At 34.0% G+C, this 70,816-nt stretch overlaps 7 protein-coding genes across 11 annotated transcripts in view; 2 read left to right on the top strand and 5 right to left on the bottom strand.

Annotated features, from left to right (window-relative positions):
• The first annotated feature begins 7,151 nt into the window (after positions 1–7,151).
• Positions 7,152–8,837, top strand: LOC105790634 (uncharacterized). The gene is made up of 3 exons (XM_012618340.2): positions 7,152–8,175; positions 8,280–8,351; positions 8,441–8,837. Exons 1-3 carry the CDS (start codon positions 7,378–7,380, stop codon positions 8,444–8,446), a joined length of 876 nt encoding a protein of 291 aa, XP_012473794.1. The 5' UTR covers positions 7,152–7,377; the 3' UTR covers positions 8,447–8,837.
• Positions 8,838–13,921: 5,084 nt separating this feature from the next.
• On the bottom strand, positions 13,922–17,305 carry LOC105790633 (probable mitochondrial import inner membrane translocase subunit TIM21). The gene is made up of 8 exons (XM_012618339.2): positions 16,993–17,305; positions 16,523–16,588; positions 16,355–16,373; positions 15,763–15,923; positions 15,119–15,297; positions 14,983–15,031; positions 14,571–14,690; positions 13,922–14,401 (listed from the first exon to the last, which is right to left on the bottom strand). The coding sequence occupies exons 1-8, from the start codon at positions 17,104–17,106 to the stop codon at positions 14,219–14,221; spliced, it is 891 nt and encodes a 296-aa protein (XP_012473793.1). The 5' UTR covers positions 17,107–17,305; the 3' UTR covers positions 13,922–14,218.
• A 168-nt stretch (positions 17,306–17,473) lies between these two features.
• LOC105790632 (uncharacterized) lies at positions 17,474–22,573 on the top strand. 3 transcript variants are annotated; one of them, XM_012618337.2, is made up of 6 exons: positions 17,474–17,617; positions 18,254–18,525; positions 18,642–19,293; positions 19,443–19,642; positions 20,184–20,428; positions 20,780–22,573. In XM_012618337.2, exons 2-6 carry the CDS (start codon positions 18,254–18,256, stop codon positions 22,456–22,458), a joined length of 3,048 nt encoding a protein of 1,015 aa, XP_012473791.1. In that variant the 5' UTR covers positions 17,474–17,617; the 3' UTR covers positions 22,459–22,573. The 3 variants fall into 3 exon arrangements, with proteins under 3 accessions (XP_012473791.1, XP_052490598.1, XP_012473792.1); XM_052634638.1 differs by lacking the exon at positions 18,254–18,525 and having other exon boundaries at positions 17,477–17,617; XM_012618338.2 differs by lacking the exon at positions 17,474–17,617 and having other exon boundaries at positions 18,262–18,499.
• Positions 22,574–33,316: 10,743 nt separating this feature from the next.
• On the bottom strand, positions 33,317–39,195 carry LOC105790636 (uncharacterized). The gene is made up of 4 exons (XM_012618342.2): positions 38,729–39,195; positions 38,491–38,649; positions 33,720–33,828; positions 33,317–33,628 (listed from the first exon to the last, which is right to left on the bottom strand). The coding sequence occupies exons 1-4, from the start codon at positions 39,062–39,064 to the stop codon at positions 33,450–33,452; spliced, it is 783 nt and encodes a 260-aa protein (XP_012473796.1). The 5' UTR covers positions 39,065–39,195; the 3' UTR covers positions 33,317–33,449.
• A 2,475-nt stretch (positions 39,196–41,670) lies between these two features.
• Positions 41,671–43,318, bottom strand: LOC105790635 (MATH domain and coiled-coil domain-containing protein At3g58360). The gene is made up of 6 exons (XM_012618341.2): positions 43,180–43,318; positions 42,952–43,081; positions 42,700–42,869; positions 42,337–42,622; positions 42,093–42,259; positions 41,671–42,017 (listed from the first exon to the last, which is right to left on the bottom strand). The coding sequence occupies exons 1-6, from the start codon at positions 43,202–43,204 to the stop codon at positions 41,860–41,862; spliced, it is 936 nt and encodes a 311-aa protein (XP_012473795.1). The 5' UTR covers positions 43,205–43,318; the 3' UTR covers positions 41,671–41,859.
• A 22,354-nt stretch (positions 43,319–65,672) lies between these two features.
• Positions 65,673–67,141, bottom strand: LOC105790641 (protein DOWNY MILDEW RESISTANCE 6). Its single transcript, XM_012618348.2, has 4 exons — positions 66,919–67,141; positions 66,583–66,833; positions 66,199–66,517; positions 65,673–66,095 (listed from the first exon to the last, which is right to left on the bottom strand). The coding sequence occupies exons 1-4, from the start codon at positions 67,117–67,119 to the stop codon at positions 65,829–65,831; spliced, it is 1,038 nt and encodes a 345-aa protein (XP_012473802.1). The 5' UTR covers positions 67,120–67,141; the 3' UTR covers positions 65,673–65,828.
• Positions 67,142–67,637: 496 nt separating this feature from the next.
• Positions 67,638–70,816, bottom strand: part of LOC105790640 (autophagy-related protein 9) — a 5,806-nt gene continuing 2,627 nt past the window's right edge. Inside the window, exons 4-10 of one of the 3 annotated variants that reach the window (XM_052634942.1) lie at positions 70,402–70,492; positions 69,884–70,063; positions 69,565–69,771; positions 69,361–69,438; positions 69,198–69,268; positions 69,020–69,130; positions 67,638–68,708 (exon numbers count right to left, since the gene is read on the bottom strand). In XM_052634942.1, the coding sequence (XP_052490902.1) occupies positions 67,880–68,708; positions 69,020–69,130; positions 69,198–69,268; positions 69,361–69,438; positions 69,565–69,771; positions 69,884–70,063; positions 70,402–70,492 (1,567 nt within the window). In that variant the 3' untranslated portion in view covers positions 67,638–67,879. Of the gene's footprint in view, positions 68,709–69,019; positions 69,131–69,197; positions 69,269–69,360; positions 69,439–69,564; positions 69,772–69,883; positions 70,064–70,401; positions 70,625–70,816 lie in introns of all 3 variants that reach the window. The other 2 variants (XM_012618344.2, XM_052634943.1) reach the window with 2 other exon arrangements.

Below are 70,816 nucleotides of genomic sequence, written 5' to 3' on the forward strand. Positions count from 1 at the left end.
TATAAACCCAAATCTTTTCCTCATTTTCTAATTCAAATCTAATTCTCTCAAAAATTTTAAATCTCTCAATATTTTAATTATAAAATTTTAATTTTAATTCTCTCAAGTTCGTGTTGATTTGATTCTGTTTTTCAATTTTTATTCGTGTTAATTTAATTTTGGAATGGTAAATACTCTTATTCATTTCGATGACAACCACATTTTCGCGTTCTAGTTGCAAATGGTAAGAAAATATTTATATTTTTTATAATTTTATTTAAGTTCATTATTAAGTTGTTAAAACGATTATTTTTTTATAATCAGACCGAAACTCGAATTTTGGAGACATATGCACAATCTATCTTCGAGGCCATCGCGTATGATTGAACCCTATATGAAAGATGCGGATTCTTGCACGTGTCCCGTATGCTCAGGGAGTGTAAATTGGATCCCATACTCATTAGCGTGTTGGTGGAAAGATGGAGACTCAAGACACACACATTTCATATTCCATGCGATGAGTGTACAATTACAGCTCGATTTACCGGTGGATGGGTCAGTCGTTATGGGATCAGTGTTTGTTGAAGATTGGAGTGGCATTTGCGAGCAATTGTTAGGTAAGGTGACAGACAAGTTTTTCGATAGCCAAATAGAGATGAAATGGTTAGAAGAAAATTTCCAAAATCTCCATGAGAGCTCGAGTCCCCTTGAAAGAGAACAACACACCCAAGCGTACATCCTGAGGTTAATAGGAGGTGTTCTAATACCTGATAAATCTCGAATTCTTGTACATTTAAGGTGGATGCTACAACTCATCGACTTAAAAGAAGAGGGCTGACTTAGTTCGGGGTCAGCCATGTTAGCAACATTGTACTGAGAGATGTGTCAGGCGACGCAACTATAAAAAATTAAAATTGGTGATTGCGTACTCCTTTTGCAATCATGGACATGGTTCTGACTACCATTTTTATGTCCTCAAGCCAACTATCATTATACTTTCTCACTCATAACAATATAAAATTAATTCTATAATATAATTATCATAACATTATTTAATTAGGCTGATTTTTGGGGAAAAATATTATTTGAATAGGTGGAACCATAGCCCGAGTTATGTAGGACGACCAGAGGAGCTTAAAGATATCCAGCTACTGTTATGTCAACGATCAGAAGCTGAGATTAGTTTTTTAAAATTTTTAATTATATAATATTTATGTAAGGATTTCAAAATTAATATTAACCGGATAATAAACTTTATTATTCCAAACTATAGTTTGAATAAATATCATACTCCAATCCGAGAATTTAACAATGCATCACGTCCGAATTCTTGGTCAATCTCAATATCTGGCACGTGAATGTGCCATTGATAGTTTACTCCACGATGGTGTTGGAAAAAATCTGGTTTGAAAACGGTTTTCTTGCACAATGGAAAAAAAACTTTTGAAAACCGACTTGATTTGTGATATTTATAGCAATAAACTTTAAACTGAAATCTTACCTATGTTTCGGATAGACGGATCATTGTCGTTATATTTTAATAGACACTTTTGACTTTGACCGACTATTTACTGACCGTTGACTGACATTGACCAACCATTGACCAGTATTGACAAGCTGTTGATCGACATTGATTGATAAATGATCAGCGTTGATTGATTGTTGGTCGAGCATTGGTCGATGTTGACTAATCATTGAGTGTCTTGATCGACCGTTGACTGACATTGATTGGCCACATGGCATTATTAGAACATGCCACATGTTTTTTTTTTAAATATTATATATACTATATTGGTTAAATATAAAAAAAAATCATATATTATATGTATAACTTTTAAAAAAGTTTAAAAATATTTTTTTATAAAATTCTAAATTATATAATTCTAAATTTTAAAATTTCAAAATAATGCTAATTGAGTCAATTGGCATTGACATTGTTGCCACTGTAGGAGGACACGGGTTTGAATGCGTTGAAACGTATTATCCTCTTATCTTTGGATAGGGAGGGACCATGGGTAGTTTTAGGTATTGTATCAAAAAAACAAAGATTAGGAATCAATATAATATGTATTATTAATTTTTTTTAAAAAGACACGTGGAGTGTTCTAATAGCGCCACATGGCCGGTCAATGATCAGTTAAGACTCGGTCAATGCCAGTCAACAATTAATCAATAGTCAGCCAAAGTTAAAAGTATTTTTTAATATTTAAATATTTATTATTATAATTTTCTATTTTTTAAATTTAAATTTAATGTTTTTATTTTAAATTAACCTAATTGCCACGTGGCATTTTTCATTGGCCAAACGTGCCACATGGTTCTTTTCCATTGACCAAAGTTGCCTAATTTTTTAATAGCCGTTACAAAATGGACGAAAATAGAAGAAATTGATACTTTAGGTACCAAATTGAGACAAAAAAAATTAAGTACCAAAGTGAAAAAATGGGTATACTTTAGGGGCCAAATTGTGGATTAAGCCTATACTTAAAAAAAATAAAGGGATAAATCTCAAAATTATACATGAACTTTGATTTAGTGTGCAATTGTATACATGAACTTTAATTTGATGCAATTATACACCTGAAACTCTAATTGTGGTTCAAATTATATTTGAAACTTTAATTTTGATTTAATCATACACATTTAAAGAAATAAATACATCAATTTATTTTTATATTAGATAATATAATTATTTATGTATGCAATATATAATCATAAAATAATGTTATATCACTATTATGTTAATAATTTACAAGAATTGGATCAAATCAAAATTTTATGTATAAAATTACACAAAATCAAAATTTATGTATACAATTACATATTAAACCATAATTCATATATAGTTTTAATATTTATCCCAAAAATAAAAACATATTATAAAATGTGAAATCAACAAAGCTCTGACCATGACTGAAGCCCAAGCTCAGGATATATTTAAGTGGACCTAATATTTTGTCTTGTCCAAACACAATTTTTAATTTTTTTTAATTTTGTCCAAATCCTTCTATATTTAGAATAAACATATTAACTTTAACAAATAACTTGCCAATTACCATATATATATTTTTATATATTAAATTAATATATTTCCATATATATTTTTTGAGAAATGATTCCATATATATTTTATGAAGCCAAAATATATTACTATATACATGGAAAAGTATATGTAGAATATATTAAATTTGCAATAAATATTACCATATATATTTTACCCCATGTATTTAGTGCAAATTAAAGTTAATATGTTTCTATATATATTTTATGAAATCAAAATTTATATTACCATATATATTGATATGTTACCGTATATATATATTTTACCATACAAAATAATATTTTACCTTATATATCAATTGATTTGTTACCATATATAGATACGTATATATTAGGGTGCTTAATTGATTTTGGGTAAATTATACTCAATGTTACTAAATTATTATTAAGTTTATATTTTGGTCATTTAATTTTAGAAAATTACAAAAGGGTTATTGAGATATTCAAAAGTTTTCATTTAAGTCACTAAGTTATTAAAATAATTGTTGTATAGCCTTTCTTTATTCGCATTGCCTGCACCAATCAAAAACTCTTGTTATGTGACTTTGGGTGTAGTTTACCATTGATTTTTTTCAAAATATATTACGAACTTATGATACCAATAAACCTTTACTATATTAATTTAATTTAGTATAATTTAATTTTTTATTTTAATAATATCATTAATTAATCTAAATAATTAACACATTTGAATATTCTATTTGAAATGTTGACACAAAATGTTTTTAAAAACATGCTTTTTAACATTAAAAATATCATTTCAACGTAATGAGCATAGAGGGTTTTAAAAAATCACTTTAACATTTTAAATTTAAATGGTTAACTTTATTACCTATTCAAAATAATTTATAATAATATAAAATAAAATGATTAATTTATGTCAAAATAAAATATAAATATTAAAATTTTTAAAATTTTAAATTTAAGTATAACAAAAAATAATTAATATATTATTTGGTACCTAAATTTGGCTTCAATATTCAATTTGATATCTATTAAGGGGGATTGACTCCTTCGATAAAAGGTCTTTAAAGTGTTATCCGTCAGGTAGCCAATGTAGCCCTCAACAATCAAATGTTTTGTCCTTGTGCCGAAGTTTTGTCCGCAACCTTTGTGGAGAACCGTTGTACGATTCATAGAAGGGGGCGCCTGAATTGGTGGAGATACGGCCTGTAAGAGCTCCAGAGAAAAGTGTTAGTATTATACACAATAATAATAATGGAGAATGTGCGTGCGAAGATTCAAACCACCAATCAAGGCATATGTAGCATTTACCTTGCAACCATGGTACCACTTGGGATTTTGTCCTCAATCTCTGTGGAGAGTCGTGAACAGTTCACGGAGGAGACGCCTCATTTAGCGGAGATATGATCTGCAATAGCTCAAGAGAGAAACTTTAGTATTGTGCACAATTACAATCATGGTGAATGTGCGTGCCAGGATTTAAACCACCGACTAAGGTATATATAGCTTTTATGTTGCGACACAGGGATAATACCATTGGTTGTTGAGGACAATGTCGACTACTTAACTAACGACGCTTCGAAAACTTCTTTTGAAATTCGAAGGAGTCGATCCCCCTCAACAACTTTAACTCGTCGAATTTAAAAAAAAATCAATACATTTTAGGATAGAGCTCCACCATCGATTATAAATTTAAAAGTAAATTATTATTTTTATAATAATAAACATTTTAGCTTATATTTAATTTTAAAATAAAGAAATAAAATTTCAAACTACAAATATTAAAAGATGCTAATTAATCATGTTTCTTTTAAATATACTAATTAATCATTTTTAATTGATGAAGAAAGAGCAACATACTAAGATGTCAGGTGGAGTTTTTAGGTAAATTACATATATAATAATTTAATTATATAAAAAATTCATTTCAAGCACCTAAAATTAAAAACTTATAATTTAAGCACCCACATTACATAGTTCGACTATTTTAGTTCGACTATTTTAGTCACTCTTGTTAAAATTACAAACGGCAAGTTGACGTGTCAATTAAAAATTAGGATCATAATAAATTTAGCCCTCAACTTGTACATATTATATCAATTTAGTCATAATTAAAAAACCCTCAAAATTTCCAAATAATCTCAAATTGATCCTAGTTCTAAAAATTCAAAGACATAAATATTTAAAAAATATAATAATAAAATTAAAATTTATATTAATATTGATATCAAATTGTATTTGTGTTTGTTTTAAAATTTAAAGATTTAATTTCAATAGTAAAATTAAGGTGTCAAGAATTTTGAAATTATCAATGTGTAAATCTGTAACCAACTATGATTGGTTGGATTGTTAAGTTAATTATTTGAAATTATTTTTGAGGAACAAATTTAATTGATTATCAGACAAAATCTAAAAACATTGCTTAAAATAATAATACTGGTGGAATTTACAAAAATAAACTGAAAATTTCCTTTTTACATTTTAAAATAAGAATTAAAATGTTATATTTGCTGATTTTCGGAAAAGATTGTGGGTTGTGTCAAAATCTGTTCAACGAATCTTAAAAGAGGACACGTGTGCTTCATGCAAAACATTATTATGCAAATATTGAGTAGGTACACCCGGGATTTTCTGTGGTTTAGCTTCTATTTTAATGCCCCTTTGTTTTTTTTTCTTCACCACCAACACCTTTTTTTTTTCCTCTGGAAAATCTTTCAGTTTTTGCGATTTTGAAAATAAAATATGAAGTATGGCAAGCAAATTAAAATTTATAAATTTATTTTTATTATATTTATAATTCAATATTTGGAATATTTATTGTTATTCACATGAGTGGTAAAGTTGTGTTATTGACATTGAAAATTATATTTATGAATGCTGAGTTGGATGCTAAAACTAATAGTCCAAATAAAGCTAAAATTTAAAGCCAGATTCTCAATAAATAATCACAATAATTATCATTTGTGTAAACATGCCAAATATATTTATGATACCATCGAAGTTTGTAACCTTTTCTAACCATTTTGTTTTTTTCTAAAATTTTACAAATCCATTTTATTATATTTTACTTTCTTTTTCCTCATTTTAATTATATTAAATAATTTAAATATTATAATAAAATTTTTAAATAAGAATTAAAGTACTTTTAGCATGGTCAACATAAAATATAATTTACTTTCAGTAATCAATGTAAAGTAACATTATTTTTTACATAAAAATTTTAAGGGTAAATTATAATTATAATTGTCATAATTTTTTATTCAAGTAATAACTTTTTTAAAAATTTATTTATAATTATCTCAACTTCTATTTTATTCCAACTAATAATTTTAAATTAAATATTATAATTATTTATATATAGAAATTAGGAGCTAATTATTTACATTCAAATAACTAGAAAATATTGATTGTTTGAGTACTAGTTAATTTGATTATTAGAGAACGTGAATTGAGCGAAATTTTCATTTGAATTTTGAATGTTTTTATTTTCATTTTAGGAATCCATCTTTTATTTTTAAAATTGAGAAACATATGTGATGTGTGGGTGAGTTTAATTTGGTTCAATTTGCCCGTATAAATTCTGTTCGGTCCAATTTAATTTGTGTTTTTTATATTGATTTTGGGTTTTGATTTTTAGATTTATTTTATTAAAATGGCTTTTAGATATTATTTGATAAAATTTTAAAATATTTTAATTAAAAGCCTAAGTAAATAAAAATAATTAATAAAAATTTAAATTGACATACACATTATATAAAAATAAAATAGTAAATAGTATTTTAAGTTTAAGTTTTATTATTTGTTTTTTTATTTATATGTAAACAATGTAAATGCATAATTAAAATAATATAATTTGGTTTGTGAACAATAATATACTCACCCGATGGATCAAGAGAGATAATTTAAGGATTTAAAATGAAATATAATTAAAAATACAAATGTTAAAACACATTGCATTTTTAACGGATATAAATGTTAAAAAACGCTCAAACAAATTAAAAAATATTAGCGTCGAAATTGTGGGCCAACGACAGGACAGACCACACTCGACTCAACCGGTTTCACATAAAAGGTAATAAGCAAAAACACTAAAGGATAAAACCGGAAAACCAAAAGAAAATAAATCTTTGTTTTCTTCCATTGTTTTGTTTGTAGTTGGAGAGTATCGTAACTGCCCTTTTTCTTCTTCCTTCTTCCTTCTCCTTTCTTCACAATAAAAGCCTCAAACAACACTCTTTCACTTTGTCCTCCATTTCTCCATTTCTCTATTTCTCTCTCTTCTCTCAAATTTCCCTTTTTTCTTTTTGTAGCGTTTCATTTCTTCTCAGTCCGATAAAGGACGGAGAATTCCTTTTTTCTCTGTTTTATCAATCAATGGTCTTTCATTCAGTCTCAGAAACGAGAAATAACTCGAACGAAACCGTAACCGAAACCGAAGGTGTGGTGATGGCTTCTTCTTCGGCCTTGAAATCTCAGCCTCTTCATAACTTTCAACTACATGACCTCAAATGGGCCATGAACCACAGTAACAATCAACGCCTTCGAAAGCTCGCTGATTCCTCTCAGAAATCTCCTCAGCGCAGCGATACCGATACCGACTCCGACAATAACCGGAAGGGGAATACAGTGCGGGAGGCTCCTTTCAATAACGGAGCTTCTTCTGGTTCTTCTCTCGATCATAAGACTGGAAAATCGGAGAAGAAAGTTATCAACGCTCCTGATTCTCTGGTTGATAGTGACAGCTTGGGGAAGAAAGTTGCTCCACCGGAAGGTAGATCGAAGATCTACATACGTTTGCGAACGAAGAATCAGAAACCTGTTGAGGAGGTCGTGGACGTAGGAGATCAGAACTTGAATGTGGAAGACGTTGAGGAGTTTGTTCCGAAGACGTGGAATCTGAGGCCTAGGAAGCCGATATCAAAGCCTAGAAATCAAAATGGAGGTGCGCCGAAGATGGTGGCTTCGGCTCACGATAACAAAACTCAGAGGCCAGAGTCGAGTCGGTCTAGGAATGTCACCGAGTCCAAACCAGCTGAGAAGAAGGCGAAGAAACAGAAGTTCTCAATTTCGCTTACTAGGGAAGAAATTGATGAGGATATCTTTGCTATGACCGGTTCAAAGGCTTCTAGAAGGCCAAAAAAGCGAGCCAAGAATGTTCAGAAACAACTTGATGTAAGCTTTTGATTTGCTTCATTATCTTATCTTCTGAAATATGGATTTTCTTTTTCATTTCTAAATTCGTATTCTTTCTTTTCTGTTTTTTGAATCCTGTACAGTGCGTGTTTCCTGGATTGTGGTTATCTTCCATAACGCCTGATAGCTACAGAGTCCCCGAGCCTCCTCTAAAGGTCTGATGGTTTGGCTATTCAAAATGTTTAATCTTTTTAATTACGTGCTTAACTGATTCCGAGTTAAGGTTTGATTTTTGTGATTGCAGGGTTAGATGGGAGTGCTGCTAAAACCAGTGCTTCTGGAGGGTGGGGATAAGAGTGACTGCTAAACACCTTTTTTTGCAGTTGTAGATTGAGCTTGTAGAGATGAAAGGGTAACAAATGTATCTTGTTCTTGTGCCTTTTTGTCTAATCCATGAAGAGGTTACTGGGATGGCTGGAGACAGTATATTATGAATCTTGTTATGAATAGCTACAGATTGTAAATATGACTTATCAGACTCATAATAGGGTTTTAACCTTTTTTCAGTTTATGTAAAAGGAAACCGTTTTTTCCGGTAGATCGTTAGATCCTTAGACTATCAGTACTTGTTAGCTGTTTATGGAACTGGTTAAATGTTAAAGCATTATAAGTGTTTACAGATCCAGAAAGTTCGGGATGAATACTTGTTTTTGATGTGCATGTGTTTCTTTCTCATTTTGTTCTTTCCAATATGCACCGCTCAGAGTACTAGTTATCTGGCAGTTGATTGATCGGAGAAATGTGTTAGTAATTATTGGATAGAAGTTATGAGCTTTGTTAGTCATTGATCGATTAAGTAGATATGACCACGTGTTGGTAATCAACCGATTAAGTAGATATGAACACGTGCTTGTAATCAACTGATTGTGTAGCTCTGAGCGCACGTTATTAAGTAACGGATTGAGTAGTTCCAAGCGCCTTTTAGAAATTAACGGTTAGGTGCTGAGCACGTGTTAGCAATTAACATCACGTGGTAGTAATTGATGGATTAAGTAGTTATGAGCACGTGACCATGCTTGAGCTACTATCCTTGGACTATCAGTACTTGTTATAGTTGCTCATGGAACTGGTTAAATGTTAAAGCATAATAACTGTTTACTGATCCGGAAAGTTTGGGATGCATACTTTTGTTTGTTGTGCATGTGTTTCTTTCTCATTTTGTTCTTTCCATATGCACTGCTCAGATAAACTGTACTAGTTCACTGACGATTGATTGGTGAAACTTGTTAGTAATTATTGGAACTGGTTAAATGTTAAAGCATTATAAGTGTTTACAGATCCAGAAAGCTCGGGATGAATACTTGTTTTTGATGTGCACGTGTTTCTTTCTCATTTTGTTCTTTCCAATATGCACCGCTCAGAGTACTAGTTATCTGACAGTTGATTGATTGGAGAAACGTGTTAGTAATTATTGGATAGTAGTTATGAGCTTTGTTAGTCATTGATCGATTAAGTAGATATGACAACTTGTTGGTAATCAACCGATTAAGTAGATATGAACACGTGCTTGTAATCAACTGATTGTGTAGCTCTGAGCGCATGTTATTAAGTAACGGATTGAGTAGTTCCAAGCGCCTTTTAGAAATTAACGGTTAAGTACTGAGCACGCGTTAGCAATTAACATCACATGGTAGTAATTGATGGATTAAGTAGTTATGAGCATGTGACCATGCTTGAGCTACTATCCTTGGACTATCAGTACTTGTTATAGTTGCTCATGGAACTGGTTAAATGTTAAAGCATAATAACTGTTTACTGATCTGGAAAGTTCGGGATGCATACTTTTGTTTGTCGTGCATGTGTTTCTTTCTCATTTTGTTCTTTCCATATGCACTGCTCAGATAAACTGTACTAGTTCACTGACAGTTGATTGATTGGTGAAACTTATTAGTAATTATTGGAACTGGTTAAATGTTAAAGCATTATAAGTGTTTACAGATCCAGAAAGCTCGGGATGAATACTTGTTTTTGATGTGCACGTGTTTCTTTCTCATTTTGTTCTTTTCAATATGCACCGCTCAGAGTACTAGTTATCTGACAGTTGATTGATTGGAGAAACGTGTTAGTAATTATTGGATAGTAGTTATGAGCTTTGTTAGTCATTGATCGATTAAGTAGATATGACCACGTGTTGGTAATCAACCGATTAAGTAGATATGAACACGTGCTTGTAATCAACTGTTTGAGTAGTTCTGATCACGTGGTAGTAATTGATGGATTAAGTAGTTATGAGCATGTGACCATGCTTGAGCTACTATCCTTGAACTATCAGTACTTGTTAGTTGCTCATGGAACTGGTTAAATGTTAGAGCATAGTAACTCTTTACTGATACAGAAAGTTCGGGATGCATACTTTTGTTTGTCATGCATGTGTTTCTTTCTCATTTTGTTCTTTCCATATGCACTGCTCAGATAAACTGTACTAGTTCACTGACAGTTGATTGATTGGTGAAACGTGTTAGTGATTATTGGATGGTAGTTTTGAGCTTCTTTAGTTATTGACTGATTAAGTAGATATGAACACGTGCTTGTAATCAACTGATTGTGTAGCTCTGAGCACATGTTAGTAATTAATGGATTGAGTAGTTCTGAGCACTTTTTTGAAATTAATGATCGAGTACTGAGCACGTGTTAGCAATTAACAGTTTGAGTAGTTCCGATCACGTGATAGTAATTGATGGACTAAGTACTTATGAGCACGTGACCATGCTCAAGCTACTGTCTGTTATGTTAAGAATACAGACTGCTTGATGAGAGTACATGGAATCATATATGGTAGGAATGTATGGTTATGATTCATTTGCAACATTGGAATCTCCATTTCCTTCTTTCTTCTTAAATGTACTTTTGTTGAAGCAAAAACGGTTAGTTTGCTTCAAACGGTTAGTTTACTGGCTTCAATTTATTGAGGAAACTGTGGTTATTTAGTAAAAGTAATTAGTTCTGTTTGTTCTTTGGTTTTATCTCTAGATAGCGCGAGTGTTAAACACGTGCCAGTGGCCATTGAAGGCAAGATGCGTGCCTGTGAAAAGTAAAAGTAGTTTTACTTGTTCTTTCTGTTTTATCTTTAGTGCAAGTGACAAACATGTGTCAGTGGCCATTCAAGGCAAGACATGTGCCTATGAATAGGCTGAAACATTGACTATAATGCCCTTCTATCGGCTTGCATGCATTGTATCTTTATATTCTTACATGCTATCGAAAGCAAACTTACATGATGAAAAAAGGTTAATTCACTGGCTTATGATTGGCTTGAGATGAAGTTCAATTATTAAATGAACTATAAAGTTATTTTTCTTGTGCACCATTTTTGTTGAAGAGATTGTGAGGTAGATGCCTCACCATTATTTCTTGATACAATTGATTGATCAGCAAGACTTGCTTGTCATTGAAGCTTTGCATTGCGTGACTTAAAATCTTTTATCACTGAGTTTAGCTCTTGCTTTGAAATTGCATTTCTGAAAAGTAAAAGTGATCCGTTTATCACTATTGACCAGATCTTAGAAACATGTCAAGCTCAATTAGTTTACTTGTTTATCTCCCCTACTTGGAAGTTTTACTGTTTAATCTCAGATGTGTTTCTGATCAGCTCAAGCAGGCACACCTTCTTGTCTGTATGGTAGCCCACAAGCCAAATAATCGGACTGATGCTCTTGTGAAAATATTGGCATTCGTTAATTGCCTATTTGAAATGTGGGAAATTTGTTTGTGTATAATTGCAAGATGTGGATGACTGCTTAGGCTTGGAATTTCATGGAAAATATTAGTATCTGAGACTAAAGAGTTTGGTTAGACTTCTGTGATTGATCTCAATGCCTTACATGCGTATCTGGTGTTTATGTTTCCATCTAAAGAAAAAACTGCTTTTGGTCACCTCATGACAAGCTTCGTTTTTTGGAAACTCTATGAATACTATTCCTACTATAGCACACATGTTAATTGGGCATATAATGAGGTTTTATTTTTATTTTTTAAATTTATCTGATTTGCTGTATGGTTGCCAGCTGTACCTGCTGTTAGTTCCTTCTCAAGCCAGCACAACTTGCACGAGCACATGCGTGCATGCACACATATTCGAGCAGAGCATGGGCCTTAAATTTGTTAGGATGTGTTTTTTCTCGGATAAATGATGGTTTGATCTGTTATTTTGATATTTCTACTGGAAATCTCTGGTGAACCATGACTTATACATGCATCTGGATGGGAACATTGAATGCAAAGCTGTTTCAGGTTAGATGCTCAGCTCATATGAAAGGAAGATCATTAAGTGCTGTAGTATTCATGTTTTTTCTACTGTGTTTTGATTTCTTCTTCAGTGTTCCATTGAAAAATGCTGAGTTGTGCTGTTTAAAGCTTGAGCCTAACTGAATGGCATTACCTCCATTGTTCTCACCTTCTTGAAAATTTTTCACGAGCACGTGTTTTGATGACAACATGGCAGGTATCATGCTCGGTTCTAGTTCCTGCTTTCTATTTTGGTGGGTAAGATTTATGTTGTGTTTATTCCACTTAGTGTCAAATTTTCAGTTTCCATCAGATTATGTGTTGGCAGACTAACAGAAAGGGATAATTGTTAGCATTGTAGATGTGGTTCAAACTCCAAACTGCTCCCTGCTGTTGGGTAGCATCCTGGCTGGTTCCCAGCAAAGGACCGACTATCTTGGACTACCTGGCATGCTTACTATATGTAGATGCGATCTGATGCAACTCACAGTGCTACATTCTGGTATATATCTGGTCTCTGTAGTGCAGTGAATACTTGGATGCTGCTGCTGCGGCTGCTTTTCTTTTAGGCAATGATGGGAAGAAGAGTGGGTAGTAAAATATGAAGCTTAGGTCATGTATTTCCCACTTGAAAAAGTGGTCCAGGTTTCAACTTTTTACTGCTGTATGTTGGTTGTAAATGAAAGAAATTTGTGGTGGGGAAAGTTGCCATTCCAAACGATGTTTGTAGTAAATGGTGGTCGGCACGGCAAGTATTGTTATCAATTATCATATATATAATATAATATATATTGTTGGCTTTGTTTCTAAGCATTGTTGGTTTTATCATGTAGACGTGTACCTAGTATCAAATACCACCAATAACTGTGATTTAATTTTCATGTCAAACATAAACTTTGGATAAAAATAAGTGATAGTGGGCGGAGCAGATATGATCATATCATTTATAGAAGTGGCATGTTCCTTCCAAGCTCCAACCCAATTGAGGAAGCAGTAGTCTGGGGGTGGGAAAGGTTGCAGGAGGAAGACAAGTGATAAAATGGTATCTATTTCATTATTCGTATTAATTGCTAAACTTTTTTAACTTTATTTTCAATCATATTCTAGTTGTTACGTTCAGTGCTTCATACTTCCCGCTTCCTCTTTTCACTAATGCATATATAACAATGAAGCTTCAAATGAATCCGTTTTGTATAAATAATTGAATTGAATTATTTACAGTCTCTTATCGTATCTTTGCCCTTTGGTGTATGTGACTCATTTTCAATAACTAAATTATTAGGAGAGTTGGACAGATTTTTGAAGAAAAAATCAATGGGAATTGTTTCTTATGGAAGTTGAGTTCATCTAACATGTTCCACGGAGAATATACCAGAAACATAAGCTTCAAGTTGTAATGACTGGTACTGCCATTTTCTGACAGTGATTAGCATGAATGTTTCGCTCGGAACAGCAAATTACGAGGCTGTGAATCTGGTAAGAATAAGACAAATCCATCAAATAATATCCGAAACATGGGGAGGGGCTGCACTGCTGCTATATTATTCACTGTAACTTGTATAGAATCAATCCATGCCATGCATCCACCATCACTAAGGGGTAAAGTTAAAATGAATAACAAAAACCTAATTCCATTCACAATTAGGAGAATGGACAAACAATTCTCAACCAAATCTATAAAATCCCCACACACTTTTTTTTTTAACCTCATTCCAGTAGAGGGCAACTAGAGGCGACTATGATTAAATGAGGGACACAAAAACAAAGCTCAACATCCAGAAAATTGTTCAATCCCATGTTAGTTTGTGGAAGACCTCATCTCAGCTGCCGGTAAATAAGACTCCAGCATTAGTTCTGCCCGTGAAGGGGAATTGATCTGAACTATCAAGTACGTATACTTCCATTTGTTGTCTGTTTTGTCTTTGAACATTTCTGCAAATACTTTCCCGGCTCCATGGGGTCCACGAATATAGAAATTAACCTGTTTTTTTGTTTTTTATTTTTTTTATAATGGGATGCAATCACCAGATCAAAATTTGCATACGAGTGATCTAGGACGCTAAAAAATTGCGGTAATACAAAGTTGCTTATAAGCAGCTAACAAATATGAAAGACTTTTTCCGATAAACTAGTAAAGATTAGAGAATAACCTCCACATGCTCTACACCATTTTCGTCCGTGTATATCCTGTTTGGAATACGTTGGCGGGCTGCACGATTTCTAGTTTCTTGACCATAGCCGGTAATAGGATGTCCAATCCTCACCCTAACCTGACAGAAACAAATGTAATCCCATGTGACATAGAATTACAATGACCACCCCTAATTGGCACTTCAAAATGCTTAGAGTCAAATATAACATGGCTGTCTGTTGAACTGTCTCAAGTCTCAGGCACGAATTGATGCATCTAAGAAAAACAGAAACATGCACAATTGATGCATCTAAGAAAAACAGAAACATACTTATAGTTTATGAAGCTAATATATGTCAAATTCATCCAAAATAGGGCCTCTAACATCTCATTTTGATGCTTGTGCTTCAGAACAACTACTTTTCACAAACCTGGCTTTCGTTCTGAATTCTTTCTAGAGCTTGGTTGAATATCTTATACCTATAAAACCATAGTTTTGAATTAGGGTGCAAATAACAGAGGGAGAAACTTAGTAACCCAATCACCAGCTAGGCATTTGACACTTACTCTTTTGGTTGAAATATCAACTCCTTGAAGACGGCATATCCTGCAGCAGCTGCAATCCCAAGCCCGACAAGGATGATCAGACTGTAGCTAGCTCCCTCCGTAAACGTCACAGGTTTGTCTGGGATATTATATGTAGGAGCATCAAATGGATCCTCAACATTAGATAATTCTTTTCTAGTCTGCCGAAGGGATAAAGACAACAACTCAGCCCAACTGATGTGAAGCATGAAGTAACCATAAAGGCCAGAGAACAAAAGATGCAGCAATTGTATATTGATCAGCATAACATTTGATGAGTACAACTCAGATAATGGATTTACTTAATATAAAATAAACTTCAATATTTTGTTTAACCTTTATTGCTATGCAATGACCGAAGTATGATGAAATAATGCAAGTCATTTCATGCTCAATTAGGAAAGAAAGATGATGATAAATCCTGAACACTTTTCAAAACATTCCCTTTAGCATTCTTTCAGCATTAAGGCATAGATAGCCTCATCATAGAAGTGGATAAAACATGGGTTTATTCACATATCAGAATAACAAACTAAGCAAGCAACATGAAAACTATTTTTATCAATCATTTAAAGCTAATAGATATGAGAACACAAAAGGCCAAAAATTGAAGTTAAGATCTAAACCTCAGATGTTTCTTTTGATTGCTTTGAGGTTCTTGATGCAAAGGATCTAGCAAAGCAAGTAGAGATGACCTTCGATCCATGATTTTCTATGTGAGGGACTGATGCTTGAAAGCGAACCAGCCAATCTCCACCACAGTGTCCTCTAAATGGAAGAGGAATGCCTGTTGGACATTATTGTCAAATAAAAACATATGAGAAAAAAGAAGGTAATAATTAATCTTATGCTAATCCAACTTGACATAAACCTTTTATGCACTCCACAAAGTAGGTCACTTATGCATGATGCAATATTCTATGCAACGAAATAATGAAAAGAAGGTTAGGCCAACATGGAATTTCAGCATTATGGATACCAAAATGGACAGTGATAATAACTGTAAAGTTCTGCTTTATCAGCATCACTAATACAAGAATTCCATAGCCCATAACTTTCAGAAAAATTAGATGAAACTGAGAGGTGTGTATGGGGTGGGGGGGGGTTCCCTTCCAAAAAGAGTCCAAAAAATCATTATAAATGTATCGCAAATTGGCTAAAACAGTAATAAATTAAACATAAATGTTGAAAGGTAAACATATATGAGAAATAACTAACCAGTAGCTCCAAGTACACCCTGCAAAATGAAAGAAAAAGGCATTTAGTTTGCACTTTGCAGCTAATGTAGAGAGGAACACACACACACACAAACACATAAAGCACTTACTCTGCACCCAACAGAAATTTAGAGAAAAAATGTTAATAGAATAAGAACTACTGCCTCACCTTTGACATATTATTGGCACCTGTCACATACTGTCTTGTAAAATTAGAATTCCCCACTGCTGAAAACTGCAGTAATCAGCAAGTCATCAGCAAATGGTTTAGCAACTGATACAGATTCATCATATCTAAGAAATACTCTTAAAAGATTATCAAAAAATATAATGCAATCATATTAACCAAGTCATAAAAGCAGAAGAAGTTCCAATAAAGTTGATTGGGTCATAGACCTTTTTGGTTTACTAATAAGTACTCGCTACTATAGAACTTATGTTACTATATCCCTACATTTCATATAAAAACTCACCATTGCAAACTACTTTGTCAGCTAATATCACACATAAAAAGAGTCAATATATTCAGTAGGCAAGCAAAAAAGAAAGACCTCAAAAAAGCAAAATGAAAGAACAGTAATGTCCATAAAGAAAAACTACCCATACAAAGCAAGGAATAGTGGGAATACACCATCGTACCCTTTTAGCAGCTAATGCAAAATCATCCAAATAAAGCTTAGATTCCACAAATGATCTGAAGGAACCACTCCATCTGCTCCTACTAGATATTATAGACCGCCTAATGTTCTGCATCTTCAACTATACAAGCTTAAACCTTTTCTTCTACAACTCTATGAAAAAACACTTTCTTTTTGAATTACCAATGAACAATAAATCAAAACAAGAAAAAACCCCGAACCCCAACAAAACAAAATCAATTTAAAACGTATGAGCCAGTAAGGACAATACAGCGGGATGCAATTGGGGGAAAGGAGAAAACCCCAGCGGTTGAGGTTTTATTCTGGGAAAATGCCACCCAAGGCCGCCTGTGTTTTTACGAGCCCAATAGTCGCCACAAATAGAAAAAAAAAAAACCTCCCTCAAGGCCCAGTATCAAGAAGGATATAACAACAAACATTTATAACATAGAGGGGTCGAAGAGTAATTGTGAGAGATAAAAAGGGTTTTCTCTATTGCAAAATATAAAATATTAATCACGGCGCATAATAGGCATTTCATTCTCCTCCCTCTCTCCTAGCGTCTGTAGTCTGATTAAGAAGGACAGAGAGGAAACAAAGGGGCTTGTTTTAGCTGCCTTTGTCAGGTAATCATCCCTTACCTTAATTTCTGTGCATATAATTATGTATCTACCATATTCCTATATAAAGCTTAACAGTGTATAAAAATATGGTTTGTCATGTTATTGTACTTTCAGTTGAGCAAAGTGACCTGCAAAAGGTGAAGCTTTTTAAGGTTTCTTTGGTTTCCTGGGAGTAATGATAGAGGTGGAATGAATTAATGGAAAGCTTTTGAGTGTTGGGGCATTAAAAATTTAAAACCTTTGCTCTTGAAGAAGCTAATTGAATGGCTTTTCTATTTTGATAGTAGAGAACCTCGGAGGATACTTATCGATATCGACACCTTTTGTGTGTGTGTGTATTTTATTCTATTGTGCCTCAAGTTCACTGAAATTTGGTTGAAGCCGCCTGAGTTAAGTCTTATTCTTGCTCCAGGTTTCTGTTTTCTTGTTTGCATTTTGGCTGTGACCTATGAATACGAACAACTTATATAAATAAGATGTGGTATTTATGATGATTTCTATTATTTGAATGGCTTTCTCGTGGGCGTTGGGGAAAAGGGGTTGTGGCAACTTGGGTTTATTATTTGATAGGCGGGGTTTTGCCCTAGTTTGCAAAAACTTTGCTGATAAGTAGTGTAATCAGTGGTTCTTCTAATGTAGATGGCTAGATGGGATGAGATTCTGTCTCTTCCTGTACAAAACCCACCAACCTTGGAGTTCTCTGCTCATGATATTGTATGGTCAAAGGTGGAAGGTTGGCGTGACAATATAGATAGAGTTGCTTTGATCCCTTTTGCTAGAGTGGATGACTTTGTTAGGGGTGAATCCTCTAACAAAGACTGTCCAACTAGATTTCATGTTGAAGCAAGAAGGCGGAGATCGCCAAAGGCACCTTACAAGCCAAAGGTTGATGGTATTCTTGAATATATTCTGTAGGTTCTGCTTCTTTTCTTCCATGTTTTTTTTTTTTTTTTATCTTTTAATAGCTTGTGCTCAATGGTCTTGCACCATGATCTGTTTGTTTAAATTTATACTGTTCAACTTGTAGGTATTGGTGTTCATTTGGTCCTGATGACCATAGGAAAGGGGGTCTTGTACGTCCCAGCCGGAACACATACATTCCTAAGAAGACAAATGCTGGTCGACCTAATACAAAAAGAGGCTGCACCTGTCACTTTATTGTAAAACGCTTAATTGCTGAACCGTCAGTAGCACTGATAATATATAACCAGGATAAGCATGTAGATAAGAAAGGGTTGCCATGCCATGGACCACAGGACAAAAAGGCAGCAGGCACACGTGCTATGTTTGCACCGTACATCTCAGAGGATTTACGCCTCCGTGTTTTATCTTTATTGCATGTTGGTGTGTCTGTGGAGACCATAATGCAGCGGCACAATGAATCTGTAGAGAAACAGGGTGGTCCATACAACCGTGATGACCTTTTGACCCACAGGTATGTTCGAAGACAGGAGAGGAGCATTAGACGTTCTACATACGAGTTGGATGCAGATGATGCAGTCAGTGTAAGCATGTGGGTTGAAAGCCACCAGAATTGTGTATTTTTTTACGAGGATTTCACTGATTCAGACCCTTTTATCTTGGGCATTCAAACTGAGTGGCAGTTGCAACAAATGATTCGATTTGGAAATCACAGTCTCATTGCCTCTGATTCAAGGTTTGCAACAAATAAACTTAAGGTTTGTCTCTTTTCCCTTTTTTTGCCTTTTCCCAACCTCTTACCTCTTAAGTTGTATGACTCAATCCTCTAATTGTCACTGTCACTATCAGTCCATGACGTCTTCTAATGTCTTTGAATCTAACTGTTCTCTCTATGAATTATTTTCAGTATCCTATACATAGTCTCATTGTCTTCAATTCAGACAAGAAAGCAATCCCGGTAGCTTGGATAATAACCCCAAGATTTGCTAGTGTAGATGCTCATAGATGGATGAGGGCTCTATACAACAGGGTTCGCACTAAAGACCCTATTTGGAAGTTGGCTGGGTTTATTGTGGACGATCCTTCTATTGATGTTCATACAGTCAGGTTTGCTGTGAAGTCCTTTGTCTGAGCTGATTTTACATTACTATATTCTTTAAATATGTTGTAGAAGAATATTGTTCCATTGTCTATTGTGTTAGGTGAGGACTGAGGAGCTTGAGCTCATATGATTTCTTCAATAGTCCTCTTTTAGTTATTAGATTTGGGACTTAGGACCCACTGATTTCTAGCACTAGAATAGCTACTTGCTAAATCCAGGCATCTGATGAGATGCCTTTTAATTCAAGATTGTATATTTTGTTCATCAGCTCCTTGCTTGGTTTTGTCTCCTATGTCTTCTCTAGCCTTGGAGTTCCTCTGCTGAATTCTAACAAATGTGGAACAAGCTGAGGGGTTTGATTTTTTTCCATTTTCTTTTGATTTAAACTAGGAGGAACCTAGTTTAGCTTGATTAGGTGAGCTTCTTTAGTGGCATATTATAATGGTTATGTCATTCAAGCATGGAGAAGGGTATGATTTTTGCTCTATTTTATAGATAGATGGAATGTGCTCCATGTCACACGATCTTTCTTTGCATTGTATTCAGGGATGTTTTTGAGTGCACTGTATTGATATCCTTTTGGAGGGTCCGCCATGCATGGCATAAAAACTTAGTGAAGAGATGTTCAGAGACAGAGATGCGTGTTGAGATATCAAGACGACTTGGGCAGGCAGTTGATGATATTTGCAGAGGATGTGGAAATGTTGATTTGTTTGAGAAATTCATGGAAGATTTTGTTGATTGCTTGGATTTTATGGATTACTTCAAAGCAGTCTGGTATCCTAGAATAGGTTCGTTGCTGCATTTACATTTTCTTTCTTATCTGGTTTACACCTGTTCCCGACTTCTTGTTTTAAATTATCAGTAGGGAGCCACCTCGTTGAACTATTTCTTCTGAATATAATGTTGCACTTTCAAATTTGTTTCCATTTTTTTCAGTCCATTTCATCTCTCTATATTTTCCAGTCCATAAAACACAGATGCAGAGTATATAATTGTAATTGGAAACAGATGGTCAGACGGTTATGATTGTGTTGAGTGAACAAAGATTTATATTTCACTAACAGATGAAGGCACTTTTTCCTGTTGTGAAAGCCTTTTAACTTGTGGGGAAAGAAATTATAACTTTCTCTTTGTTTCAGGGACTTGGGTATCTGCCCTTAAAACGCTTCCACTTGCAAGCCTGGAAACTTGTGCAGCAATGGAATTTTACCACAATCAACTGAAGCTCCGATTGTTGAATGAGAAGGATCCTGCTGTCTACCAACGCACTGATTGGCTGGTTGATAAGTTGGGTACGAAAGTGCATTCGTACTTTTGGCTGGATGAATATTCGGGGAAAGATGATTTTGCACGATATTGGAAGGATGAGTGGGTAAGTGGTTTAACATCTTGGAGGAAGGCATTGAAGATTCCTGATTCTGATGTGGCCAGTGAGAGGAGATTTGCAAAAGTGACCGATCAGATTGATCGAGATACAGTTTATGTTGTTTGGAACCCTGGGTCTCAGTTTGGGATCTGTGATTGTTCCTGGGCAGAGATGGGCTACCTTTGTGAGCATGTCCTCAAGGTTATAAAGGTCTATCGTGAAAAAGGGTCTATTTCACCTTCTGTCAGCATATTTCAGTACAACAAGGCATTGATTGATATGCTACATTGTCCACCTCACGATTCTTTGATCCGTGATCATGCTGTTTCTTTAGCAATTTTTGTGCAGAAACAGTTAAATTCACTAGTTGGTCATGTTCAGAAACAAACTAAGGATGCTATTGAGCAAGAAAGTGCACCAGTAGCTTCTGCTAAACAAAATAGAGGATTAGCAGATGAGGATCACTGTGTGAACAGGAACATATTGCCTAATCATAAATATGGTTACGTAGATTGCTCTGAGTCTCTGGCTGGTATTGCAAGTGATTTGGGCAGTGAATCGGTTGATCAGGGAGTTGGTATAAACAGCGAGACTGCTGGAGAAGGAATATTTGGTTCTGAGATGGATGTTGACCCACCCTCCAGTATTTGTCAACCTGAATTACCATCTCTTAGTGAGGAAATTGTACCTGGTAATGCCTTTCCAGGGCATGGAGACAGTGCTTTTATTAACAAGGTCCCTAATATGGATGCTTATTCACTTCCCAAAGATGATGCTTTAAGAGATAACGAATGTGAAGAAATATTTAACATAAATTGTCACGAAAGTGCAATGGCTGTTGAGCCACAACCAGATGAGGTTCCCCAAACAGAACAGCTTTCAAAGCCATGCACAGTGACAAATCAAGATCATTTGGGCAGCAAGTGTATTGAACCTTCAGTGCCATCCCCATCCTTGTGCTGTACTTTGAAGCCGCAAGTGCTTGATACTGCTGAACCCTCAGGTGTTCTGAATCTGGATATATCAGTGGTGTTAGAAAGTGAGAATGAGAACACAAGCAAGAATTGTTCTACTGATACTGGTTTCGCATCAGAGGATCATGTTAATTTGGAAATTGTTGCTGATCTTGGTCATGAAGCAAAGGTAGTCGATAGCAGTATGGCTGAACTCTTGAAAACATCCCAAAATCATTTAACAACACCACCTGATGGTGATGGTCAACCATCTACTGAAGTTGCAGCTCGTGAAACAGATGATTCTGATGACAAGGAGCTTCTTAGCAACAAGGAACCTTCTACAACTAATTCTGAAAGTGTTGAAGATGGAAGATGTGATAGTAAGGAAATTCATGAATCGGTGAATAATGATCAGAATGGTGCTGTTGATATGGAAATTGTTTCAGAAGAGGCTACCGTTGACTTTACAATCAGTGCTGGTTCTCACAAACGATAGAAAGATGGCTCATCAATTCCTTATTTCTTTCTTTGTACATGCTCAATAAATTTAATTGTAATTTTATGATTCAGCTAGTTGCTTTAGCATCAATCAGAATTTTTTTTTCATGGTACACAGTTTTCTTATGGCATGATAAAGTTAATATTTTCTGTCAAATTGTTAGGCTCCAAAGTCCAGTTCATCAATAGAGGAATGAGTGTCAGTCTGGCTCACCATCCTACATTGAGAACCTGGAGACCATTAAAATGGAGTAAGTTCCAGATCTTCTGAATCTGAAGTAGTGTGATATTATGCGGAGGCTCTACCACAAATTAGTTTTTCCCTCAGATCCCACAACCCCAATTGTACCTCACCTTATCTTTAGAAGGCCAAGATCCTTCGGCTAATTCTGAGGATCCTTGCGTTTTCATTAGTGTTTCCACCAATGGATGGTCCTGACAAGGGAGAATGTGTGGGGCAACTACTTCTTGAACCAGCGAGAAGTAAGATGATTTGGTCTAAGAGTTCAATCAAGCCATGGAGACAAAGGAAAGAAGAAAAAAGAAATACTAGAAGGACAACTCAGGTTTTGATTCTCCTAAAATCAATAGGGAAACGGAATTTATTTTTCCTCCTTGCAAGCATTGTGGAAAGAAAGGTCATCCACCATTCAAATGTTGGCAAAAGCCAGATCAATAGTGTGAGAAATGTCAAAAGATAAGACATCATCAAAAGATTTGCAAAAACAACTTTCAGCAAAAAGAAGTTGCAGCTGATCAAGAAGAGGATGAGCAACTTTTTTGTAGCAACTTGTTTTGCAACTAGCAAATCTAGTGACAAATGACTTATTGATAGTGGTTGCACAAACCATATGACATTTGATCGTGATTTTTTCGGGGAGTTAGATACTTCGATAATTTCCAAAGAACAAATTTATAATGGAGACTATATTGTTGTTAAAGGCGAAACACTGTGGCAATTAGATGCCCTTTAGGTACAAAGCTAATCAATAATGTGTTATTTGTACCTAATATAAATCAAAATTTGTAAAGTGTTGGTTAGTTGCTTGAAAAGGGCTTCAAAGTTGTTTTTGACATCGATCATTGTCAAATCAGGTATGCAGAAGGTAAGGATGTATTCAAAGTAATGATGAAGGGAAAGAGATTTACTCTGGATTATTTAGAGCAGAAGCAAAAAGCCTATGCTGTAGCTAAGATCAATGCAGAAGTGTAGCACAAAAGGTTTAGGCTTTTCAATCATGTTGCTTTAATAAACCTATGAAAGAAGGATTTGGTTCAGGGTCTGCCTCACCTTGAAGCTAATATACCAAATTGGAAAACTTGTCAATTTGGTAAGCTAGCAAGACTTCCATTCAAAAAAGCAACCTAGAAAGCTACTGAAAAGCTGAAAGTAATCCACACAGACCAAACTGGACCTCACATCACTCAAAGGGAGTAAGTATTACATAGTTTTTATTGACGACTATACTAGGATGTGCTTGATTTATTTCCTTAAATTCAAGTTAGAGGTTGCTGGTATGTTCTGGAAATTTAAGCAATGGGTTGAAACTTGAAGTGGCTTTAAGATTCAAGGTTTAAAGTCTGATAATGACAAGGGGTACACATTTGATCAATTCAATTTGTTCTGTGAAGAAGTTGGGATTGAACACCAACTCACTTTTTCATATACTCCACAATAGAATAGAGTTAGTGAAAGGAAGAATCGTACCATAAAAAAGATGATTAGATGTTTATTATTTGAGAAGTGTTTGCCAAAAGAGTACTGGGCAGAAGCTGCACATCCTGCCGTCTTTCTACTCAACAGGCTTCCAACAAAAGCAGTTTAAAGAAAGGCACTATTTGAAGTCTGATATGGTTATAAACCTTCTTTAAAAAATCTCAAGGTGTTTGGATGTTTATATGCCATAGATCAAAAGAGATAAGCTGGACAAAAAGATAGACGTCAAAATCTTTGTGGGTTACAACACAGTTCCAAAGCTTACAGAGTTTTCCAACCTCATATAAGGAAAATTCTGATAAATAGAGATGTGCATTTCATGGAGTATGGACAATGGAACTAGAAAGAAGTATGACAAACATTAATTACAGAACAAAGTAAAAAGCTCCAGTTGAAAGAAAATGAACTTGTGGATGATGTCCCAATAAGAGGCACGAGATCACTTTTTGATATCTATCAAAGATGCAAATTTTTGGGAAGCAGAAAAGGATCCCAAATAGATAGCTGCAATGAAGGAAGAAATCATCATGCTTGAGAAGAATCAAACTTGGAAACTTGTGAAAAGACCAGAAGATAGAAAATTCATTTAAGTGACGTGGATTTTTAAAACCAAGTTGAATGCGAATGACTTTATCAACAAACACAAAGCCAAACTTGTTGCAAAATGGGTGCATTCAAATCTCTGGTGTCAATTTTTTTGATACTTTTGCATCTGTTGCTAGATTAGAAACCATGAGATTATTATTGGCTATAACTGCACAAAAGGTTTGGAAAGTGTTTTAGATAGACACTAAATCTGCATTCTTGAATGACTTTCTTGAGAAGGAGATTTATGTTGAGCAACCTGAAGGAATTTCAGTCTAAGGTTGTGAAGATGAAGTGTATCAACTCAAGATCTTTGTACGGACTAAAGCAGGCGCCTAGAGCCTGGTACAGCAGGATTGATGGTACAAAACAGATATGCAACATACTTTTGAGATGATAGACCTGGGAGAATTGGTTTATTTTCTTGGAATAGAAATCAAGCAAAAGCAAAATGAAATTTTCATCTGTCAAAAGAAATACGCAAGTGAGATTTTGAAAGAGTTCAAAATGGAAAATTGTAAAAAAAACAACTACTCTAGCATGTCAGAAGGAAAAGTTGAGCAAGAATGATGAAGCTGAAAGAGTGGAGACTCTTTACAGAAGAATGGTTGGCTCTCTCATGTATCTTATAACTACTAGACCTAACATTTTACATGCTGTAAGTCTTTTATCTAGATTCACATATTGTACAACTAACACCCATTTTAGAGCAACTAAAAGGGCGATGAGATATGTTAAAGGAACGCTGAATTTCAGAATCAAGTTCTATGCAAGTCAAAAGTACATGCTGCAAGCATATTCTAACAGTGATTGGGCTGGTTCGTCGAATGATATGAAGAACACTTTTGGTTATTATTTTAATCTTGGTTAAGGGTATTTTCTTGGTGTTCCAAAAAGCAAGAAATTGTGGTACAATTTACAACTGAAGCTGAGTTTATTGCAGCAACAACTGCCGCAAATCAAGCCTTATAACTTAGAAAAGTGTTACTTGATTTGAATTTATAGTAGGAAAGTGCACAGAAGTGTTTGTAGATAATCAAGCAACTATTGTTATATCAAATAATCTCGTATTTCATGAGAAAACCTAGCATTTCAATATCAAATTATTATTTCTTAGAGATGTGTAAAAGGAAGGTTCAATTGCATTAAAGTGCTGAAAGAATAAGGAGTGTTGAAGATTTGCCAAAGCTATTGCAGTCAAAATAATTTAGCTATTTTTAGTCTTTTTCAGTTTGTTGTTAATTTTAGAGATTTTAGATTATGAATCTTTTAGTTGCTTATTTTTAGTCATTAGTTGTTGAATTTTTCTCTTTATATAAGCATTATTTTTCAGTTCAATGAAACATACACTTTTCATAAAAAAATATTTCTACTTTATTCTTGCTTTTATGTGTTTTTACAAGTTTTCTCAAATACTCCAACAAGTAGGAATCATTCTACTGATACCAGTTTACCATCAGATGTAGATGATGTCAATATGAGAATTATTGCTAATCTTGGATATAAAGCAAAGGCGATTGATAGCTGTATGGCTAAACACTTAGAAACATTCCAAAGTCATTCAACAAAGATGCAGTACTCCAGAAGCAGATATTCTAGCGAGAATACAATTAAATCCGAGCTTAAAAAGTATTGAAGATGGAACATTTGGTACTAAGAAAATTTACAAACAGGTGATTAATAATCAGAATGGCGATGTTGATATGGAAATTGCTTTGGAAGAGGATACCATTGACTCTATAATCAGTGTTGGTTCTAGAAAACATTAGACACACATTTTCATCTTTCACGGATTCCTTATTTCTTTCTTTGTACATAATAAATTTAATTGTCATACTGTGATCCAACCAATTGCTTAAAATTATATAGCATCAATCAAAATTTTCTTTTTTCTTGGTACACACTTTCTTGATAAGCTTAAATCTTTTTTTGTCAATTTTTAGGCTCTAGAGTTTAGTTCATCAATGGAGGAATGAGAGTCTGTTACGGGAGAGATAACGAATAGAGAACAGAGAGAGATTAAGGGAAAAGAGAGAAAGAGAGAATGAGGGAGAGAGAGTTGTTTGTTGAATAATTCCTTGAATAATGCTCCCCATGCAAAACATGCAGGTTTAAAGAGATTACAATGAAAGAAATGACGTGGACAAAATCTATTATAACAAAACGCTCCGTATCACTAATTTTTAAACTCCCCGTTTTGACTTTAGCTTTGACATTCTTCTGCTAACATTTCAGCTCACAACAGTACTTCCTTCCCCGAAAACAGCCTTGTCCTCAAGGATGAAAATTTGGAAATTTAGCTTGTATTGCTGTGAAAGCTTCCCATGTCGCATCTTCCGGAAATGAATTTGCCTACTCCACTAAAACTTCCGTTACTGCCTGGCTGCCTTTCTTAACTATCCTCCTATCGATAATTCGAACTGGTTCTTTAGGCAAAGCCCTATGGTCATCCACCAATGGCAAGTGAGCTTGGGTTGGATTCGTTCCCACATGCTTTTTCAGTTGAGAAACATGAAATGTAGGGTGAATCCGGGAGTGTTGTGGAAGTTGTAAAGTATAAGCCACTTCCCCCACTTTCTTAATCACAGGGAAATGGCCATAGTACTTTGGAGACAACTTCTGGTTGGAAACCTTCCGAATAGTCTGTTGTCTATATGGTTGCAGGTGTAAGTAAACCATGTCACCCACCTGAAAACTCCTCTCCGATCGGTTCTTATCTGCCATATGCTTCATACGAGATTGAGCCTTCTTGAGACAAAATTGGAGTATTTTTCGAGCGGCTTCCCTAGCTTGTAAACTACGATCCATACAAGGCATGTGTGTGGGTGGAGGCTGTCCATACAAGGCCTCATATGGTGTGAGTTGAATCGCGGAATGATAGGAAGAGTTGTACCATCACTCTACGAGAGGTAGCCATTTGAACCAATGTGCAAGCGTTTCTCCAAACAGCGGTTAAGGACTTCAGTCTGTCCATCCGTTTGTGGGTGATAGGCTGTTGATAACAACAGTTTAGTACCCGATTTCCTAAACAACTCCTGCCAAAAGCTGCTAATGAAAATTCTGTCCCTGTCTGATATTATAGAGTCAAGCATGCCATGCAATTTATAAACCTATGTCAAATATTCCTGGGTCACGTCTCTAGCAGTGAATGGATAACTCAAAGTGATGAAATGACCAAATTTGGTCAGGTGATCAACCACGACCAAGATGATAGTCTTCCGATTTGAGGCAGGTAAACCTTCAATAAAGTCCATGCTGATTACAGACCAAGCCCTGTTAGGTATTGGAAGAGGCTGGAGAAGACTAGGAGAAGCTACTGATTCACCTTTGCATCTCTAGCAAATTTCACATTCGCGAATCCACCTCTTAACGTCCGTAGTAATGCCCTTTCAATAAAGTTGACTCGAAAGCCGTTTCCTGGTAACGTGCACCCTCGAATGGCCCCCGATGGCACTTGCATGGAAGTGAAAAAACAGCTCTCGACGCAGTCCAGAAACCTTTCCCACCACGATCTTCCCTTTCCTGAACAGAAAACGACCATCCCACGAATACTTTTGATCATTATTTCGAGTCTGCAAAATACTCTGAATGATTCTCTGTAGGCGGTCATCCAACGTCTAGGATCGTTGTACTTGCTCTAAAAGTCCTGAAATCATCGAACTAGTTGATAACTGAAAGTACTGACAGTGGTCAAACTGTGGATGTCGAGAGAGAGCGTCAGTAACCTTATTATTGATCCCTTTTCTGTAGGACACTTCGAAATCACAGCCCAACATTTTCGCGACCCAACGCTGCTGGAAAGGAGTAACGGCCATTTGCTCAGATAGAAAACGCAAGCTCTGATGATCTGTCCGGATTTTGAAATGCCGTCCCACCAAATAAGGATGCCACTTCCGCACAGCCAGCAGAACTGCCATCATCTCTTTCTCGTAAATCGACAACGTTTGGTGGCGTACCCCAAGAGCTTTGCTGAAGAAAGAAATGGGCCTACCCTGCTGCTGTAGAACTGCCCCAATACCCACCCCACTAACATCAGTGTCTACCACAAATTCTAGCTGAAAATTTGGTAGTGCCAAAACGGGTGCTGAGCTCATAGCTTCCTTGAGTGCCAGAAAAGTTTCAGTTGATTTGTCAGACCAATTCCACCCATTCTTTTTTAACAATTCAGTCAACGGTCGAGCGATCACCCCATAATCCTTGATAAACTATCTATAGTACCCTGTGAGGCCAAGAAAACTACGCAGTTCTTTTTATCGATCGAGGACGTGCCGTAGTAATACTGATCAATTTTGAACTGCCCATGGAAAGCTATTCTCTCGCAAAATGTGTCCCAGATACTGGATATGGGAAGAACCAAAACAACATTTGGCCTTGTTAGCATACAACTGCTGCTCCCTGAGAATTAGCAAAACCGCTTTCAAGTGTTGCAAGTGGTCAGACCACGATCTTGAATAAACGAGTATGTCATAAAAAAACCAACATGAATTTCTGTTGCAAGGCCTTAAAAATTAAGTTCATAAGGGCCTGGAAGCTTGAGGGTGCATTAGTGAGGCCAAAGGGCATCACTAAGAATTCATAGTGTCCCTCATGTGCGCGGAATGCAGTTTTATGTACATCAGATTCCCACATATGAATTTGATGGTAACCTGATCTTAAATCCAATTTAGAAAACACCTTGGCTTCCCCTAGTTCATCCAGTAGCTCTTCAATCACTGGAATAGGAAATTTATCCTTGATCGTCTGCTGGTTCAATTGTCTATAATCCACACATAATCGCCAACTCCCATCCTTTTTCTTAACCATGACAATAGGGGAGGCAAACGAGCTTGTGCTATCACGAATAACTCCAGCTTGCAGCATCTCTTGGATGAGTTTCTCCATTTCATTCTTTTGAAACACTGGATATCTATAAGGCCAGATTTTGATTACTGCTCCTTCATCCCTTAATAGAATCTTATGGTCATGTAGCCTGTGATGTGGTAACCCCTTTGGGACCTGAAATACATCATCGAACTCCCTCAATAGCTCTTGAAGCTGGTTCGCATGGCTCTTGTCCTCCGTGGTAGAGAGTGTCAATTGTTTAGGAGAGCTCAAAATAGCTGAGAAAAGTCCCATTGGTTGCCCCATAGTTGCGAAACATCGCGGATGTGAGCCCTTATTGCCAGCTATTAGGGACCCATGCACAATGCCCTGAAGAACACAAAAATCCCCTACTAATTGAAACTGCATGGTTAATGAGTTGAAATTCCAAATAATGTCTCCAAGAGTCAAAAGCCACTACACACCTAATACCATATCACACCCCTTTAAAGATAGCACCATAAATTCAGTTGTAAACTTATGGTCTTGCACCTCCCACATAACCCCTTTCTATAGCCCTCGAGTAAACAGGCTACTACCATTCGCTATAGATATTCGTAGCTGCTCTTGTTGCACCACTGGCAGAGACAATCTATTGACCAGTTTCAAGTCAACAAAATTATATGTACTCCCTGAATCGATCAAGATGATAGCCACATTGGTCCCCACTGTAGCAGCCATTCGCATGGTATTGTGTCCTTGCAACCCCGTCAAGGCGTTCAAGGAAATTGTAGGTGATCGAATCCCTTCCTCCTCAGTTTCGCTTGCTTCTAACTTATCAGAGCATTCTTGAAAGTCCTCATTCTCATCATCGAAGTGAGGTTCCAGCAGAACTTGATACAATTGAGATTTCATGCATTTATGTCCTACATGATATTTAACCCCACACCAGAAACAAAGGCCTTTCTGTTTTCTTTCGGCCATCAAGGTTGGAGATATGCTCTTAGATCCGGAGTTGTTAGATCAGACCCTTGTAGCGGACTGGCCACTTGCTACAAATTTCACTGGAAATGAGGAATGCCTTGATATAATAGAAGCATTGCTGAAATTTCTAGGAAAAGTAACACCAAAAGTTGCAGACCCTTTTCCCGAATTTGAAACGAGAACTTCAATTTTTTTAGCTAGCTGAAAAGCTTCCATTAGCGTTGATGGGGCAAATAGATCTAGATAATGACCGGTTTCAGCTTTCAAGTTTCCCAGAAAAATGCTAAGAGCATATGATTTAGGAAATTGTAGTTGATTAAGTAACCCGACAAAAAGATCTTGAAATTGCTCAACAGTACCTTGTTGTTTCAGGTTGACCAACTCCCTCATCGGATCCTCGAAAATCCCGCAACCAAAATGATCCTGAAGACTCTTTATATACGCTGGCCAAGACAGCATGTGCAGACCTCTTGACGCTGAGAATAGAAATGATGCCACTCCAACGCCCGGCCCTCCAAGTTCAACATTACAAGGCGAACCTTACAAGCATCAGGGGTACCTTCCGCTTCAAAGTATTGCTCCAACTTGGTCCACCATCCTCGAAAATCGGTGCCGTTGAACTTGGGACATTCCAACCGGCTAAATGGGGCAGAAGTTCCCAACACAAACGAAGAATTCTTCATCTGTACATTACCTCCATCAGAAACCAAAGGATCCGTCTGCATCTGAGGTAGCTCGGCATTCTTAGGTAAGAACCCATGAGGAGCTCCCAAAACCCCCTTCCCTTTGTCCTGTGGAATGTTTGCTGACGACCCAGTTGGTGGTGGTCCAAAATACTGACTCAACAAAGCTTGAAGATCACCCTTAAGCTCGGTTTTGAAATCCTGCAATCGGGTATCCATTTTGGTCTCCAATTGCGCGATTTCCTCTTGCATTTTCGAAAGTTCCTGCTGCATACTGCCCACCTCCTTTTGCAACCTTGTCGATACACCTTCGCCGGCCATCAAAGGGATCGTGAAAGCTCTGATACCCTTGTTACGGGAGAGATAACGAATAGAGAACAGAGAGAGATTGAGGGAAAAGAGAGAAAGAGAGAATGAGGGAGAGAGAGTTGTTTGTTGAATAATTCCTTGAATAATGCTCCCCATGCAAAACATGCAGGTTTAAAGAGATTACAATGAAAGAAATGACATGGACAAAATCTGTTATAACAAAACGCTCTGTATCACTAATTCTTAAACTCCTCGTTTTGACTTTAGCTTTGACATTCTTCTGCTAACATTTCAGCTCACAACAGAGTCAGCCTTGCTCACCATCATGCATTGAAAATTTCTGCTTTTTAGTGTAATATTATGTTAAGGCTCAATCAAAATCCCCCCTTAAGCTCCACAACCTTAATTATACCCATCTTGTCTTTAGAAAGCCAAGATTCTATCGTGTTTGGTTAAATGGAAAAGTAAACGGATGAAAAGAGAAAATAGAAACGTAGAAAGAAAATAAAATTTAGGAAAGAAAATAGGAGAGATGATTGTGTATGTTAGTTCAAAATTATGCATTTTCTTTCAAAAGTTTCATTTTTTTTCCTCTCATTTTTCAACTCTACTAAGTAACAGACGGAAAGAAAATTGTTTCTTTCTTAGTTTTTTCATTTTTCCTACTTTTCTTTCAGTCAATTCAATTTTCTTTCTAATTTTCTTCCCACTCTACCAAACAAACCCTTCGACTAGATTTGAGGATCCTTAATTTTTCACTAGTGTTTTGCACCAGTGGATGACCGTTAACAAAAGAGTGAAAAAATAGATGATTTGGTTCATGAAACTGACAACCCCATGGCTCCACATGTTTTGCTTGTTGACTTTAATAAATCAAATACAACGAAGTTTTTGTCTTAAACCAGAAAGCAAATTTTTGTCCATTGTATTTCGAATAAAAATCCTCGGTCTCTATTTGGTGTCACCTTGCCCACCAATAATTATATGCCACATAGCCTAATTAAGTTCAAAAAATAATCTCCTTTTTTTTTTCTTCACCTCATAGTTTCATTATGTTTCCATCTATATTTATTCTCTCTTCAAGTAGGAGCATGTTATTGAGCCTTTACAACAAATCCAACTGTGAAATCTATTGCATTTGATCTTGCCTTTTGCTTTTGACATTTACCAATATTAACGGGGAAGTTAATTCTTCTGTTGGGTTTGTTTTCTTGCTTGCTTTTTCTTTTGGGGATTTTGAAACCTTTAGAGATGATGGAACTAAATCTTCAAAGCTTTGCTCCTTTGGGATTTTGATTTTGTTTTCCCCCCCTCTTTCTACTGTGATGATTAACTATTACATTCTTCATTTTTCATTGCTATTTTTGTTTATAGCTCTGTTTTCTTATCTTATGGCATATCTCTGTTTTCATTGTCATAAGTTTCTCTTAAGCAAGATTTATGTTTTTAGGCATTGAATTTCAGTTTTCTTCAATTTGTTTATAGATTTCAGGGGTTATGTGAATTAGGGATTTATTTTAGGAAATATGTAATTATGTTCAGAATTAATTTTGAGGCAAATATTTTATCAAATTAAACCAATTACAACTCTTTGAAAATAAAATAAAGATATGAGTGAGATACCAAGTAGAGGCAGAGGAATTTGTTCCTTGTATATCATTGTTATTTCTAAGTGTTTGAGGCTTTCCTCTTCTCATTACCCTAATCATAAACACTTTTTGAGCAACATGCTAATTTGTAGGGCAGATTAAAGTACATATTCAAATTGAGACACCAACTTTAGCAAAATGGAATCAATATCATCAATTTCATCATCCAAAGAAAAGAAAGGCATTGGTTCATCGTCATGCAAGGGAAGTAAAAAGACAAGATTTTCATGAAAGAAGAATTGATTATTTGTTGAAACATTCTTTAATCAAAATAAGTAATCCCACTCTGGCCACTTTTTGTAAGCACCAAAAAGTTTCCAGCAGTGGTTGACCCATTTGTGCATGTCATTAATCTTTTTAACTCTGCATAACCACAATATTCTACTTCAACCACTGTCGTGTGCTCCAAGAACCCAGATATCGAAACTCCAACTCCTTCCCCTACCATATGACACAAACAACAAATGGTTTAATAATTTGTTTAATCTTCAATCACTATAATTATGTTTGGTATAAAGAGGATGAAGCTTACCATGTGTGACTAATAGCAAGTTCTCAGAGGGGTATTTATCAGCCAATGCCTTAATAATTTGTTTATATCTACTTCTAGATTCATCCACCGTTTCTTCCCATTGTGGCATCTGTGAATTTTTTAGACAAAAGATGTTGAATTAGGCATATTAAGTTGCATCCAACTATGCTGGAAAGACTAAAAAATGCATGAACTTGAAACAGAAGCAATGCAACTGAAGAAGACCATAGACTAGAGAAAATATAACCAAAAAAAAAAAAGCTTTTTAGAGATATAGAACAACCATCAGTCTTATTTTTTACTAGTACCAACACACGTATTTATACTCCAAGTACAAATATACAACTAATTAATAGCCTACTAACAACTAGTTCTTCACGTCCTCCTTTTAAGCACTGGATAACTCTTCCAAAGAAAACACTCAACTTTTTCTTTAGCCCAAAAAAGGTGGATGATACTAATGGCTTAGTTAAAATATCTGCAACCTGAAAACCTGCTAGCACATAATTCACTTGTAAAGTCTTGCAATTGACTCTCTTTCACACAAAATGTATGCCTAGAACCACATGTCTGCTGCGAGCATGGTACACCAAATTAACACTCATTGCAATGGTGCTGGGGTTACCACACCAGATAGTTAGAATACCTATAACTGAAACCTCAAGATCTTTAAGAACTGTGTGCACTTAAAGAACCTCAAAAGTAGTGTCAGCAATACTATGATACTCTGCCTCCATAGTAGACTAGAATATAGTCTTATGCTTCTTTGAACTCCAAGAAATAAAATTAGAACCCAAGGAAACATAGTATCTAGATGTTGAACATCAATAATCAATGTTACTACTCCAATCAACATCAGAAAAGGCTGAAAGATGAGATACCTCCCCTGGTGCAATAACAAGCTATGACCAATGGTGCTCTTCAAAGACCTCAAAATACATTTTACTGCAACCAAATGTGTATCCAACGGTTAATGTATAAACTGCACCACATTATTCACATTAAAGGCAATATCAGGCCTAGTATGACAAATATACTGTAAGGCCTCTACAATACTAAGAAACCCTTGTACATCATCAATAGCTCAGCCCACATGTTTAATAAGTTTTATAAAAGTAGCCATCGGAGTAGAACAAGATGTGGCACCATCCATCTTGGTTCGAAGTAATAGATCATGGATATACTTTTGTTGTGCGAGTAACAAACAACCATCATTCTTTTTCACTTCAATTCCAGGGAAATGATTGAGTAGTTCCAAACCTTTGAGAGAAAACTTAGCACTTAACTTGGTAATAACATCAACAACTTCGACAAAAGAACTCCCTGTAACCGAAACATCATCAACATAAACCACAAGATAGGTCAAATAACCATCACCAAACTTAGAAAATAATGAAACATCAATTTTAGATTGACGAAATCCAAGCTCCAACAAGTCGTTACGCAATGTTGAAAACCAATTACGTGGAGCCTGCCACAACCCATAAATATCTCACAGAAGCTTGCACGCTGATATAGAACCATTAGGTGCGAACAAATCAAATCTTGAAGGTTACTACATAAAAACTTCCTCCTCTAGCTTCCCATTAAGGAAAATATTAAGTAAATCAATTTGGTGCACTTCCTATTGATTGGTCACCGCCATAAAAATCAAGAAATGCTAGGAAACTTATGTCCTTAGTGTAGTAATTTTATCATATTTTAAATTACTGACATAGTCAAATTGATTATTCATAGAAAAAAACAAACATCATTTATCTTTATGCTAGTATCACGGGGCTAGAACTTTATTCTGACAAACCGCTTAACCTTGAACGATTTCTTGAGTTCAAATCCGCCTAATTCAACCTTACTCTCAAAATATGAAAATTCTCACAGAAATTCTCTAAGGCACCGCAAATAAAGCGAAAGCAAACTAAAAAAAAAATAAAGCCACGAACAAACAGAAAAGCCACAGAAAAATAGTGCACACGAAGTATTTGAGTAAATACTCTCAAAAGTATTCTATCAATTTGAAGGATTAGAACCGAGTGATTACAAATGAAGGGGAAGGCCTTTATCTATAGTTAAGCTCCCCTAGATCCAATGGTACATATCAAATTACATCAATGGTTAAGATTTATGCCTATCTACAAAATGAGAGTTCAGAGGGATTTAAACTCTATACATCTTTATCCTTTAGGATTTACAATAATTATGTTGGTAACTCCAATTTTAATTTTATTGGAGTGTTTCACTGGGTCACCAAGACTTCAAGTAGATGAGTTTCTTTATGTGTTTCACAAATCGAGCCAGTTCAAATAGATTAAATAAGCCTCATTTGATCAGTTAATCTCCATGGGATGTTTCGTGTGTATTTGTCACGAGTTTTGATCCACAGCCTGTGACATCCTCGCCTGCCCATTCTTGCGACGCCTTTGTCACGTCCTTGGGGTCATAGTGGTTTGACTCATCTTGATGCCTCAACTGATTCCCAAATAATCTTTCTGTCGAGTAGTTCCTCCACTCGAAATATTTACCTCAGCTTATGTCTCTGCTACCCACTAACTCAAACTGTTTTCCTATTTTGTACATCTTGATTGTGAGAAGTCACCGCTCTTACTTGCCTCCTTTGTGACTTGCCTCAATTGGGATCCTCGTGATCCACATAAAAAGACTTTAGCACGCTCACATTTAACATCAGGTTAACTTTAAATATTTTTACTAACTCTGGTTTGTAAACCCCTCAACTTACTTGCTTCAGAACTCTAAAAGGGCCCCCTGTGTCTTTGCCAAGCTAACGGTAAATCATAATTTAAAAAACTAGAAAAGTGTTTGAGATGTACCTCGCCTATTACATTTACTCAATACAACTGTTCAATTTGCATAATTACTTTTCTCTCAAAGTCTTATGCACAACTCACCTCTCTCATAGGTAGTAGCCCCACTAATAACTTAACAAACTTCATATAAGTTTTCTACCTCTATAGCATTTCCAAGAGGGTCTTTGTAACACTCTGACTTATTAAGTCAATATTCCTACAACACGAAACATCCTTAACTAGCTGGAATGCCAATAATACATTGATTCCACCCCTTATGTCTCAACTCACCAATACAACACATTATTGTTGTCGGGTATCCAAGATACATATACAATCGACAAAAAGAACCAATAAAACATTAATATTATCAAGGAAATTCAAGCCAAGAACAAAGTCGAAACCATCCAAGTGAATGACCTCAAAACCTTGTCAATATTCCTACAACACAAAACATCTTTAACTAGTTGGTAGCCAACAATACATTGATTCCACCCTTTATGTCTCGACTCACCAATACAACACATTATTGTTGTCGGGTATCCAAGATACATATACAATCGACAAAAAGAACCAGTAAAACATTACTATTATCAAGGAAATTCAAGCCAAGAACAAAGTCGAAATCATCCAAGTGAATGACCTCAAAACCTTTATTATCTTTTCATTAACCAACTTGTACCTCAACTCCTTGTGCTACTCCCACAATTGGGACCAACTTGATCCTCTTAGTCAGTTTACTAATTGTGAGACCAAGCTTACTCACAACTTTCTCTGATATGAACAAGTCTAATTCCTCCGTATCAACAAGAGACTCTTTCTTTGACCTGTGATGTTGATGTCCATATACATCAATCCTTTCTGCTTGCGATCCCTCTTCACTTTCACATAATCAAGTATCATTAATCCAAGCTCTAAAGCCTCTCTTTAGCTCCATTCTATCTTCTTTAGTGACTGCGGATAACTTAGATCACTCTAGACAGTCTCGCATCCTATGCGAACCACAACATAAGAAACACTTGACTGACTTTTTTTCATTCTCTTTGACCCTCTTGGCTTCGACAAATAGAGTCAGGGGTTGACAAGTGTTCTATAGAGATATAAAAATATGGAAAAAAATATTCTAAAAAACAAATAACAACTTTTTAAGGCTGCTTGTGAAATAAAAAAGAGTACCAGTATACCAACACTAATCATTTAAACTAATATTATATATAATGAATGATTATTATCTCGGGTTGGGGCAAGTTTTTTTACCTAAACACGATTCAACCCAATTCATTGAAGAACTATACTAATCTTGACTCATCTCGAAACCAAATGCAAAAAAAAAAAAAACCCTCTCTATCAAATTGGCTCATGTTTGAATTTTTTTTAACTAATCTCTAAAGGTAATATTGGAAAAATTAGAGTAAACTACACTATTAATCACTAAACTAAGGGTAAAATTTTTTTGTCACTTGATTAAAATAAATTACAATTTAGGCACTAAATTATTTCAAAATTTTCATTTAAGTCACTAAACTATTCAAAGTTTTTATTTAAGCCACGCTAATGAGTTCCTAGCAACGATTTAACAATCAACATAGTGGATCAAAGAAAACTATTTAAATTGATCTTATATCTAAATTGATCGACAAACAAGGTCAAGATCAAAGAAAAACTATTTAATTTTTAATTCATAAATTCGTAAGGTTTAAAATTATTTTATGAAAAACTAAATTATAAAACTCAACCATAAAAGAGAAAAAAAAGTGTTCACATTGCATTTACCCTCTTTTTCTTAATGATTTAAATTAAAACTTTTGAATAATTCAATAATTAATGATAAAACGAAAATATGCAGTTAGAAAAAATTATGATAAACCGGATCATGTCGACTTGCCGAGGAAAAAAAATGCAAACTACATTGACAAAATTCTTAAATTGTTTGGCAATGGATAAAGATGAAAATCCACCGCGAATACTACCTTTCCGTAAACTCGTTCAAGACTAGGATCCAACGTCCCACTCGGGAACATAGTCTCAAGCAGTGGAACATCGAAACCGAAGTTTCCATCTTTCGGCGCTACATCAACCCTAATCGCTTCTTTGTTTAACATCTCACACAAACCATACTCAATAGAAACCTGTAAAAATTACAACAAAAAGCTTTGCAGTAAAAAAACAAACAAGAAGGAATCGTTTTTCTATGTAAATTCGTCTGACCTTGACTTTTGATGGGTCGAATTTTATGACGTCGGTAGATGACTTGGCATTGGCCTCGACATCGACGGCACACAGGGCGGCGACGACCTCGGATGCGGTTTGGACGCAGCGGATAAAAGGGGAGACGAAGACTCGGTGGATCTGGAAGGGTAGGATGGTGCGAAAAGTGCGACCGGTTCGGAAAGCCCTAGCCATGCCGTTGTCTACAAGCGGAGGGTCCCACGGCCTCTCCGCCGTTTTTATCCACGTTGGATCGAAGTTATCCTTGCGGTCGCCGTGCCTCATTACGACGACGTTTTGGTAAAACGTTGTTGTCTCCGACTCAGTCGAAGCCATGGAATGATTTAGAATTCTGCAACGAATGGCGTGGAGATTGGAATTTGCAAGGCAGAGCAAGCGCCATTAGAACAGTTGCCATCCTATATTTTTATTTCCTCAAAATAAAAATACAGGTGTTGCAATGTTGGAGATGGGTGCATTGAAAATGTCCGTTTTTTTAGATCTTCAAATAAAATATTATTTCATATAAAATGTGAAATTTTCTCATTCTAATTATTTTATTAAACGCAAATCTTATGAATTCATATTGAAATTATTAAATAGTTTATAAAATTTTATTTAATTCGATGCGTATCGATTTATATATTGATCGATTATTTATTTTACGAATTCAATTCAACCAGTTAAATTCAGTTTTAATAAATTTGATGCCTCAGACTAATTGGAAAACAGATTAAATTTCGCTTATTAAATTTCATAGTTGGTGTCACGAGATTAATAAACCACATAAATAATAATAACGAAATAAAAATGTCTGCCTCTAAAGAAGAGGATTCATATGGTTTTTTGTCTTCAAAATTTATGGAAAATCTTAAATCGCATGCAACAATGCCATTGTAAAACAGATGACAACCAAAATACAAAAAACACAATTGAAGAAATCAAGAAGCCCCATTCCTCTTAAAAGCTTGAGCCTTTTGGGGGTCAAACATCTTGCACCAAAGCGTCTTCCCATCCACCATGAACTTGATTTGCCTCTTTCCACACAATGTCATCACTAATGGAATCCAACTTGTCTTGAATACAACCTTTCCAAACTGCGGTGTTGTTATATTGTTCTCTTCAGAATCCTTGGGCTGCGGCCAATGCACGTACACCCTCTCCACGCAATCCCCATAATGACTGCACCAAAAGCAAATCATTTCGAAGTTATCGGTCTTACGTATGGATATAAAAATATGACTTTCAAATATCTTCCATATGAAAAAGATATAACATAATCTAATAATACCCGTATAAGATACATACCATGTTGGATACAAATGGCTAAAGGCTCATTTATACTTACAGGGTAAAGAATCTGGAGATTTCTTGCTCGGTTACAGGGTGTCCATTGGAGAAGGTCATGAACAAGCACCGATCTTCCTCAGGAGCACCGTCGGTTTGAGGAGACCACTCCTTAGCAGTAGCATCCAGTGGTTTGGTTTCAACCGGTTGGGTCATCCACGGCTGAGGATGATATATCATCCACCCACTGCCATCAGAAGACAAGGCCCAGTGTGGTGCATCCATGGGATGTTAGTTGGAGAAGAAACTCTGTATATCTGAAAGGTGTGAGGAAATTGAGAGAAACAGTGGGTATATATAGGGCAATGGCAATGGTTCAGGCACGTTGGCTTTAAAAGGTAAGATAAGATGTATCCGTGTAGGGTTTTTTCGTTTAGGGGCGCAACGGTTCCAAATCCTACCAACTTTGCTATATTTTCCACTACATTTCATAACTTCATTTCTATGATTTTACTTATTTATTCGATATCGGCCTTTAAATATGTACTTATCGCGGCGACTTGAATTTCTATATTATTTTATAATTTTAATTATTCGGTTCGGTATTTAAATATGTATGTATCAACTCTAAAGGAATATCTTCAATTAACTGAAGCTCCTCATTTCTATCAAAAGTCATCTTAGCAATATAATCGGCTTCAAGGTTCATTTCACGAGGAATATATTCGAGTTTCTATTGATCAATATCCAGCAAGTTCTGTTAAATGCGTCTGAGGAAGATGTCTTTGAAAATGATTCCTGAATAGCTTGGATAACTTCATGACTATCAGTTTTGATTAATACTCTATCATACTTTCGACTTTGTAAAATTCTCAAGTTATTAAGAATACCCCATAGTTCAACATTAAAAACTAAATAGCGATATTTAAATATGCGGCAACTCAACTTTCACTATAAACTTCTTTATTTAGAGTTCTATTTAATATTTATATCATGTTTGCTCCACGTGTTCTTGTTGAATTTTTAGTAACATTTCATCAACTTAATTTCTATATTTTTACTTATTTGGTTCGGTATTTAAATATGTACATATCATAACGGCACAACTTTGATAATAAATTTTTTATTGGTCAAATTTTGCTATTAATCATTGTATTATGTGTAAGTTGTGAATGTAGTCCATATATTTTAATTTGGTCAAATTTAGTCCTTAATGTTTTTTTTAATTTTAACAAGAACAATTAAATTCATCAAGTTAAATTTTGCTATTAGTCTCATATTATGCATAAGTTATGAATTTAATCCTTATTCTTCAATTTGATTATTTTAGTTTTACGTGTTTCAAAATTTGAAAATTTAATCGACTCAAATAATAACCTTTGAATGCATTAACTGACTTTTTTGTGTGTGAGTATTATGTGAAAATAATAAATTGACATAGTATTATACATATAATATATTTTTCAGATAAAATAATAGAAATAAAATTTAATGGTTATCGATAAATCAAGACTAGAAATTCAAAATTTGAAAATGAAAAGAAATTAAACCAAAATATGACCACATTCATTATTTGGAGTTTTATTTAGAAATTGATATCTGGATTAATAAAATACAAAACACAATAACTTCATGTTTGAGAAATTAACCTTTATTGGTATTATTCATTAGATAAATAAATTGGTAAGCTGAGAAATAGACAGATAAAATCCAAGTTGTCAAGTGCAATACATGGTAACAATGCATCATCCTCAGTAATGAAGAAATCTGGTCATAAAAGTGACAGCAATTTCACCTTCAACTACCATTTAAATTTTCATAAATAAATAAATAAAAGAAATAATTCATGAGAAACGCTTGACTTGAGAAACCAGGTTAATTTCTGCTTCCACAATTACGCTATCACACACGATATAGCCTTTGGATGGGTCATGAAGAACCTTGAGCGTCATGAACTGTGGGTAACCCCAGTTAACACTTGTTGCACTAAACCAACGTTCAACTACAATTTCAACACAAACCCAACGTTACAGGTGAATTTTGAGTTTCGATTTGAAAATTTGGATTAAAAAAGCACCTGAAAATTCCATGTGATTATCGTTCATTTGGTTCCTTACTCGTAGCTTGTATTCTGCATAGACTTTCCGCTTAGGAGGAAGCTTATTAGCTTCAACTAGCTCTAAAAACACTGATAGAGCTTTGCCTTTGAATTTCACATTTCCCCTTGGGTAAACTGTCAATTTCCTGTTTAATGTTCATGGGGTCAAGATTATACCATTTTATTATCCATTTTTTTTAGTGAGGGAATGAATTGATTATACCATTTTGAATCCCCAATTGTATGAACAGAAGATTCGTAATACTTCCTGTCTAATTTGGAGAAGTGATCCATCTTGAAAATTATGGTGTTGTCTTCAGGTTGTTTAACCATGGAAAGGCATTCCCATTTACAATTGCGTGCCAATGGGAATACCTCTGCCCCAAATATGCAACAATCACCAACAAGGTACCCATTGCATGTGTCGTTAAATGAGTCGAGGGAGATAAGTTGAGCGAAGCCCCATTCAGTTTTCATCCAGTGAAATCTCTTCACTGCTCCATCACCATCTACCAAGTTTACCAGACCAAATTAGTGGCGAATTATGTACGTATATGATCATGAAAAAAAGTATAATAATGGAAACCTTCAATGGTTAAGTACTTGTCTCGAATCTGGTCAAGCACAAATAACCTGAAGCTGACATTGACTTCCCATGTTAGAGGTAAATTTTCTGTTTCCTCTATTACTAAGTAAAGGGAGATGAAGCCATTTCCATTGCTTTTATTGTCTCCGTTTGGGTACAATGACAATCTCCTAGGCAAGTTTTTAAACCAAGATACAAGATTTAATTCAATATTCTCAAACAATGACTTCTTTAATATATATATGTTCATACCATTTGTAACCCGAAGCTTCAAAAGCATCAGATTCATACTTTTCAACACCTGTTTTGGCCAACAAAGAGAAGGCTTCAACTTTAAATAAGAAATGAGCTGGTGGGAAATCTCTTGTTATTCTTCTGATTCCTACAAAACATAGAAGAGAAAAAAAAACAAGACTATTTCATTACTAATCAATATTATAAAAAGACAGTTTCAAGGAAGAAGAACAATGAAAATCAAACCAAGTTTCTTGGGATTATCCTCCATTAGCTAAGCTATTAACACTGTGAAGGGTTTTTTTTTTTTCGTTTCTTTTAAAAAAGTTCTTATTTTATATATGAATGGAAGATGAAGAAATTATATATTGTCCTATAATATATATGTATGAACATTTGCTTGTCTTGTAAACTTTGAACACGTTTTAGGATCCCCCATGGTGGGGTTTCCAGGTTTACATTAAATATGAATACTTATCATGAGAGACAGGCACTGGTTAGGGGGACACGTAATGTTGATACGAGGATTGTATTTGATTCTTACATTATCTGCAAGAAAACCCATCTCAGAACTTTGCCTTCCAAACATGTTTTTTACCTCAACTCAACAATGAAGATTCTATTTGTATAGAAGCCTGAAAAGAAAAAAACAATTTTCAATATTTAGTGCTCCTGAGGTTTTTTTATTATTATTTATTGAAGGATTGAGCATAAAAAAAAAAAAGGTTACATATTCTTTTTGACATAAGCACACATTACTCTCAAAATGGAAAAAGGTAATAACTTTTGTTGGAGTGTCAGATTCTTCCAAAAATATTCTTAGTTTCTTTTTTCCTTTTTGAGAAAAGAAAATTCTTAGTAATTAAGAATGAGTTTTATGTGGAATATAAGAAATTCATGACTTCAAAATTAAACTTTTTCTTGACAGATTATTCTGAAACCCATTCAAGATGTAGAGGACTCTTTACCATAATCACTTTTTTTTTAAAAGGATAGAAATTTTATAATTCTTTATATATTTTCTTTAAAATGATTATTATGATATTAATTTTTTATCTAAGCAATATCGAAAATACTTTATTAAAAACATAAAAGAAATATCTTTATATATCAACCGACACTAGCCATCACCAAAAAAGTTAAAATACCAAGCTAGGGCAAAACACTTATGTAACACAACACAAAGAATTCCAAAAATGAAAAATTTTCAAGAAAACACAACATGCTTTTTTTTAACATTAATTTCATTATAGGTAGTTATCTTATTTGCTCTTTTTGATACAATGTTTAGAATTACCCATAGCCCCTCCCCAACCCTTAAATAAAAGGATAAGACGTTTCAACGCATTTGAACCCTCGTCCTCCCGCACGAGCAACAATGTCGACGCCAATCAAATTAAGACTCAATTGACAAAAACACAAGATACTTAAGAACACTAGTTAAATGCACCAATTTAGTGTTTTAAATGTTTTAATAATTATAAATAAAAAAAATTATAAGTGATCTAAAAGTTATATCACTGAATTAATAACTAAAATTATCACTATTTCAAGTGATGAATTATGCCTCTTAAATATTAAAAGTTATGTCAAATTAAAGTTTATTCATAATAGATATGATTATCTTAATAGGTGCCCGGATAGTAGAACTTTTATGAGTAGGAGTTAAATTTCATTTGTAAGGCATAACCAAAAAACATGACAACAAAGTTTCCTTTGTTATTCCACCATCTTTTATATTCAGAAATTTTTTATAAAAAGTTAATGTAGAAGTTTTTTTTATAGAAATTAATATTCTTGTTATACATTGATCAATGCTTAGTGGATTGTTTTCGTTAGTGCAAATTTAAACTATCACTAGACTTCATTATATCTTTGGGGGTTCATTTGGCAATTGCTCTTTTACACACCTAGATATATGATGGAACCTTAAAGAAATGGGCATTGTTACATGCCCTAAAGCCTTCACTAATTTCTCACAAGTTTATTTATTTAACCCCACACATCAACAATTTTAATGTTCTAACTTTGTAAATTTATGAGAAATTAAAGAAGGCATGTTGCTTCACCACACTTCGCATGGCACAACAAGCATGGTATTATAAGGAAGGCTATTGACAATTGAGTCAAATAAAAGTATGTTATTTTGTTAAAATTTGATTTAAAAGAAATTTTTGTAGTAAGAAAATCTACATCAAATTTATTGCTTTACTCTTGTTTCATGAATTAGATTTCAATTGTTATTTGTTTATTGAAGTATGACATGTAAAAAGTATGGGTTTCTCATGCATCAAATCTTTGATAAAAGATTACATGTTAGTTTATTATATGCATGATATTTTAACATGTGTAGTTATGATTGGAATAAAATATATAATATATAACACATATAACAATCATGAAATGAATAAAGAACAAAATGGATGGAATGCAAATGTATAGTTGGAAAAAGTTCTATTAATGGACAAAACAACAATTTTGTTTTAAATAGTGATGACATTGTTCAAACATTAGTCAAACTTTCATCTAGTTGAAGCATGGTTAATTTTTCTAGTTAAGGTAAAATATTGGAAAGCATTAACTTATATAATAAGATTACTATTCGATATGAAATTTTATAGTGAAAATATGTAACATGTTAAAACATTCAAACTTATATTCTCTAGTAGTTTGTATCGAGCTCTGTCTATATGGTAAAGTTTTTCACTTTCTAGCAACGAAAACTATTACAAGATACTGTTGAATATCAACACCAACTTATTGGAAGATATATTTTGTTAGTGTTTAGGTTGTAAAAAGTTTACCCTTTGTGAGTAGTCTTTAGGAACTAAGTACTTTGTTAGTAAGGGAATGAAGCCCACATCACTTAGGTGCAAACAACAGAAGGATTATGAGTTTATAGAAAAACCCATATCCCGCGTTGCTTAGAAAATAAGGGTAGTGGGACCTTGGGTTTTTATAAAAACCTATATTGTAAGTATTATTTGCACCAAAACCAAATATTAAGTTTTCTATTTGGTTTTTTAAATTCCTCATTTATTTTCTTATTTTGGAATGTTGGGAGGTGTAGCTAAATATCAATTTAGTAGTTCTTTGGTTGCAGCATTGTTTGATCTTTTGCATCGGAAAAGAAATTTTCATAGCTACTTGAAGATTATCCTTGATTGCATAGTTGTTGGAAGGAAGTGTGGTAGTGTGAAATGGCATGTCTAAGAAAGGTTTTGGCTAAGGAAAGGCTTGGTACTTAAGAGTGTCCACTGTGACCCACCTCTCTTTTCCTGGTAACCTACTTGGTGCATTGTTCACAAACTACTTTCACTATTTCAATATTCAATTGCAAGAATCATTTGTTGACACGATGACAAACATACAAGTTGTCGGCGAAATGAAGAAGCTTAATAATAAAAACTATTATACATGGTCAACTTGCATAATGTCTTATATACAAGGACAAGATCTATGGGAGGTTGTCAACAGTAATGAAGTGACATAATTAGAAGCCAAGGATGCAAGTGGCACACTAAGAAAATGGAAAATAAAAGTCAATAAGGAAGCTTGGAATACACTCGCCAAGCTGATTTATAAAAAGAATGATATAAAGCTCTAACTTCTAGAAAGTAAATTATTGTCAGTAACACAAGGAAATATGTCAATAACAAAATATATGTCAATAACATAATATTTCCATAAAGTAAAGATGTTATGTCAAGAGATTTCTGAGTTGGATTCTGAAGCTCCAATTGATGATACTAGAATGAAACAGATCATCATCCACGGGTTGAAACCAGAATATAGGAGTTTTGTTATTGTTATACAAGGATGACAAAATTAACCTTCCTTGTCAAATTTGAAAATTCGTTAGCTATTCAAGAAGTATTAGCTAAAAAAATGGAAGTCTTGCTAAAGAATGAAGAAGAGGCACTTTATGCCAGTAAGGGCGAAAGGAAATTCAAGTAGCATGACAATGTTGAGTCCAAGAAAAATGATGAAAAGTCAAAAGGTCATTAAGGTGAAAGGAGCGTTCGTGAAGGGGGATATTCGAACAACCACGACAACAATAAAATTTTTGAAGGAAAGTGTTATAATTGTGGGAAAGGGGCCACATGACATGATCTTGTTGGTTTAAGAAAAATCCTTTGAAGAGTAATTTTGTTACTTCTATTAGTGAAGAAGATTGGGATCTAGAGGAATTATTTGCTATCAAAAAGGAAGGTATGGTGGAGAGCCAATGTGCTGCAACAAGAGGTAAAAAAGGCGTCTCAAGCGGGAACTCAAATGATGTGGCGTCGTCTATGGAGAATAAGCTTGCAAAGGTACAAAAATCCATGGCGAATGTCATTGATCAAGTGGAGGACATCCAAGGTCACATGGATGGACTAGAGATGGGTAGCAGAGAGTCTAGTGAAAAGCCTAAGGAAAAGCAAAAGGGAGAGCTCTAAGGGGCCCTTAATGCAATGATAAGTGATTTGGCCCATAAGAACTAAGACCTTGTAGCCTTGGTAGAGGCCATGTGCAGCAAAATCGTAGAGCTTAAAGAGGACCTCACGAAACTTAAAACCACAGAAGGCATGCTTGGTACCTCGAATCGTCGTTAGGACATTCTGAAACCCAAAGACTTCAAGGGTTAGAGAGATGCCAAGGATGTGGACAATTTCTTGTGGGGCATGTGTAACACCCTATACCTGACTCAATTACTGGGTTTGGGTATCCAGTGTCATAATTAACCCGACTTACTTAACAAGGCTTCTATTCGATTACTCACAACCTTAGTTAATATTAAATTATACATCCATTGCTACTATACAACCCTTATTCAATTCCATAGATGACATTAAATTTCAAAACTTAAATTTTGATTATATCAAGTACTAAGTTTTTGCAACCTTTCAACCTTATTAGGCGTGAACAAATATTACAATAAATACTGAGGCTTAAAACTTTAATACGGATATACTTAATAAATCCCCAAGGCATGGCCTCTAAGGGTTCCCCTCTATATATGCATGAAACAACTACCACCATTCGCAAGAACTTGGAGATGTTTGGCTTGATCCCTCTACACGAACCTCGATTCATCCATAGACCCTGCAACAAGGCAGTGAGTGCATCACTAAGACTCTATGTTGGTAGGGAATAAGAATAAAAGCACATATTTTAAACTCTCTATATATCACTGAGTGCTCCACAGATTTTCTGGCGTAGCTGATGCTTTGCATTCTCTAAGCTAACCGTTGGTAGACACATCCACCGATTTAGTCGTAGAGGTATTCTTCCAAATAACATTTTCTTCTGGGATTTGTCCCTGTCTAAAATCTCAGTATTCCATAGTGTCAACCATATGTACAGTTGTACAAATTAACGACTTCTAATTGCAAACTAGAAGATGTCTCATTACCAATGCAGATTCCAACTGAACTTTTAAAGACTCATTGTATTACCCCAAAATTTTCTTCTTATGAATTAGCCTGTACTTAAAACTCGACTTCTAAGGCAAATCCATTTATTGATATTCTCATTTTTTGACTTGAATAAGAGGCTTGGCGGATACATAAACTCTTCATTCCTTGCAAACCTGTACTTGTAAGACAATGTCATAAGATTTTCCCACTTTAGAACCTTTTACTAAGACACTTCCAATAGCAGGTAGTTCCCAGTTGATTATCTCCTTCTTCAATCTCCCTTGGCAAACTTCCATAATTGATAGTCCAAAGTGTTGGATCTACTGCCTTAAGTTTAGTGTTTTCGTCAATATACACTTGTAATTTTTTTGAACAAATTGGTTAATAAAATAAATTTATTGATTACATTAATATACTTTGTATAACTGTCCTCACATTACTCTCTAACCCATGGATCATACAAAGTGTTGGCATTGTTTCAAACACATATAAAAGTACTGAATTGAAACTTTGAAAAGAAGAACGATTCCGAATAATCTCTCTTTCTCACACATACACAACTAAATGAACGAATTGACAAGTAAAGAGTTTTAGTTTTCATCAATCCAAAGATTTTCACCAATCATTAACCTTTTCTTTTCAACCAATGTGAGATATTTATAAAGAACTTATTAGAGTTCAAATTATTTGGAATTACTAATAAAATAAATAGTCATATGTTGAACATACCTTATGTTGGATCTAGTACATTAAGTGTATTATATTAATTTTGTATCATTGTATTTTTGAACAAATTGGTTTAATAAAATATTCATTAATTAAATCAATACCATTTTTATATTGTCCTTGATGTTTTTGCACGCAAAGCAATGAAAGAAAATATTGGCTCACTAGTTATCTAATGTTTAACTAATACTAAATGATATTATGTGGTTGGATCGTAATATAGAAAGACAATATGTATTGTTAGATAAACTTAAACATGTCCTTAGTCTAATCGAAAATTAGTAAACTGATTCAAAGACTAATATATCGTTTATCAAGTCCAATTGGGAAGATGTTTTGTCTTGAGCATCGAAGCGAATGACTCCCAAAAGATAGAGACATAAATGCGACTAACTAGACTGATAGTACATCATACATGACCCAAGTAGAGTAGATCTTAGATCCGTGTTTATAGATTTATTCACTTGTGTCGTTCATAGTGTGGTATACATTAATCCTGAGTGGATGATGAATTATGTATAGGTGACTCGTATACTTTAATGTAAGTAAAAACCTAAGTTCAAATAGATAAGGAACCGAAAGCTAGTGTGTTGAGTATATGACTTCTACAATATGTAGCATCATTCACAATTGTGGAATTCCTAGCCCAACTAATGGGTAAATGATATCCTTTCATTAGCATTACATGATAGATGAAAAGTAAACATGGTCACAGTTCGTTTGTCTTTATGATAAATGACTTAACTACTATTTGATAGTAATTGATTTTTCATAAGATATAATGGTTATCATGAGATAAAATAAGATCATATTAGGAGAACAAATTTATCCTAAAGAGATTAAAGATATCCAATGAAGGTAACATACTTATGACAAGGTCATTGGATGAAAACTTATTAAGTAGCTTTCGTAATGGTATGTATTAGGGAGAACTTAGTCACGATACTAGTGGAATGGCTTCGTGACTAAATAAGTTTATAATAAATAGGGCGAAAGTTGAAATTTAATTATAAATTATTTGATCTCTAATTATATATATCCAATCATCCCTCTGTTAGCTTGTTGAAACTAGAAATGAATTGTATGTAGAAACAAATGAACAAAATGAATGGAAATGATGAAGTTAGAGAAATGAGTTGTATTCACAAATGAATATTTTTTCTCACTAAGTATAGAAATGACTTGAGAATTAATTTAATGCTTTCAATTATTATTTAATTAATTATAATTAAATAAATGAAATGAAATTAATTAATCATTATGAATTTGTTGAATAAGGAAATTAAATATATTTTTCTCATTGGTTCTTTTACAAGAAAATTTTTATAACTTTAATGGTCTTAGAATTGGGTTAAGAAAATTATTTAATTCAAAACTAATTTAGTTGATTAAATTAATAGAATGGATAATATTTATTTTGGGAAATAGAATATCAAGTATTGGGTTTGATTAAATTATAAAGTATTGGGTTAAAAGTTTAAGAAGCACATATAATTGGACCTAATACATGAGAGGTCCAAATCCTCTTATACAAGATGACAGCAACCCTAGTAGTTTTTATGGGTGTGCGCCCACCCTTACTCCAGTTGGAGTAGGACTGTGTTTCTTCATTAAATAAATATTACTTGTGTAAGTCTTATTCAACCAAGATCCTCTTATCTCACCTTATAAATAGATGACACAGGTAGAGGTTTTAACATAAGTTTCATATATCATTATTCTGCCAGAAAGTTGTGGAAATTTATTTTCTTAGAATAAATTCTATTTTCTGTGAATTACGATTACTATCGCTTTCTATTAAGAGAATTACTTTCCCACTAAAAGTAATAATTTAGCTTCTTGTTCTCTATTTTCTTCGTGTTGCTCGAGCCCACACTCGACATTATTCATGGTATGAGGATAGTAGAGAAGGCCAATCGATTGTAAGCTAGGATCGACTCGAATACGTCTCGTAAAAAACACATGTACTTTTCGTTAAAAGTTTATTACTATAAATATCACAAACCAGCTCGGTTTTCAAAATTTCAAACTTCCACAATTACAATAAACCGTTTTCTTAACTAAATTTTTCCAATACCTTATAGGTGGCAAACATCCTACAAGGACTTCTTTTTGCACCACATTTGCTTCGACGACAAACATTCCACATATTTGTCGACCCACCTAATTGACCCCAATTGAGCCACTTTAAGGGCCGGATATCTATTTTGGACTCTTAATTAATTTTAGTAAATAAACCAAAATTAATTACCTAATTAAATAATTTACACAAGCCTTGTCTTAATCTTATTAAAGTCAGGACAATCGTATTAAAATGCATGTGTAACATTATGTAATTAATTTTATTCCATTCCAAATAATTAGATAAAGTGAAATCGGACATATATAATTAGTGCTTAAATAATTGTAATAAAGTCCTGACTCTTCTTCTTTTAATCACAAGTTATGTACTCACTAAGCCATTCCACTGAAGTACTGTGACTAATTTCCCTATTATATATCATTATGAAAGCTATTAATTTCAAGCTTTAGTCTAATGACCTCATCATTTTTGTGTTACCCTCATAGGATTTCCTTGATCCCTTTAGGTTAAATCCATTCACCTAATTCGATCAATTTTATCTTATGGTCACAATTATATCTTCTGCAATGAAAACAATCATTACTTGTACTAGTAATGCTAAAATCATTTATCCAAGACAAATGACCTTGGTCAAGTTTCATTTTCATAATATATACAATGTCAAAGAGAGGATATCATTTACTCTTATTAGAGCTATGAATTCCACTATTGTAGGTAATGTTATGTCATGCACAAATCATGAACTTAATGTACCAACTTTCAGCCCACTGTCATGAGAGCTGAAGTTTTCAATACATCAAAACACATAAGTTATACACACATGATCTATCACTTACTCAGAATTTAGGTAAACCACACTATGAACGTCACAAGTGAATAAATCCATAAACGAATCTAGGATAAATTGAACTTAGGTCCAATCCAATGTATTGTTAATCCGAACAATCACATCTATGTCTTTATTTCTGGGAACCAATCCAACTCTGATAGCTTAGAAAAACTATTACATCTATGTCTTTATTTCTAGGAACCAATCCAACTCTGATAGCTTAGAAAAACTATCTCTCTAATTGGACTCATAAACGACATAATAGTCTCCTATTTATTTAAATCATTGGCTCAATCTAATTCTATGGACTGTGGGTAATTTAGATTAACTACTAATATAAATTGTCTTCTCATATTATAATTCGTCTATATAATGTAACTTAATATTAGTTAAACGTTAGATAATCAATGAACCAATATTTGTTTATACATTTAGTGTAATGACCCAATTTTTAGTAGTGTCGAACGGTGATTTGAGATCACTAAATTCGATGAAAAGTTAGAAAAATTTATTAATTAATAATTATAAGTTAAGTGTGATTTTAGAAATATTTTTGAATTAGTGAATTTTGTGATTTAAAAGAAATTATTAGGTAAATTGGGTCGAAACGAGGTATCGAGACCTCGATATTAGAATCGAGCCGTAAATATTTTTATAAATATTTACGAGTGTCATTAGGTAGTATTAACGTTTCATTTAGAAATTTCAATGTTTCGATGGTTAATTGATTAAAAGGATTAAATTGCAATAAAGATAAAAGTTTAATTAAAGATTAAAGAAAAGTTTAAAGGACCAAATAGGCAATTATGTCTTTTTCTAAAGTTGAGGCTGCATAAGTAGATTTTTTTAAAAAAGCTAAAGTTAAAATATATTCTTATTATAATAATATTATTAAAAGTTAAGTATAAATATTATATTATATTATTTTATATTATATTATAAAAGAAATAAAAGAATAGAAAAGAAGGAAAGAAACACAATTGAAAAACGAAACAGGGAGAAAGAAAGAAAGAAAAGGAAGAGGAAAATTTGGGGTTTCAAAGTTCAAAGTTAATTTGGTAAGTCAATTTAATCCATTTTCTTGTAATTTTGAGTTTTGAAGTTCTAGAACAAAATATGTCATGATTTAAGTTGAAATTTTGAAAGTTAGTAAATTTTTGATGTTGTTCATGTTGAATTAATTGATGAATTAGGGTTAAATTGATTGAATTTTAAGTTAGAAGTTAGTAAAGGGTTGATTTGTAAAATAAAACATAAGTTTTGAATTAATAGGACTAAATTGAGAGAATTTCAAAATTAGAGATTTATGGTGAAATTAGAGAATTAAATTAGTTTAAAGTGGGAATGGAATGAAAATATGAAATTAGTTTTGAGAATAAAAGTTAGTCTCGGTTTAGGGACTAAATTGGAATTTAGGCAAATATTGAGTAAAAATTGAAATATTTAATGTGAGATTGAATGGTGTTGTATTGATGATTTTTAATTGTTTTAATTCTGTAGCAATCGTCGTACCTAAATTCTCGACTAAAAAGGGGAAAAATATAGTCGACGAGGAATAGCTCGGAATTCCTGGTTTGTATTTCTATAATCCGAATCTAATTATTAATTGTTGTATTTTTAATTAAATGTTATGGTAAGTGATTGAGGTGAGAATTATTGTTTTTTTTTTTACAATTGAAATGGATTGTTTTGATATGTGATGAAATTATATTGGTTGAATTAAAGTGGAATATATATTATGAATATATATGCGTAAATGTGAAATTGTGAAATTGTGCAAATATGATAATTGAATTGTTTTTGATATGTATAAAATTCAGCCTTAATGCCCAAGTAGATGGAATTTAGAACTACTGGGATATTAGTGGCATGTCTTTAAGGAACTTTAGCACGCTCTCTGATTATTAGCACGTTGGTGCTCTCTGATTATTAGCACGTTGGTGCTCTCTGATTATTAGCACGTCAGTGCTCTCTGTTTAGCACATCTATGCTCTTTGTATAGCACTTCAGTGCTCTCTGTTCATTAGTGCATAATAATGCACCTCTGCATATGTTCCGTATATCCGATGTATTCTATAAAATCTACTTTGGGTTAAGAATAAGAATATGAGATAGTAAACTGAAAATAGAATGTGAAATATGTTGTAAATACATGGAATATGCGAGTTATATACTCATAAATTGATTGTGGAATAGATAGTGCCATTGTTTAAATGATACGTGAATAAATTATGGAAAGGTATTATATATAGCAAGTGATGAAAATCGAGTATTGTGTGATTTTAAATGTTCAATTGTGCTTAACATTTTATTATACATATTTTATTGTTTTATTTTTTTAAAATATTCGGATTATAGAAATACCATTGAGTTTTTACTCAGCGTACGGTTTTGTTTTTCGTGCGCAGGTTAAGTACTTAAGTTTGATCGCTGATTCAGCATCCAACAACGATCCCGAACTCAAATATGGTGATGTTTATTTCTTTGTGTCGGCATGTACCTAGAGTGTTTAAATATTAGTTATTTTGTGGTTTGATTGTAAATGAAGTTATAAGATCTATTTTGAGAGTTTATAATTTAGATTAAAACGATGCATGATGACTTGTTTTGATGATATAAAATGTTTGAGATTTCTGTCTGTTTGATCTGTAATCTCCGGTAATGCTCCATAACCCGGTTTCAGCGAGGGATACGGGTTGGGGGTGTTACATTTAGCTTTTCATGCAAAAGCAATCAAAGGACAATCTAGCATATAAATAAATGGCATTTGTTTATTTCCGTGAATAATCTATTATACTATTTCAGTAACCTATCAAACATGATAAAATTACTACACTAAGGGCACAAAATTTTTAACATCCTTAAGGTTCATTTACAGTAACTCTTTTGCGTATCAACATATATAGTGGGGGCAAATAGAACCTTAAAGAAATAGTTACACGCTAAAGCTTTTCATTAATTTCTCATAAGTTTATTTATATAAACTCATGCTCTGGCCATAAAGATTGTTGCTTTTGGAATCTTTTATAACCACTTCACATAACCTACTTAATGAGATCTCTAGCTGTTGAGATTTGTCCCATGGGTGTAGCTAATTTTGTCATTATCTACTTGTACTTTTTTGAATTGATTGAATAAATAAAATTACCACATTATTTAATATTCTTTATATGATTGTCCTCAATGATTTTTTGCATGTAAAGAAACATGAATAAGCAAATATTGACTCGATGATTACCTAAGGTCTAAATAATACTAAGTTACATTATATGGTCAAGAATTATAATGCGAGAAGACAACTTATATTAGTAAGTAATCTAAATTGCCCATAGTCCATGAATTAGATTGAGAAAATAACTCATGTTAGGAATATTAAGTCGTTAATAAGCCCAACTGAAGGTAGATTGACTTCTAGAAATAGAAGTATAGATTAGACAAGACCTTAATTTAATTTATCCAGATTTGTTTATGGATTTATTCACTTGTGACGTTCATAGTGTGTCTTATCTAAACCTTGAGTAAGTGAATGCCCCTATGTATAATTTGTGTGCTTTGATATATTGAAAACTTGTGCTCTCAAGACAATGGAACATGGTCATAGGTTATTTGTCTAGGATAAATGATTTTATCATTACTAGTTTAAGTAATGATTATTTTCATTATGGAAGATACAATGGTGACTATGAGATAAAATGGTTCAAATTATGTGAAGGAATTGAACCTGAAGGGATGAAGGATCTCCTATGAAGGGAAAACACATATGACAAGGTCATTAGATAAAAGCTTACTTTAGTTGCTTTCATTATGGTATATAATAAGAAGTTTAGCCATGGTACTTTTTGTAAATTGACTTCATGATTAGATAAACTTTTATAGATGAAGAGTCAAAACTTAATTATAAATTATTTTGGCTCTAATTATATATGTTCAATTGGCTCTCTACTAGCTCAAAAACTTTGAATGAATTGCATAATAAGAACTTTGATTGAAATGAAAAAATGACAAAAGAGAAATATATTGCATAAATTACTATCCACTTCTTTAGAAGATAGAAGATGACTTAGGATTAATTTAATTTCTTTAAATCATTATGTAATTAGATGAATAAATTAAATAATTAAGTCCAAAGTGAAAATTAAATTATGTAGTTATAGAAGTTTAATCATATTCAGATAGTTTAGTAAGTTTGAACATAAATTCTAATACGATAATTATGTTGTTATGATTTTAACGAAATTAGAATTAGGTTATTTAAATTATTTAATTAAACTTAATTACATTATTAATTTTAGAGGAATATTTAATTATTTAATTAAGTAAATATATAAGCTTGATTTTTAAGCGCATTAATAGAAGTAACGTTGGGAAATTGGATCGGATTTGGATCAACCCAATAAGCCCATTAAGGCATATGTGTTGTGGCATGCAAAAAGTATCCTCCCTTGGGTGTGGTTGTTCGATGTTCTAGGAAGTCTTACTTGGGTTCAAGCTTTTCTAGTTTAATTAATTAAGAACTTCAAATGAAAATTAAACTTTTACATATTTTTCTCTATATAATTCTCATGCTAGTAAAAGCTTATTTGAGTAATTTTTTCTTGCACTTAAATTTTATTTTTCTTGAGTTTGAATTCTAGATTAGAGAAATTATAGTTGCAATCATCGAACAATTATAATTCAAATCCAAAAATTGATTTTCAACTTCAACAATACAAGGGATTTGCACAAGGGGTTCTTCATGGGAGTATTGGGTTTCTTGTCTTGTTTTAGTTCTTTGAGTTAGAAATTACTCCCTAAGCATCTGCAAGTTCTAGAATAGTAGAGAAAATCAATTTATTGAAATGTTAAAGACATTAAACTTTAGTTCAAATTAATTGAAATATCCAAATACTTTCTCAAAGGCCCTTTGCGAAATTTTCTAAACAATTTTAGAATATTTTTAAAATTTCACTATGCCAATTTTGACATAATTTCTAAACATTTTCTAATATAATCAAACTTAACCTCACCACCCAAACCCAGCTTTATTATGACACATTCATTACATGAGCAAAATTTTTCCATGTAAAAATATATTTATATAAAGTTTATTTATAAACAAAATAAAACATTAGTTAAAATGATAAAGTTAAGACTTTGAGGATGTTTTAGGCTTAAGTTTCTCAATTTGGAAATTTATTTTAGGTTTATAGATTTTATAAAATATACACTAAAAGATTAAAATATCCTCACGATAATATTTATTACTTTTTATGTATAGAAGTTTTTAGTCACTTCCCAACTCAGTTGATAATTTATTTATTTGTGATATCAACTCAACAAGAAAATTTTAATAAGGAAGATAATGATATAATATATCTTTAAAAAATATTAAAAATAACTTATATATATATTTAGGGTTAATGCACTATCTGGACAGAAATTTGGAAATGTTTCACAACAGGGCTGAACTTTTTTTTGTCAAAATTTGTTCTTGAAATTGGCAATTCTCATATTAAGCCATAGAATTTTTTCCAAATTAGTCTTTGAACTTAACAACTGTTTACAAATTGGGACTTGAAAATTTTTTTGCCTAAGATATTTTCTTGAAAAAAAGTTGGACCTAAAAAGATTTAAACTCTATGGTGGAAACAATTGCTAAATTTAGAAATTAACATAAATAAAAAAATAGGGTAATCTACAAAAATAGTCACTTTTGTTTGCCTCAAGGTACGTTTTAGTCACTTATGTTTGAAATGTTACGTTTTAGTCACTTATGTTATTATTTTGTTACGAAGTGATCACTCTACCGTTAAGTTCCGTTATCTCTCTAACGGTAATCTTATGTGGCAGTCCAACTAGATTTTAAGTGTCAACTTGGATTTCTAAATGGGATGAAAATAAATTTTAACCAAAATTAGAGATATTGGGTGTAATTTAACCAAAATTAGAAAGGCTCTGTTTTCTTTGTTTCCTTCATTCATTCATTCCCTCCCTTTCTGTTTTTAGCAGTGAAAAATTTCAAAGGAAAAATTAACATCATTTGGTATTGATCTAACCTTCAGAAAAAGAAAAAAAAGAAAATGCCTTCAACACCCAAAAAGTGTCCAAAATCCAAGCATAATTCATATTCAAAAAATTCTTCACTGAACTCCATACTCGAACCACCCCAAAGCTTATTCCCTTCAAAAGGCGAGTTCTTGCATCTCATTACCGTACTTGCAATCGCATCCGCTGTAGCTCTCTCCTGTAATTACTTCCTTACCTTCTTTACCTCCACCTCTAAACCCTTTTGTGATAGTAACTTAGACCCCATCGATTCATTCTCGTATAATTCTTTTATCCCCCTTCTTTTTCGGGTATTTCTTTGTTTTTGTTTAACTTTGCTTTCTGGGCATCTTTTATTATGATTTTGTATTCATTTTGTTTGTTTAATTTGAGTTTTGTTTGTAGTTTTAGCTATGGGAGCTTTTTATTCGGTTTATTGGTTGATATGAATTTGTGGGTAACTTGAGATTTTCAAGTTTTTTGCTCATAATGTGTCAATCAATGTTTGGGTATCTCATGATATTCAATTTCATATAATATCACATGTATAATACAGAAATTATGTTTCCTAGAAACTGTACATTCTTGATGTCTATTGTTCTAAATATGTATATGTTTGTGTTCGAGAAAATGATATTTGGAATGATTTAGACAGACACAACTTGATGCAAAATGTTGGTTCGCACCATACCACATATGTGTATATGAAAAGAAGGGGCCTTTGGAGACAATAGCTAAATTATTGGAGACAAGAACAAATCTACATGGGTATGCTTATCAACGTCTATTTTTATGTTTTGGCATTTCAAGATATTTAATTTACATTTCTCTTGTTTTCTTTTTACAGGTTACAGGAATTCAAGTGTCCAGATGCTCTAGCAGAGCATTACAAACCTTTGACCTGTCGTTTTCATGAATTGGTCTCCAAGCGTTCTCTTATTATCATACCTATTTGTGCCGGGGTAGTCCCTTCTAAAAGCTATTCTTTGAATGCTTTAGTTATAGTATCAAAATTTTGAAAGTTGTTAACGATATTTAGCTTTATAGCTTATAGGGTGTGTAGTATTGTTCTTGAAATTCCGTCAAAGAATGTATATTTCGACTAGAGCAGAGGAACTTTACAATTAGGTGCACAAATTTTTTGATGTACAGTTATAGTCAATTAACGGTTTATTTTCTATACATGCTGCATGTCAGACTGTTTTGAAATTGTTTGTGAACATGTATTTTATTTTGCGTCGGTAGACATCCCATAAAATGCAACCAGAAACATGTAGAGCTATACTATGAATCTATACTTTGCTTGCTCAACTTTGCTTGCTCATAAGACAACAATGGTGGTAAGACTATTCCTTGCATCTATTCTTTGAATGTAGAGCTAGGAGCTAAACCAAGACACTAAATGTCTCATGGTATAATCCTGGCGTTAGCGCAGGCTTTACGTCATTTGAGGCAGATTTCTCAGGAAATATCTAAGCCGAATGTTACTGGTTGGGGGAGAAGACCTGCAGCTCTGCGTGCACTTAGTCTTAAATTGAGCAAGTATGTTCATTCTTCTTTTCAAGAATTCACCATCTATGTCGGTGTAGGTAGATTCTTGACCGATAGCAAGAATATATTCTATTCTCCGTGGATTTAATGAGGTTGTTAATGGGTTTCTTGATGAAGGATAGTCGATCTTTGAAACCGACGGCGTTGATGACGTTACCCTTCTTGTGAACTCGTCTCTGGAAAGATGATGGACATAAATTTTTCTTATAGTAATGGATTTCCTTCAATGGAAATGCGGTTCTATGTGCCAAAGCATCCATGTTATTGCAGTCGGTTTCTAGATGTGTTACAAGCATATGAATTACATCAGAAGATTTACAAATACTAAACAATGAAAAACTATTTTTTCTTCCCAATGTTGTGACGATGGCCTCGATATTAAATTTGTGGTATAATGAACCATCTTATGATCAGGTCGTGTCTCTAAATTTGTGGTATAATAAACCAGTGCCTCGAGGGGGAAGTTTTGGGGGTCAAGTCATTCTTCCATAAAATGTATCCTAGGTCGTGTCTCTAATGATATTGCTGCTTTGGAATGTGATTTTGATACAAAAAGTGTTTCAAATGACAAGTTCATAAAAAAGGCACTGCATGGTTCAGGGTATATGTCACTTCTGTTATTTGGTATACTCTTGCACTATGGTTAATGAAATCTAGTGCAGCAATCGTTTGCATGGATAACGTAACAGGAAATGAGTTATTCTTTAGACTTTTTGTATAAGAGGCTATGAATATGATGTGTGTCAAGACTCAAGATACCATAGTTTCTGATGATTCGTGTTGGTTTTATTGGTGAATATTACGTTGTATTTTAACATGCTAATACCATACTCAAGTCTAAATGTTGTGTGCATTTATGGAATCATATTATTTTAACATGATATTTGGTTTCTATTCCAGGATGTAGCTTTGGCCATTGTTACCATGAGACCTACTCTACTGGTCCTATAATGGAGAAATTGTGCGGCTCATAGAACACAACTATTTGTTCATTGTGCGGCTCTTAAATTGTCATATGTCATTTTTGTATGTACAACTACCTTTTTGTAATTATATCTTTTCTTGCAGTAAAGAAAAAAGTTGTTATACACTTGCATACTAATATACTTTTTATCAAATGATTATTATTTTAATAATAATGCCCCTGCAACTATCTTGTAAATGCCAAATGCACGCACAGATTCAGGTTCTATGTTTCAATAATTAAAACTCCACATGGTTGCGAGGGCAAGTAAATAGATGCTTACCTGCAATCCAGCAACTATTTGTCCAATAGGTGAATATATAACATGTCCAATAGTCATTTCTCAAGAAATTGTTCAATAGTTTAACATTTCAAAAAAAAATTGTTTCAAACCCTCAATTAAGATAAAATGTATTGTTAACATGATTCAACAACCCTTCTAAAAGGATATATTATTTGTTCACAAAATAGATTTCCTTTTGAAATGTAATTTGGCCCTAAAATTTGCTCTCAGGTTTGAGCTTTGTTGGGTTAAGGGTGGTTGGCTTGATGTGTTATCCATTGAAGTCGCTTGGTTTAAATTTTGCAGGCTCGATGATTGGCTTGCCATTTGGTTACCCCCAACAATCCCTTTGCAAGTCCTTGTATTATGGCCTGGTTTACCACATTTGCTGCAATTAGCTTGCTATCCTGTCTTACTTAATTTTGATCCACTCTTTCTTACTTCATCTATTTCCTTCCTCCTTGTTTGTTTGGGCCTTCCTGGGGGCCTTCTAATTATGGGAGGAAGAATGGGTTCCATGTCCCTTACATGTTCCCATTGCATAGGATCTATACACAAAAATTTAAAGATGTCAAACACATTTTATAAATAAGTAATATTTCATAAAGTTTTAGGTTTTTAGGGCTATTACCTTTTACAGGGTTTATCAAGTGGCTGTAAATAGTCAACTGGGTAGTGACAGTATAACATGTATTTACATAAGTTTCAGGGCTCACAGCAAGTAATTGCATGCAAGAAACAGTATGCTTACATGGGATTCCTGACAAATCTCATTTTTTACATGAACAGGAGGAGTTGAGGAGGTCAACCACATGCTTGTTGCCTAATCCACAGTCTACCTCATACTTCTCATTTCCAGCACATATCGGCCATATACTATAAACAAAGTAACATTTTAAAGTTAAAAACTTTTCCATCCAAGCAACATAATTCAAGCTAAGTAAAAAAGAGTTAGCAAAACTTACTTATTGGACTGACTAACAATTTCAGACAACTTCTTCTGTATCCTTGGACATAAAGGTCCAGGATACTTCTCAGCAGCCTCTCTTATAGAAACCAACCTAGTCATGACTTTTCTTCTAATTATTTCCAACATCGTTAGGATAGGTTTATCTCTAGCTTCTAAAATGATCTGCAAGGAGAGTAAGTCTTTAAATAACTCAAACAACAATTATACAACATGAAGTGATAAATAGCCAGATTTAAAAAATAATTTTTAACCTTGTTAAAACATTCACTGTTGTTGTTCAGTAGTAGATCAGATTTGCATCTAGTTGAGAAGTGGGCTCTTGACCAAGTTCTTGGATCCTTGTCACGCAGCCAAGCCTCAGCAGATTCTAACAGTGACCTCATTTCAGACATTGCTTCTTCAAATTGTCTTGGAAAAGTTGCTTTAGCAGCTTTCCAGTAAGTAAGACGCATAACTTGGCCTCTAAATCCTTCTATATTTTTAAAATTATTGTAAAGATGTATGGCACAATTTCTTGCTTCAGCAGTAGGGAACAACAAAGAAATCGCTTCTATTAAGCCCTGTAAAACAATTAAAACAACATGCTAAGCAATCATTTTTATATAAACAATTTAGCATATACCATGACTTTATAATACCTTTTGTTTGTCAGACATGAAACATATATTGTAGGAGTTGTCGATCTCCAAATCTCTCTGTAACAACTCGAGGAACCAAAACCATGATTGTTTGTTTTCACTCTCAACTATAGCAAAAGCCACTGAATATATACAATCATTGGCATCAACCCCAACAGCAGCAAGCAAATGTCCACCATAATATCCCTTCAGCCCACACCCATCTAACCCTATAATTCTCCTACAACCAGTTAACCAACCGGATTTGCATGCTTCAAGGCATATATAAAGCTTCTGAAATAGCCTACAGTCTAATTTACAGATGGTTGTTGTACCAGGGTTGCTTCTCCTTAACTCAAGTAAATAATCATATATATTGGCATGTTGAGCTTTGTGATTCCCTTGAACTAGTTCTAGAGCCCTAATCTTAGCCCTCATACATTTAGTCCAAGACACTATTGTTCCAAAATCCACCCTAATATCATTTTGTAAGGATGTTAAGGAATAATTGGGATCAACTTGAAATTTGTGTAAATAATGTCTAGCCATCCACTTTGACGTAATATTCTTATTTTCATTACCTTGCTACACTTATGGTGGTTGACTAAGGTCTTAATTTGCCAACTCCCATCCATTGGATCCTTGGGATTTAACTTGGATGCCCATAACGTCCATGGACAACTAGGTGCACAGACTGCTTTCACCCTAAGCTTGTCATTCCTAGTTAGTTTGGTTACTACTCTATTTATCCTCCCATACTTTTTAACTACATCTTTTAAAATGTCTCTACTAGGGAAAACCAAACCCTTTATCAATATAGGGTTCCTCATATCAGTTTGAGGATTGAATAGAGGGTACTTTTTATTCCCATATTTATCATAATCCACGTCATTATTCAAATCATCATCACTGCTACTATCAAAATCATCTTCTAAACTCTAAAAACTTGAATCTAGTAAGTGGTCTAACTCCTTCTGTATCATTTCACCTACTAGTTCAACCTCTGGTTCATCTACCTTATCACCATCAGACTCAAAAGAATCAGAATAAGAAGTACCTGACTCATAAGCTTTATATGAACTATCATCTAAGTCGGACGCTTCTCTTCCAAAATCTCCCCCTAAAGTATTTTGTTCAACTTCAAACCCTAAACCAAAAAGAAAAATAAAACGTTATATTAGTATTAACAAATTGCACAATTCAAACCTGAAAAAACATTATCTCAAATTCAGTTCAATTTCAAACAACATCAATAATGAATTTATGAACATTTTAGGACATTAGAACAGCAGTCAATATTCACATTTGGACAACATTAAAATACATAATCTAAAACATGAAAACAGTAATCATTATTCACATCTTGACACCTGAATTAAAATGAAAAACTGAACATATACATTTGCATCAAACTACACTTGAGTTTAAATTAAAGTATATGTTTTGGGAGACAGCAACATAATTGTTTTTTGTTCTTATTTGATAGATTTACAACTGTTTTTGGTTTATTAAGTGAAATTTTGCTTCATTCTTATTTAATAGATTTAAAAATATTTTTGGTTTTGTTCAGTAGACAGGTCGAAGAAACAAAAATACTCCATTACTGTTTACCATTTCTTCTTTCCACTAAAAATATATTGAGAGTATATGTTCATGCTTGGGCTATCTAAGTTATTTAGTGGTTGCCAGTTGGGGCAAATAATAGATGTTAGCATGTAAATGTTGCAGTTCTCGGTTATGCCCCACATTCTGTGTTGCTGATCGGAGTTGTTACGTTGGCTGAACGTACAGGTTTCATGCCTTTTCCCAAACTGAAATGCCTTACCACCAGCCTTGTAAGCCCAATTGAACTCCTCAAATTTTCATATCCTTCACATTCCATAACCCATAACTCAAATTTGTTTCAACCGCTTTACTTGGTTTTGGTGAATGAATAGGTATTCTACACTCCATTCTTGAGGCATATGTGGACATGGTTGGGTGCCTCACCACCACAAGGAAGAACTTTTGTTCCTCTTTGGAAGTCTGGTTATAGTTGTATCGTAGTGCACGGTGGAGTGCAAGAGACATTTCTCATGTAGCATGATTCGAGGTTTCATTCTTCTACCACTCTGTATTCTTATTTTTCTTCTTTGCTAATTAGGTTGTGTGAAGCCCTTCCGACATAACCTGCTTATCACACCTGCTTTCTCCAACACCCAAAACTTACAATTGGTTTTATTATTGGATCTTGATCATCTTCTTTATCTCTTTATGTTGGCAACTAAAAAATTCTGGGTTTATTTCTGGATTTACAGGTTGCATTCCTTAAGTCACAAAGAGGATTTGTTTGTATAGCAAGGTAATTCAGCTCAAAATCAGCAGTAAGAAAGAATAATATGGAATACCCACAAAGAGATTGTGAACATACAAGTTGATTTAGATTAGAAAATTTTGATTGGGCAACCAATTTTTCAAGAACTGTGAAAAAAACTAGAAAATATAATGATTTGGAACAAGAACATAGGAATTTTAATGATTAGAAAATATAGTGATTAGGAACAAGAACAATTTCAAAAGTTGAAGAAAATATCAAAATTTTATTTTAGGGTTTTTATTAAACAATAAAAATTTAATCTTTTGTTTTTCAAGATTGAATAAAAGAGACAGAGGAATGCAAAGAAGACATACCTGGAGTCTCCATTGAATCCATCTTTATGAAGCAGTCAATTTGATTTCAACTATTTTGATCTTAATAATAGTTTTTCTAGTCAAATGAAAAAAAAACCTAAAAAAAGAAGAGGGGAAGAAAAATTAAAAAGAGGAGATGAACAATTTTTTCAGTTAAGGTTTAAGTTTAAAAATTTTAATTAATTAAATTTATTTAATTTAAAATCTATTTTCATCCCATTTAGAAATCCAAGTTGGCACTTAAAATCTAGTTGGACTGCCACATAGGATTACTGTTAGAGAGATAACGGAACTTAAACGGTAGAGTGATCACTTCGTAACAAAATAATAACATAAGTGACTAAAACGTAACATTTCAAACATAAGTGACTAAAATGTAACTTGAGGCAAACAAAAGTGACTATTTTTGTAGATTACCCTAAAAAAAATTACAACCCAATGCGAAAACTATTGTCAACAAATTAACCCTATTTTTTATTTTAATTATTCACAGTCATAGCTTACATATTGCATACATAATCATGCACTAAATTATCCGGCTATGCTTTGGAATTGATTGTTAGCTTACCTCATCCATGAAATCAGAAAGCTAAGTCCTTTTCATACCATTAATGTTCCCTATGTCTAGCAAACTCGCATACCATATATTATCACGTTTATAGTATTATAAATTATATTTCAAACCATGATCACGACTGATACTTGACAGCTGAATCAGCTTAAATCATGAAAGATACATATGAGAATAATAGGTAATTTGTATGTTTAATCATATCAATCTACGAAATCACACTTTGATTAAATGGCAACTTAAAAGGCTGAAGAGCTAACTCAGTGTCTCCCATCATGGAGAAGTAGTAACTTAGGAACTCTTTGTATCGAAAAGCTCTGTATAATGGAGGCTGTGCTGCATTGGTCAGAGATTTTGCTGGTTCTATAATGCTGTCTTCCGAGGAACTGATGAATAATCCGACAGTTGTTCGAGCAACCTTGGAGTTGGTCACTGCTCGATGTTCGGCACTTTTCAGCTTGTTGTTGCTCACAATCTATATCAAAGCCAAATCAACAAATTAAGCTACATTCACAAATGATGTCATGATGCAACCATATTAATGCCAGGCCATGCTCATGCATGCTATTAGTATGTACCCGTAATTGGTGGCCTATGTTAACCACAAGAGCATTAGGCAGAGGCTGAACACCAATCCATTGTCCATCTTTGAAGACTTGAAGTCCAAAGGTATGTCCTTGAAGTAGGATGGTAATGAGATTAGGGTCACAATGCTTAGGTAACCCCAAGGTCAAGCTTGGATCTGGACATGGTGGGTAATGGTTAGCCACCAATAGCATAGCTTCACTTAGATCCTTCTTGAAGTACCCAGATTCAAGCCCTAAGCCCTCAGTAAGCAACTCCAGGATTGTTAAACCCAGTTTTTTTCCTTCAACTGAGAATGTCCTTATAACATCCCTGTTAAACAACGGGATTAAGATTTAATGGTTGATCATCATCAGGCCTTATTTAATTAAATTTACCTGTATCGAGTTGGCTTTTGAGGCCAAAGTTTAATGCAGTCGTCTAAAGGATGACAATGGTGCTTCAGAATGTCACGCCAAAAGTGATACTTTTCGGTACCATAGTTTATATTGCTTGTGTAAAGCCTGCAGACTTTATTTGGATCCTCTGAGTAGAGGCTTGCCTTTTCCTCCATTGGCATCTTAAAGAACTCCTCCACCACATTCATTGTGTCATTCAATACTTTCTCTGAAACTCCATGGTTAACAACCTGTTTCAATGCAACAAAAAATGAAAAACAGCTATGACTGCCATTTTATATATATATATATATATATATATAATTACGTCCAAACCTGAAAAAATCCGAACTCTTGGCTAGCCCTGAGAACGTTTAGAATGGTATTACTTCGATTAATCAAAGCTTCCCCGAGGTTAACAACGGGAATGGTGTCACCACTGGGAATGCTGAGCTTGCCGGGCCTTGTTTCTGGTGGACAAATATAAGACTCGGGCAAAGCTCGATGGTTGTACCAGTTTGAAACAAGCCGCTCCATTTTTTAATTCTATCGTAGTGAATTTTATGCTATGAAGAGAGAGGTATTTATAACTCTGTGAATAATGCATATATATATATATGATGAAGAGAAATGGATGAGTGAACCATCGTAATCAGGGACAATACATAAATGGCAATATTCAAAACATTATTGAACTACAAAAGTCTTCTAAGCTCAAATAAAGTTCAACAAAAAAAAGGAAGATGGAATCTGATTCTGCAATAGCTGGATGACAAATCCTCAACACATTTCACCGGCGGAATTAATTATACATGTATTTTTATATAACCCATGATTATGACTGACACTTGATAGTTGAACACGTCATCAGCCGAATGATTTTCATTTTCAAAGGGAATGTGATCTACTGCCATAATTAATCCACTAGAATGGAAGCTTGGCTGATGCAGGGCCAAGAGACTTACAGATGGTTTTTTTTTTTTTTTTCGAGATGTGATTGATTCAGTGTATGAAGGACTGGTATTTAATGATATGCTTGAACATGACAAATGTGCTTAAAGAAATATATGGAATTTGAATGAAATTTTAGAATGACCAAAATATGCTTGAGATTGTTTATACATTATCACAAGACTAACAATGGCTCATTGGAGCATGTAACCTTCTAAAATTTGTGTTAGAGACATTCTAGAATCTAACCTCATGACGAATCTTATATACAACAAAGAATACAGAGTTTCCTTTCATAAAACCCTATTCCAACTATGGAAACTCATTTGTATTCTGTTCGTTTCGATCAATCAAAGCTCAGGAGCCTCAAATTTACTGTGGGAGCTTCAGGAGGTCTACTATATATATCATCAAAATGAAGATTTATATCCCCTCCGGTTTCAAGATCGTCCTCCATGTATGTTGTCCGGGATAACCTCTGAGAATCCCTCCAGTCAAGGGATTGATCTTGCTCTTCCACACTTCTCTCAGACATGTTATCATACCGCTGGGCTGAAGAATAACGGTTGAAATCAGGTGGCTCAAGAAAGCTTGTTTGGGGCTGTATACCATGTGGACCACTTCTGGCCCACCAATGGCTCCTTGCCTGGTGCGGTAGTTCATTTGTATCATGATGCTGAAGTACACTCTCGTGGAAGAAAGAAGATGATGTTGAAGCATCAAGATGTGACTGCAACCGTGACCGACCATCATAATGGTGTGGCTGCCAGTATTCTTCATCTCTTGCTTCATCATGTGTCATGTTGGTTGGCATCCAGTAATCTTCATGCTGTAGCTCACCTGGTTCAGATGGCCTTGTTGTAGCAGTGTCTCTCCGAGTTCGAGAGGTATAATACCAATCCAGAAGATATGGGTGATTCTTTTGTTCAGCGTCAATTAGCAATAAAGAACCCAAATCGCGGGAAGTGTAGGGAATATTCTGCTGCATTTCCCTTGGAAAAAGTCCGTTTCTATCTACATGACCTCTCAGTGGGCTTGCTCGCCACAATCTACCCAAAGAATCTGCATGTCTGGTTCCCTGCGTTTGCAACTTTTGCTCCCTGAAAGTTCTAATGTTCAACAGGAACTGCTTGCCCTGAGAATCTGGTTCCCATGAAGGATAGCTACTTTTGAAACTGCAATCAGAATAGAATTATTCAAGATGGAACTATGATAGAAGGAAAAAGTAGAAGGGATATCCAGCACAATAAAAAGACAGAAGAAACACCATACCTTTAAAACAGAAACGGAATTATTAGTCGGGATATTATGTCTCATCATTTGCATTTTAAAATGAAAATCAAAACTTCTTGTCAGCTTTATATTAACAAAGAAAATTAGGATAAGAGTTCAGGTTTCTCAAACTCTATTCACAGCAAAACGATATGTGCAGGGTTTAGGATAGAGGAAGTATATAAATCCAATTAATCTTTGCTATTGATCGTACCTCAAGAACGATTTCTCCATTTTCCCTTGGGAACTCCTCTGGGAGCGAGGTGCATTGCTTGGAGAGCCATAATTGCCATTCCCATGGTTTTGGAAATCAAAGGCACTAAAACTACAAAAATGAAAACGGGACAATCAAACACATCATTTCGTAAATTAAAAGAAAAAGAACAGTGTACCTGCAAACATGACCAACACCTTCAATATCCACAGTAAAATCTGCAATGAACTGTAAAATGTCATCCACCCGCTGCAAAATCAACACGAAACATTTTAGTTGAAAAGCTAAGATCTAAGACAATAGAAATAATTTACCCAAAAAAAGATGAAAAAGAAAAGAACCTTTGGAACAACAAATAGAAGCAAGAATGGAGTGAGGAAAATTGAGGCCATCTCCTCTAGCAACATCATTCCAGTGTACTGCATCAGAAAATTTAAAAAATAAAAAAAAATCTAAAAACAAAAGAATCAAAATCATTTATGAATGCAACTTGAAGATTATAGGTAAAACAAAAAAACAAAAAAAAAGGAACTAAGGGGGATTACCTGAAATAGAGTTTCAAACTCTTTCCGGACTGTTTCAGTGTTTTCTTTGCCACGCCATCTCTTTGGCATGTAATGTGTATGTTGAACCACCATAGACATTGCTCCTTCTGGATCAAGGACCAGAAGTTCATCTGTAACAGCAGCCCGGCTTATAGCTGTTATGGTTCCAAAAACAGCAGCATACCAAAACAAATTCCGGCCAAATATCTACACATTTCGGAAAAAAATGTAAAAAAAAAAAAAAAAAAACAAAGTTGAAATATAGAAGAGTTGAAAAGAAATAGAAGACTCTGAAACGGTTGAAATTCAAAAATATTACATGGCCCTCCAGCAAAGACTCTTCTAGAAAGGCAATGATGATCAAGATAGCAGCAAAACCACCAGATACAAATGAGATAAACTTTGCTATGATAGAAATAATTGGTGAGGGGAATCGCTTTAAGTACTCAGAAGCATGCATAACACTTCTATTAATCCGATGCTTGAATAAATGGTCAACCTGTAAGACAAAGACAACGGTATATGTACAAATACAGACTACAGTATGTGAAAACAAGAGAATCTATAAGTATAAATATCCATCTCAAGAAACAATTGTGCCATCTTATTTTTCACAGTATGTTCTTAACAACTTTTCTTTATTATGATAATTTTTTTTTCGCAGAAAATATAAGTAACTTCAAACAATTGACTAACACTTATGATGATTACATAAAAGTAATAACACAAGCTTGTGAAGATAGATAGTGGATAAATCCTTCTCGACTTGACAGCACCAAAGAACAAAACAAAAGACTTAGCTAACAAATAAAGCGGAGATAAGGGGGAATGAAATACCTCATTGAATTCCCTAAACATCCACTTTGACAAATTTGACCATCTGCGGGATGATGCTGTGCTTGGATGATTATAGAATTGTTCAGCATGCCTTAAGAAGAGATAAACCAGCATGAATATAACAAGAAATGGAGAGAGAAGCAGCATAGCAAACCCGACAACCATGAGTCTTTTCTTCAATGTCCTAGGATTAGAAATGAAGTCCCTTCTAACACAAAAGTTTCTGCATCCCAAAATGAAGTTGGCAATAAACCCCAAAATTTAATTGTTTTTCTTTTTCTGCAAATAATAATAATAGCAAGTTGCATTTGAAACTCGAAGTACTTCATAAAATATTTTCTCCCTAATCATACAACAAACGTTGGAATATTAAAAGTGTAAAACCTTTTAAGAATTTTGAAATATTCCAAATAGT

Source organism: Gossypium raimondii, chromosome 8 (genome assembly GCF_025698545.1).
Source record: "Gossypium raimondii isolate GPD5lz chromosome 8, ASM2569854v1, whole genome shotgun sequence".
Lineage (NCBI taxonomy): Eukaryota > Viridiplantae > Streptophyta > Magnoliopsida > Malvales > Malvaceae > Gossypium > Gossypium raimondii.

Excerpts from the sequence above, each read along its gene's own strand:
- LOC105790634 (XM_012618340.2), top strand. The coding sequence starts at position 7,378 with ATGGTCTTTCATTCAGTCTCAGAAACGAGAAATAACTCGAACGAAACC. Across the intron at positions 8,176-8,279 it reads ATGTTCAGAAACAACTTGAT|TGCGTGTTTCCTGGATTGTG; the intron begins GTAAGCTTTTGA and ends AATCCTGTACAG.
- LOC105790641 (XM_012618348.2), bottom strand. The coding sequence starts at position 67,119 with ATGGAGCGGCTTGTTTCAAACTGGTACAACCATCGAGCTTTGCCCGAG. Across the intron at positions 66,834-66,918 it reads AAGAGTTCGGATTTTTTCAG|GTTGTTAACCATGGAGTTTC; the intron begins GTTTGGACGTAA and ends GCATTGAAACAG. Across the intron at positions 66,096-66,198 it reads ACATAGGCCACCAATTACGG|ATTGTGAGCAACAACAAGCT; the intron begins GTACATACTAAT and ends GCTTTGATATAG.
- LOC105790632 (XM_012618337.2), top strand. The coding sequence starts at position 18,254 with ATGGCTAGATGGGATGAGATTCTGTCTCTTCCTGTACAAAACCCACCA. Across the intron at positions 19,294-19,442 it reads TTGCAACAAATAAACTTAAG|TATCCTATACATAGTCTCAT; the intron begins GTTTGTCTCTTT and ends AATTATTTTCAG. Across the intron at positions 19,643-20,183 it reads ATTGATGTTCATACAGTCAG|GGATGTTTTTGAGTGCACTG; the intron begins GTTTGCTGTGAA and ends CATTGTATTCAG.
- LOC105790636 (XM_012618342.2), bottom strand. The coding sequence starts at position 39,064 with ATGGCTTCGACTGAGTCGGAGACAACAACGTTTTACCAAAACGTCGTC. Across the intron at positions 33,829-38,490 it reads TTGAACGAGTTTACGGAAAG|ATGCCACAATGGGAAGAAAC; the intron begins GTAGTATTCGCG and ends AAAAATTCACAG. Across the intron at positions 33,629-33,719 it reads CTTGCTATTAGTCACACATG|GGGAAGGAGTTGGAGTTTCG; the intron begins GTAAGCTTCATC and ends GTCATATGGTAG.
- LOC105790635 (XM_012618341.2), bottom strand. The coding sequence starts at position 43,204 with ATGGAGGATAATCCCAAGAAACTTG. Across the intron at positions 43,082-43,179 it reads GGATAATCCCAAGAAACTTG|GAATCAGAAGAATAACAAGA; the intron begins GTTTGATTTTCA and ends TATGTTTTGTAG. Across the intron at positions 42,260-42,336 it reads ACAATTGGGGATTCAAAATG|GAAATTGACAGTTTACCCAA; the intron begins GTATAATCAATT and ends AACATTAAACAG.
- LOC105790633 (XM_012618339.2), bottom strand. The coding sequence starts at position 17,106 with ATGCAGAACATTAGGCGGTCTATAATATCTAGTAGGAGCAGATGGAGT. Across the intron at positions 15,298-15,762 it reads AATCAAAAGAAACATCTGAG|ACTAGAAAAGAATTATCTAA; the intron begins GTTTAGATCTTA and ends TCCCTTCGGCAG. Across the intron at positions 14,402-14,570 it reads ATGGTGTAGAGCATGTGGAG|GTTAATTTCTATATTCGTGG; the intron begins GTTATTCTCTAA and ends ACAAAAAAACAG.